The sequence below is a fragment of the Daucus carota genome, chromosome 1 (assembly GCF_001625215.2).
Source record: "Daucus carota subsp. sativus chromosome 1, DH1 v3.0, whole genome shotgun sequence".
Classification (NCBI taxonomy): domain Eukaryota; kingdom Viridiplantae; phylum Streptophyta; class Magnoliopsida; order Apiales; family Apiaceae; genus Daucus; species Daucus carota.
In genome coordinates this window covers 16137823-16209911 of record NC_030381.2, presented here as the reverse complement: position 1 = coordinate 16209911, position 72089 = coordinate 16137823, and the positions used below count along the sequence as shown (strand labels likewise).

General features: G+C 35.9%; 3 protein-coding genes and 1 long non-coding RNA gene across 7 annotated transcripts; 1 reads left to right on the top strand and 3 right to left on the bottom strand.

Moving 5' to 3' along the window:
* Window positions 1-16895: 16895 nt before the first annotated feature.
* Window positions 16896-24860, bottom strand: LOC108208636 (alpha-(1,4)-fucosyltransferase). 2 transcript variants are annotated; one of them, XM_017379175.2, is made up of 4 exons: window positions 24075-24857; window positions 23369-23542; window positions 22463-23071; window positions 16896-17374 (listed from the first exon to the last, which is right to left on the bottom strand). In XM_017379175.2, the coding sequence occupies exons 1-3, from the start codon at window positions 24522-24524 to the stop codon at window positions 22508-22510; spliced, it is 1188 nt and encodes a 395-aa protein (XP_017234664.1). In that variant the 5' UTR covers window positions 24525-24857; the 3' UTR covers window positions 16896-17374; window positions 22463-22507. The 2 variants fall into 2 exon arrangements, with proteins under 2 accessions (XP_017234664.1, XP_017234671.1); XM_017379182.2 differs by lacking the exon at window positions 23369-23542 and having other exon boundaries at window positions 24075-24860.
* A 663-nt stretch (window positions 24861-25523) lies between these two features.
* Window positions 25524-29584, bottom strand: LOC108214760 (alpha-(1,4)-fucosyltransferase). Its single transcript, XM_017386938.2, has 4 exons — window positions 28916-29584; window positions 27111-28776; window positions 26541-26714; window positions 25524-26390 (listed from the first exon to the last, which is right to left on the bottom strand). Exons 2-4 carry the CDS (start codon window positions 27696-27698, stop codon window positions 25851-25853), a joined length of 1302 nt encoding a protein of 433 aa, XP_017242427.1. The 5' UTR covers window positions 27699-28776; window positions 28916-29584; the 3' UTR covers window positions 25524-25850.
* A 2179-nt stretch (window positions 29585-31763) lies between these two features.
* On the bottom strand, window positions 31764-52724 carry LOC108197522 (probable serine/threonine-protein kinase At1g09600). 3 transcript variants are annotated; one of them, XM_064091992.1, is made up of 8 exons: window positions 50887-52724; window positions 49941-50043; window positions 49523-49755; window positions 49086-49274; window positions 47989-48044; window positions 47114-47250; window positions 33779-33904; window positions 31764-32270 (listed from the first exon to the last, which is right to left on the bottom strand). In XM_064091992.1, exons 3-6 carry the CDS (start codon window positions 49580-49582, stop codon window positions 47208-47210), a joined length of 348 nt encoding a protein of 115 aa, XP_063948062.1. In that variant the 5' UTR covers window positions 49583-49755; window positions 49941-50043; window positions 50887-52724; the 3' UTR covers window positions 31764-32270; window positions 33779-33904; window positions 47114-47207. The 3 variants fall into 3 exon arrangements, 2 of the variants coding, with proteins under 2 accessions (XP_063948062.1, XP_063948060.1); XM_064091990.1 differs by lacking the exons at window positions 49941-50043; window positions 50887-52724 and having other exon boundaries at window positions 49523-49849; XR_001802020.2 differs by lacking the exons at window positions 49086-49274; window positions 49523-49755; window positions 49941-50043; window positions 50887-52724 and having other exon boundaries at window positions 47917-48043.
* Window positions 47906-49174, top strand: LOC135152166 (uncharacterized). Its single transcript, XR_010291319.1, has 2 exons — window positions 47906-48044; window positions 49086-49174. It is a non-coding gene; the product is annotated as an uncharacterized LOC135152166 (long non-coding RNA).
* Window positions 52725-72089: the final 19365 nt, after the last annotated feature.

Sequence of the window (72089 nt, the reverse complement as noted above, 5' to 3'; positions counted from 1 at the left end):
AGATATTTACGTTTTCTAATAAAAACACCTGCATTTAAAAATATTTTCTTACATTTTCAAGTGTTTCGGTAACAACAGGCTAAACTGCTACTCTGTGCATGCTTGCAAGGGTCACCATTCACCAACCAACAAAAAAGTCAACGGTCCAACCTCACCATTGACGCAGACCGGTTAACCGGGAGTAACCGGTGAAAGAATAATACAGTAACGTCCAGGTAGTTGCGGACAAGAAGAGGAGATGGCACGAGAAAATCGCGGGGAAGCAAAACGACGTCGTTCTGACGTTGCCTCTCCATCCTATTTAGCTACTTTTGCAGGTGGTGGTTGAAGTAGTTTATGTTTGTGTTCTCTTCGTGGGATGGCAAGCCAAATTATAAACTTAAAATATGTGTATATACTTTTAGCTAAGTATGTGTATATAATTTTAGTTAATTGATATTCAAAATTCTATTTTAGTAAATACCAAAATTAATAAATTTTAATTATTTTAAATATAAATTAGAATTATTTAACATATGTGATCCTTCATAAAAAATTAAAATTAAAATTTCTTTTTCATTTAACCTCTGTTCTAAAAGTCGTTGATTAATCATCGGTTAATTCATGTTCCGTAACTCGCCAAACTGATTAAATATCTGATTATTCAATTAATCAGTCAATTAATCCTCGATCAATTCAAATAATCCACGATTAATCCTTATTCCGTGATTTCACCGATTAAGTCTGATTTCCGATTTTTACAACACTACATTTAGCTCATGCTCCAACTTATTTTTTTATTCTCTCAATAATCATTCTGTTTATGACGGTTGGAATTTTGACAGACACATGTTTTTAAATAAATTAATCGAATAGAAAATTTTGATTAAATATCCGCTAAAAAAATAAAAATAATATTTTTAATTAACTGGTTCGAATACTTAAAATTTAAGTGCATTCCAATAATCAAAATGCAATTTCGAAGATATATTTTTTATGATTGTATCATGATTTATATATTTCCTTGCTTTTCAAAAAAAAAAAAAAGGCATCCAATCCTCATGTAAACGTTATGTTGGATGAAAGAAGTTAAAAATTATGGGGGTGTTTGTTTCCGGCTTAAACCTTCTGGTTTATAAGTTAGAAGCACTTATTTATACTATTTGTGTAAGAAGTCAAGAAGCACTTGTAAAAAGTTAGGAATGCTAGTTTTTGTTTGAGGGCTTCTACTTATTTCTCAAACACTGTAATCACTTATAAGTCTTAATTTTTTTTTTGTCACAAGATACTTTCACGTATGATGAATTGTATTAGAATACAATAGCCGCTCTCAGGAGTTCCTTTCGTTCAACAAAGTTTACCATCTAACCCTCAGACATGCGGAGATGACCGGAGACGCTTTGACAATAAAGCTTTAATGTTCGATAAGAAAACACCCATAAATGGTCCCGTTATCGTTCTTTCTTCCACCTCGAGTACCGTTAAAAATACAATACAAATAAAACCATAATAAGTTCATACAGACAATAGAATAATGAAACTATATAAAACGAAAGACGAAAAGAGTCAACAAACTCATTAAAAGATATGAATATAATATAATTTTTTTAAAAAGAATAAGGAAAATAATATAAAAACTAATATAAAATAAATCATTAAAAAAATTTACACCAAAGAGATAGTGAGATCTCTTTGGTTAGATACATAATAAAATTTTAATTTGAACAAAATAACCGACTATTAATTTAAAATAATTTAAAATATAAATAGGAAAATATAATTGAAAATTGAAGAAAGATCTAAAATATATCTACTCAAAAATAAAACAAAATCTTGACAAGCAAAAATATCACAATTTTAGCTAATTATCATTATTAACACTACAAAAATTTGGTATACACCAATCAACAAATCAACCCTTAATGACGCAATAATACCTCGTTAAGGTACAATAAAGCCATCATATATGGCCCCCATCAATTATGGAATTCGGATACAAGAATCAGTAATTATCAAATTAAAACACAACAATTATCTTATCAAATTATCTTCTAACTGAAAGACAAAAATTCAAATTAAAACATGGAGAGAAAATTCAAATTTCAAAGATAAGAAAATTTAAAGAAAATCAATTTGTCATTCAAAAAATAACTAATATTAAGGTTTACAATTACTACTATTAACAACAAACAATATCCAAAATTACAAAACTAAAACAAAAATCATGCAATAACATTAGTCAATCAGAGTGATCTACACGCACTAATTAATACACCACTATACCACCTCTATCGCCAACATCCAAGAACTGTAAACATTCATCATGGTCCATGGACACTAGCGAAACTAGGTACCGAGGAAGAGGATACAAAACAAATAAAATCTAACCAAACAATATATAAAAATGACGAAATATGATACGAAACAACTCATAACATAATAGATTCAAGCACACGCTTATACCTAATCGTGAGGAAGATGAAATATGAACCACACAACAATGATATATATTGTAGATCAAAAATAATCACATAATCATAATCATGTAATTTTATGTTTTGGAAAGATAACACCTGTTAGTACGTTGCAAGGATATTGTCTTATCAGATAGACCCATGTGAATGATCACCTCGCATCTCCGATCGATTTGATGTAGCGTCAACACGATGATAACCGAGACCTAACTGATTCGATTTTTCACTCACCGGGCGTGAAGTAGGGTTTTGCAGGATTTGTGTTAGAGTGTTTGTGTGTGTGGATAATAGTAGCATATAATACTATCATATTGTTGATATTAGTGACGTGCGAAAGTGGAAGGCTAAAGATTAAGAAGCTAAAATGGTAAAGATTTGAGAAAAACGTGTCACCCAAACAGGGCCCTTCCATGCCTTTTGAGGGCCCAAGGGCGAAACGAAAAAGTGGGCCCTATTCTTCCCCAAAATTAGGAATATACTAAGAATATATATTATATAATAGTGAGTATATATTTAATTAACTTGTGTTTTATGCGTACGCAGTGAGTTAGTATGTATTGGATGTAAAAAACAAAAAAAAATATTGATATTAGTTTAGATAAGGACGTAGTCATGTAGTTTAAGATAGACACAACGCACCATAATCACATAATCATAATCATGTAATTTTATGTTTTGGAAAGATAACACCTGTTAGTACGTTGCAAGGATATTGTCTTATCAGATAGACCCATGTGAATGATCACCTCGCATCTCCGATCGATTTGATGTAGCGTCAACACGATGATAACCGAGACCTAACTGATTCGATTTTTCACTCACCGGGCGTGAAGTAGGGTTTTGCAGGATTTGTGTTAGAGTGTTTGTGTGTGTGGATAATACTAGCATATAATACTATCATATTGTGAAATTAGACACCTAGAGGGGGGGTGAATAGGTGTAATGGCTAATATGACCGATTTTTAATGTTACCGAATAGTTATACTGTCACAGACAGCTTGCTGTTAATTTCAGAGTAAACAGTCAGCTAGCTAACAATGCAGATGCAATGCAAAACAGATATAATCAGTAAGCTAGCAACACAGAGAATTTTAGCCAGGTTCGACCCCTAACCCTAATGGTCTACGTCCTGGTCCCCTACCAACTGGTAAGAGATTATATTATTAATCAATAATGTTAACAATTACAATGATTCAATAATATAACTCCCTTTATCCCTTGTTCCTGTTATCAGCTTGCTGAAACCCCTGAACCACGAACCAAAAGCTCTCCAAGACCTATACTTCCCAAGTATACTCTTCTAGCTAACTAGTCCCCTTGTTCCCTTGTTTCACAAGCTCGATACACAACAACAAACCTTTACACTTTGAACAATACAATGTGTGAGTGTAATACAACCGAAACTATGAACTCAATATAGATATATAATCAAATATAAGCACTAGAGCTCAAGTAAAGATTTTGCAATGTAAGTGTGTTGTATTTCAGAAGCTTGAGGTGTGTTCTTGTTCTCTACCGAAACGGAAACCACACTCAAGTATATATACACAAAAATCCAACGGTCAATTTGCTAACAAATTCAAACGTTCTTGTTCCAACCGAACTCACGCATAATTTGTTCTCAATTTGAACGTTTAAACTTGTGAAGTTTACTGAGTAAAAAGCGTAGAAACGTTGTAAATATCTCAGTAAAACGTTTATGTATAAAACCATAATTTGAAATCAAATAGGAGTTGTTTTAGATAAGATCGAAATAGAGATAAACACTCCTACAAGTTAGGAAATCGTTTTTGTTTGAAATACTGATTTAAAAACTGAGCTCTAATATTTATATAAGTCATATATAAATATTAAAGTCCTTACAAATCGATTCCTAATAAATCTCCTTGCTTTTCGACTTTGATCCTTATCCATTTGTTATTCTGTTCACGCTGTGAGCTTGCTGATAAGCCTGGATTATAACCTGTAAGCTTGCTGACAGTTGAACATAATACTGAAACTTATCAAGCTGTTAGCACATGCATATATTATTGATAGCTCGCTAACAAGCACCAGTTTTATGCTATTAGCTTGCTGGCAGTGTGATCATCAAAACCTTGAGAGTATCATATTGTTGATATTAGTGACGTGCGAAAGTGGAAGGCTAAAGATTAAGAAGTTAAAATGGTAAAGATTTGAGAAAAACGTGTCACCCAAACAGGGCCCTTCCATGCCTTTTGAGGGCCCAAGGGCGAAACGAAAAAGTGGGCCCTATTCTTCCCCAAAATTAGGAATATACTAAGAATATATATTATATAATAGTGAGTATATATTTAATTAACTTGGGTTTTATGCGTACGCAGTGAGTTAGTATGTATTGGATGTAAAAAACAAAAAAAATATTGATATTAGTTTAGATAAGGACGTAGTCATGTAGTTTAAGATAGACACAACGCACCATAATCACATAATCATAATCATGTAATTTTATGTTTTAGAAAGATAACACCTGTTAGTACGTTGCAAGGATATTGTCTTATCAGATAGACCCATGTGAATGATCACCTCGCATCTCCGATCGATTTGATGTAGCGTCAACACGATGATAACCGAGACCTAACTGATTCGATTTTTCACTCACCGGGCGTGAAGTAGGGTTTTGCAGGATTTGTGTTAGAGTGTTTGTGTGTGTGGATAATAGTAGCATATAATACTATCATATTGTTGATATTAGTGACGTGCGAAAGTGGAAGGCTAAAGATTAAGAAGCTAAAATGGTAAAGATTTGAGAAAAACGTGTCACCCAAACAGGGCCCTTCCATGCCTTTTGAGGGCCCAAGGGCGAAACGAAAAAGTGGGCCCTATTCTTCCCCAAAATTAGGAATATACTAAGTATATATATTATATAATAGTGAGTATATATTTAATTAACTTGTGTTTTATGCGTACGCAGTGAGTTAGTATGTATTGGATGTAAAAAACAAAAAAAATATTGATATCAGTTTAGATAAGGACGTAGTCATGTAGTTTAAGATAGACACAACGCACACACGGAAGTTAAAACAACACATAAATTCAATAGAAAGTTTAAGTTATCGATAAATACTAGTAACAAATGGATCAATTATATAATTTTTGGATGCCTAAATTTTTTGGGCCCGGGGCGATCGATCTGGATGTCCTCCGTCAGGCCGGGCCTGCACCCAAACCGCCCCCACGTAGGTATAAAGCTTGATCCACGCATTCAACACCTTGTGAAACACGCCATACATAAAGATTGACAGCTTGTTTATGCAAGTTGAAGTATACGCCATTCAACTGCTCATTTGATTGCTTAACTTAATTAAATTACACATTAATTTGTTGCTTAAGATACTCAAAATGCACTTGTTTAATCACAAGTTTAGGGAATAAGAATGTAATGCGGGTGTTTAATTAATTAGCGAATCCGTGTCATTGCCACGTCAGAAAATATAGTTGTCGAAACTGAGTTGGACAATTCTTTGTGAATATCCTGATTGTAAATGCGACTTACCCCACTAAAAGATTTTGCTCTGATCCTATTCCCACCGTTTTTGGGTTTTTATCCGTTAGTTAATTAATATTATTATTTTTATAAACAAAATTAGATTATTTTTTTGATATTTACAATTTTTTAGCTATAAAAGTAATAATATAGCAATAAATTATCATAAATTATCTTTTAATGATTTTATAATTTGGAAAGTCAAATCTCAAATAAAGATAAAACCTAAAAAATTACTCTAACTTGTACTCCCTTTGATTCTAATTACTTTTCTCGTTTCAAATGTCGGAACTGTTCATAACACGAGACAAATTATTAATTTACGTCTAATCTATATGATAAAATATAATCATGGGTGATCTTGTTGGATTCGTATTTATGGGTACTTTAATACGGTGAAAGTTTTATATCTAATACTAATATAAAATCAAAGATATTAATGATCAAAAATGTGTATTGGCAAACGTAATAAAAGACAAATGACAAAAGTATTTAAGAACGGAAGGAGTAGCTTTTTTATGTAAATCATACGAATAAACTTATGTAATAAATCCAGCTGAACATAGCGCAATATCTCGCCAACATTCAAGTAATATCTAAAATTAATAAAATAATAATATATTTACTTTCACTATAATACACGTTTTTGTTAGTATTATAATATATTGAACGTGCATCTGACATCAATTATTCGTTTCAGCTCTGCCACTACTTTATAAACGTATTAATAATAAAAAAAAAAGCTTACGATTAATTATTTTTGGATTAAAACACGTATATATTTATATTTATGCCTTATCTAGTCTAGAAAAACAATTATGCCCTTCACTGCCGTCTGCCTACCATACCCGATTACAATTTATTCTAAATTATGTTTTCTTAATCCTTTTCAAATTAATGTCCCGTGGCTTTGGCTGGACCAGAAATAGGGTCAACAGTTCATTTAAATATAATTATCCTCCCTGTGAGAATTTATTCGAATTCTAGATTTAAACTGCCCGGCAAAGTTTGAGATTTCATAAAAGATATAATGAAAAAACTTAATTAAACATGTAAATATTGTTTATAAAATAATTGAGCACCGATCATTTTATAAAATTAGATTTACATTTAATTTTTATGCATTTTAGTAATAGAAGTTTTAATTAAATTTATGATACAGTTTACGTACAGAATAATTTAGCAGCAGTCATAATTTATACTTGTTCATTTTAGTAATAGAAGTTTTAATTAATTTTAAATTTTTATACCTCATATAGTGTTTGTTTCGCAGCCATAGAAATCGTTGGAATAAGTTGTCTAGTTTGATTATAAGCTATAAATTGATCAAAATTTGAAGAAAATTCTTTAATGTATATAATTAGAAACTGAAAGTCATAACTACCATTGTAATATCTAATTTTTAATTTTTCAAAATAAATAAATAGATTCAGATATTTTAATAAAAATTTATCAATTTGATGGGAATAATTAATCAGAATTTGTACTGCCTGATGGAACCGAGGCATTGGCACCAGAATATAGGTGTTTGGCTCTGACTCAGGCCAGATGCATTTCTAAGAAACCATGCAAAGATAATACGCAATTTTAGAAACATGATGATTTATAAAAGCACGCTTGCTCTTTTTGTTAAAGCATTGACAAATATATGTCCGTTATATATATAAATAGAATCATACACGTTTATCTTTGCCGCAAAGTCATTTTCATGGCAGATTAAGAATTATATTTGCATTGGTCCGAATGCATTGCACATGTTATTACTGTGTGGCAGTTTTGTTTATGTCCAAAGTAAATTGTAATATACTTTCCTCTTTTATTTCAAGAGAAAATATTAAATATGCAATTTTTGTAACGATTAGAAATTAAAATTATACTTCAGTTGTACATATGTAATATGTTTATGACACAATTTGAGTTCTGGATTTTTTTTATTGGAATCAAGTGTTAGTGCATAGTTCGTGAAAAAGGATTAAATTTAATTTTAAATTGAAGGTTAAAGGTATGTCGGAAATGAGTTTGTTTAGAATAAGGCTTCGTTTGTTAACGGCATCTTCGACGGTGGTTAAAAATGGTTCATTAAATTAGATCCACAAGATATACAATTAAATTAACTCAATATGTAAAAATCTTGCTTTGATGATACTAAAGATATTAATTGATTAGCATGTTGTTATTATTTTAATTTATTATAAATAAAATATATCATTATAATATGATTATAGTGTATGCGTAATTTTGCTACAGTCTCTAGAGATTAATCAAATATAGCGAATATTAGTGGGTTGACTATATATACAGATATGTTATATATTAAGTGTATGACTCTTGGCCTTTTTAGCTTTCACTATTATTATCCATACCTTTTGGCCTTTCACTTGCTTGTAACTCACAAAGTTTCAGCCTATATAAACCTTGTAAACTTGTGCTTAGTGACATGAATAAAAGATGATTTCCCTCTCTGTTATATAGCTCTTCTCAAATTTTATATTATTTATAACACGTTATCAGCACGATAGTATATATATAAAAAAGGGATTGATAAGAGGCATTTTTGGACAGCACTAGTATGCTTCTGTTCAAGCACGAGAAAAGAAAGAGTCGTTAATCAACTCAAAATTTGGAGGGTTTTTTTTGTATTTACGGGCTACGATGCAAGTACATTTTCCACCAGCCTAGATGCCCTTTATTTTGCTCTAGTAGTTGATTTTTGTTTAAACTGATCCATTGCACTACTATGTTTATGCAAATTTGCAACATGGCTGTCTTGGCAAGTTGCTTACTGTGACTATATGTATTATTTTATTACACTACTCAGTAAAAAATAGTCGCAACCTTAAGTCGGAGGAATAGTTCTCTATATAAAATTATCGATGAAATGCCTGCTTGTTTGCCTTTGTCTAGTTATTTAGAATTTTGTAAGTGATTTTTGCAATTCTATGTGTCCATATTAACCCAGGATCATATAAAATATTATTCTTCCTTTCCTAACATCATAAATTCTTGATGATTAATATAGAATTGTTAAAAGTGATGTGTAATTAAATAAATGGAGGCAGTTGAAAAGAGGGGGATAGATGATGTTCATTGCCAAGTTAATTTAATATTCCTTACCCATGTATACTTGCTCATGTACCTGCATATGCATGTGATCTTGTGATTGTTTAATGACATTTACTACATTTTGGGTTAACTTTGTTAGTATAGTTTTTGACTATCAACATGTGGAAGTAGTTCTTTTATCATATATGAGATAGTCATTTAATTGAGTCATGTTCTTGTTATCTCCAATAACAATTGTAGATAAAAAAAATATGATATGTGCAATTTGGTTGTTTGTAAGGTCCTGGATAGTGAAAGCCAATTTCCACATTCATAATTTAGTGAATTAAATTTCATGATAAGAATATATATTAAGAAAAAGGAATTGGTTAGCACCTGTAAATATAGCGTCAATCTTGCATCTCCTGCCTATTTGTTTATTTAACTTATACGTGCATTTAGTTGTCAAACTCTTATTAATATATGAATATATGTTTACTTCACAATAGCGATGGCTCATGATGTGTTTCCTTGATCATACGTGTTTGTGTTCATGAATTATTTATATAAATTATGTTTTTAAAGTAAGAAAAATGGCAAATCTCACGAAACTTGAATTCAACTTACTTTATGTCACCGAAAAAAAATATAGTTGACATGGATTTTGGATGCGGAAATCCATCTAAGTGCTATGAGCCTTGGTGACACAATAAAGGAGGGAAATAAGGCCTCTGAGTAAGATAAAGCAAAGACTACGATTTTTTTACCGCCATCATTTTGATGAAGGCTTGAAAAAAAATATAAAATTGACTATTAAAGATCCACAAACTCTTTGGAAGGATCTAAAAAAACATATGACCATAAAAAAAAAAGAGGAAGTGATATTTCCCGAGGCTCGTCATGATTGGCTTCACTTGCGCTTGCAAAGAATATAAAAATGTGAGCGGGTATAACTTTGCAATGTTTAAAAGTACATCTTAACTGAAGTTATGTGGCGAGAATATCACTGATAAAGATATGTTGGAGAAAACATACTCCACATTCCCCACCAATAATATGCTCTTGCAACAATAATATCGTGAACATGGATTCACAAAATATTCTGAGCTTATTTCAGTGTTGTTCCTTGTTGTACAAAACAATGAACTTCTGATGAAAACTCATCAAGCACGTCCGAGTAGTTCAACACCATTCCCTGAAGTTAATGTTGTGTCTACTCATGATTATGGAAAAAATAATAAGACTTTTGGACGTGGATATGAATGTGGTTTTGGACATGGTCAAGATCATGATCACCACAGATTCTCTAATTTTAAAAGAAATGCTTACCACCAGAAGTGGAGTAAAAATGAGGAGAAACTAAAGAAAAATGTGATGCCTTAAAGGATCACATGAAAATCATTGATTTCTTTGAAGGTGGGAATTTGGAGATAACCAAATTTGGTGGTGGCGATAATTAAGTCACATATTTAAAGCCTTGCGTTGCTTATTGAATATAAAATATTTATGTTTGAACTCTGAAATGATTGCTTGGATATATATTATGAAATCTCCTTCTGTTTAAATTATTTAAAATATTATATTTTCTAAAAATATTTATATTTTTTTTTTTGAAGAAATATGGCCGGTAGCCTCTCATTATGTGACATGAAAGATGAAGAATCATTCTGTTTGGAGGATAGTGCAACAACACATACAATTCTGAAAAATAAAGCATATTTTTCGCATCTAACATTAGCCAAAGCTAATGTCAATACAATATCGGGTGCATCAGATATAATTGAAGGCTCCGGAAGAGCAAATATAATGCTACCGAATGGTACATGTTTATTGATTGAAAATGCAATGTTTTCCACCCGATCAAAAAGAAATCTTTTGAGTTTCAAAGATATACGCCACAATGGCTATCATATTGAGACGACAAATGAACGTGATAATGAATATTTATGTATCACGACTATAGTCTCAGGGAGGAAAAATATGATAGAAAAACTCCCATCATATAATTCTGGATTATATTATACTTTCATAAATCCAGTTGAGTCACATATGACTATTAATAAAAGTTCAGTTGACCCGAGAAATTTTATTACATGGCATGATCGTTTAGGCCATCCAGGTTCAAGAATGAGGCGAAAAATTATTGAAAATTCAAATGGACATCCGCTTAAAAACAAAATTGTTCCATTGTCCAAAGATTTTTCATGTGTTGCTTGTATTCAAGGAAAATTGATAAAAAAAAAAAACCATCTCCCGTGAAAGTTGCCATTGAATGCCCAAAATTTTTGGAGCGAATTCAAGGAGATATATGTGGACCAATTACCCCATCTAGTTGGCCGTTTCAGTACTTCATGGTACTCATTGATGCATCAACAAGATGGTCACACGTTAGTTTATTGTCCACTCGTAATGTTTCTTTTGCACGACTCCTTGCTCAAATAATTCGATTACGAGCACAATTTCCTGATAATAATATAAAGAAAATAAGATTGGACAATGCAGGAGAATTTACATCCCAATCTTTTAAAGATTATTGTATGTCTATTGGGATTGAAGCGGAGCATTTTGTTGCCCACACACACACTCAAAATGGTCTTGCTGAGTTTTTTATTAAAAGGCTACAACTAATTGCGAGACCATTACTTATGAGAACAAATTTACCAACTACTGCCTGGGGACATGCAATATTACATGGGGCTTCTTTAGTTCGGTTAAGACCGACTTCTTATCATAAATATTCCCCAATGCAACTGGTAAATGGTCAAGAACCAAATTTTTCTCACTTGAAAATTTTTGGGTGTGCAGTTTATGTTCCAATATCCCCTCCCCAACGAACAAAAATGGGACCCCAAAAAAGATTAGAGGTATATATTGGATTTGATTCTCCCTCAATTATTAAATATTTGGAGCCCAGGACTGGTGATTTATTCACGGCAATATTTGCCGATTGTCAATTTGATGAGACAGTTTTTCCTACATTAGGGGGAGATAAGACAAAATTTAAAAAGGAAAAGCAAGAAATTTTGTGGAATGCAGTATCTCTGTCTCATTATGATCCTCGTACAAATCAATGTGAACTTGAAGTTTAAAAGATTATCCACCTACAAGAAGTCACAAATAGATTGCCAGATGCATTTACTGATGTCAAAAATGTGACAAAATCGCATATACCAGTTGTTAATGTTCCTTGTAAGATTAAACTTCCTGAATAAGATAATAAAATCATGCTATCAAATGAGTCTAAAGAACGCTAGAAGCGTGGTAGACCTATTGGATCCAAGAATAAAACTCCAAGAAAAACAAGGAGACTTGATAACAAAGTTGGAACATCAAATGACATCATAGAATTGATCACTGAAGAGACGTCTTCCAAAGATGATCAGACACTTGAAATTGTTGACAATGAAGAGATCTCGTTAAATTATGTCATTTCAGGAAAGAGGTGGAATAGAAAAGAAATTGTCATGGATGATATATTTGCATATACAGCTGCACTTGACAATTCTGAGGAAATCGAGGATCATGAACCTAGATCGATCTATGAATGTAGAATATGAAATGATTGGCCAAAATGGAAAGAAGCTATTGAAGCAGAACTGAAATCACTTGAAAAACGCCAAGTTGTTGGACCTATTGTCCAAACACCTGCAGGTATAAAATCCGTCGGATATAGATGGGTATTTGTGCGTAAAAAAAATGAGAAAAATGAAATTGTGAGATACAAGGCACGCTTTGTTGCTCAAGGCTTCTCACAAAGACCGGGAATCGATTATGAAGAAACTTATTCCCCGGTAATGGATGTAACAACATTCAGATTTTTAATAAGTTTATTAATTCTAGAAAGGCTCCGAATGAATTTAATGGATGTTGTAACTGCCTACTTTTATAGATCACTTGATAGTGACATTTACATGAAAATTCCTGATGGATTAAAAATGTCTGAAGCATATAGTTCAAGACCTCAAGAGATTTACTCAATTAAATTACAGAGATCATTATACAGATTGAAACAGTCAGGTCGTATATGGTACAATCGTCTCAGTGAATATCTTTTGAAAGATGGATATATTGATAATGTAATATGTCCATGTGTTTTTATTAAAAGGACAAAATTGGGGTTTACTATCATTGCAGTATATGTTGATGATTTAAACATCATTGGAACCCCAGATGAACTTCACGAGACGATTGGATATTTGAAAAGAGAGTTTGAAATGAAGGACTTGGGTAAAACAAAACTCTGCCTTGGTTTTCAAGTTGAACATTTATCTAAAGGAATCTTTGTCCACCAGTCCTCATATATTGAAAAGATTCTAAAACGATTTATTATGGATAAGGCATATCCTGTGAGTACACCCATGAATAAGGATCCATTCCGTCCAAGAGAAAAGGGAGAAGAATTTCTTGGTCCTAAAGTACCATATCTTAGTGCCATTGGTGCACTAATGTATCTTGCCAATTGTAACAATGGATATCTTCGAGGAACAATGGATATGGGTTTATTTTATTCTAAAAACTCAAAAGTGGAATTAGTTGGTTATGCAGATGCAGGATATCGGTCTGATCCACACAAAGGAAGATCACAAACAGGTTATGTATTCACATATGGTGATACCACAATATCTTGGCGGTCTACAAAGCAGACCCTTGCAGCAACTTCTTCAAATCATGCTGAATTATTGGCACTACATGAAGCTAGTCGGGAATGCGTGTGGCTAAGATCCTTGGTCCATCATATTCGGGAATCATGTGGTCTTTTAGTCAATAAAGAAAGCCCTACTATTTTATTTGAAGATAATGAAGCATGCATCACTCAGACTCGAGAAGGTTACATTAAAGGTGATAGGACAAAGCACATTGATCCAAAGTTCTTCTTTACCCATGAACTTCAACAAATGGGTGAAATTGATGTTTGTGAGATTCGATCATGTGAAAATCCAGCAGACTTGTTCACAAAGGCGCTTCCTACAACTTCTTTCGAGAAATTAATTCACAAGATTGGGATGCGTAAATTTCGAGATTTATGTTAAAATGAGGGGGGAGACATGATATTAAAATATGAACAACACATGTACACTTTTTCCTTCACTAGGGTTTTTCCCATTGGGTTTTTCCTAGTAAGATTTTAACGTGGCATGTTGTTGGTGGGAGTCATCCAAGGGGGAGTGTTATATATTAAGTGTATGACTCTTGGCCTTTTTAGCTTTCACTATTATTATCCATACCTTTTGGCCTTTCACTTGCTTGTAACTCACAAAGTTTCAGCCTATATAAATCTTGTAAACTTGTGCTTAGTGACATGAATGAAAGATGATTTCCCTCTCTGTTATATAGCTTTTCTCAAGTTTTATATTATTTATAACAAGATATAGGTAATTTGTTGCTGGAGTGAATAATTTTACAAATTATCTATAACTTTAATTTATGATATGTTCATTTGAATTTTAGTCAAGGATTTTGTACGGTTGGACATGCTTTGATATTGTTATAGTATCCTCGACGATTTTGTCTAAAAATTGTTGTCTAAATTGGACATATAAGAGCATCTCTAATAGTCTCGGCTAAAAATATCGACAAAATTGGACGTGTAATATATTTTAAGACATTTTGCTTCGATGATAATGGATACAACGATTAGATATATCTTAAAAATGATGATGTGGAATCTTTCTAAATGTGTCTCGAGGTTGCTCAAATATAATCAGCATCAATGGATTTTGCCTATAATATTTTTAGATAAGAATAATGTATGGTTGTAGTGAACAAATTTCTACATATTATATATATTTTTTAATTACAATATAATTTATTAAATTTTAGAGAAAGATTTTGGAAAATTGGAGATACTCTTGAGCAACCGACTCAATATTTTTCTGCCCGAAGATAGTAAAAAGTTTACTTCTTTTTTTCTTTTTTTGGCAAAAGAATTAGATGCTTTACATTACGCATTCAAATCATCGTGTAATACAGTAATGAGATCATTGTGAGCATTGATCATATTCCAACTACTAGGATGAGTTATAGAACTAGTAGAATTTGCAAGCAAATTGGCTACTCGGTTCGCATACCGTCTAACAAAACATAATGAAACACCCTGATCAATGAGGTGTTATTTGCATTCGGAGATGATTCTTCCGAAATAAGAGAACATTTGTGCAGCACTGCGTATTGCCTGAACAGCAATCAGTCTCTAACATCACTTGTGGTTTTTTATCCAGCTTAGAGCTTTCCTGATGCCTATTGCTTCAGCTACATGCGTATTAACAATTAGAGTTGCGTCCATTAGGACCTCACTCTTATTCCATTTCATTAACATTATGGAATGAAGCCATTCTCCAAAGCTTACCAGTAGTATTCCATCATGCCGCCGCTGCAAATGAGCATCCAACCAGACTATGAATTATGGTCTCTGCATCCTCATTACACATCAGACATACTTCATTTACATTAACATGCTTTCTTCTTAACTGCACTTTACAGGGAAGACATACGGTTACTGCTCTCCATAAAAGTTTTTTAACTTTACCTGCTACTTCCGCCAAAATCAGACTTCTCTTTGTTCGTCTGGATCAGTGTGTATGCGCTTTTTACTGATTAGTGCCCCAATTTCTCCCTCCTCCAATACCAAAAGTCTTCTTCGTTGCTTCTAGGAGCTAGAGATTTTCAGTATGAGGTTTATATCTCTTTCTTCCAACATTGCAGAAATCAGCTCCTCATCCCATTGGTTTTCATCAGATATCATCATGCTGTTAACTGTTCTATCCATATTTTTTTATATATTATAACTCAAAATATGCAAATAACAACAAAAATTACCAAACAACTATCTGATTTCTACGATATCTCTTTTTTTAACTTCACTTTTTCTGAAAACATAATAATTTTAACAAATGTGCCATAAATTCAGGCAAGCTATATTTCTAAGAGAGAGTAAAATACAATATGATTCTAATAAACCCACACCCAATACTTAGAGATTTTTGGTCACTTGACAAAATCATAATAATCGAAAAAACTCTAAGATGTCTGTAATTTTTGTGTTTTGAGTTTTACTTCTCTGAGAAGAGGATAAACAGTCTTGCATAGTATATCAGTAACGTTGAGCCTCCCAAGTTTATGAAATTGTTCTTTGTGAGATTTGGTTTTACCTTACAAAAAGGGAGAACGATAACTTGATTGCTTTCCTTATATCTTAATGTGATCGTTAGAAATCAATAAATTGAATAATTGAAGTCTGATGTTCTTCAAAAATAACGACCAAAAATTGTAAAATCAAATTATTAGAAGTACTTTATAGAACAAGTGCCCTGCAGAGTACTGAAAAACGAGCTTCTCCAACAATCTGTCAAATGCCCTTGTGTGTTGCAGTGATGATAGCTAGGCAACATGTAACCTAGTCATGATCTTTAAGAGACACCATTCATTTTATATTTCACGATTTTTTTTTAAATTTCCATCATGGTATGTGGTACTTCTGCTTACGTTTATGTTAGGTTTGTTAGATCAGTGATCGACCATTTTGAAGTTCTGATGTGCTTGCGGCCACAATGATTATAGAAGTTGCAGTGATAATGGTTGCGAGGTTCTGTATTCTGGGAGACTAATAACTGGGATAAGGTTGTGTTAAGACAGAACTAAAAACGAATATAAAAAAATTCAATAGACGCAAACGTTTAACGTGGTTCACTAACAAAGAGAGTTGTCATTTCAAATTCTCAAACTTTATACTATTTGAAATCCAAATCCAACTTTTTTTGTGCATCCAAACATATCACTTGCTCAAATTTTCAAATGAAAATCAAAATTTTCATATGGTTAACATAGGTTTACACGCTACTCTCTGGCCCGATTATTGTCTAATTGTCTAGTTAAGTTGCGGTGGTCAACATGCAATCTATGCTTGTATGCAATCATCTATTCATCTATCCACGCAGCTTTACAGTTTTTCTCTTTGACAATTCCGATTTGCTGATAACAAGAATAGGAACATGCTGTTTCTTTGGTTCAACAATCAATACTACTTACAATATTCGACAGAAAAACTGCTCAACTGCAGCATGCAGATCCTACTTTAGCTCAAATTTACAAAGATAAAGATCACAGGTCACTAGCTTGCTAGCGCTTGGCCAAGGAGGAGACGAGCCCCCGGAAGGAAGATTCATCGCAAGGAAGAACAATAGGAGACTGGTGATCATAGCCATAATCTTCAGCAGCCTTATGCAGAAGCTCTTGGAGTAACGGGTTCTTCAAGTATGATATAGGAACGACAAACCTTGTCATTTCGCTTCCTACATACACCACAAAGTGTCCCTTGGGGGCTCTTTTTCGTCCTTCAGCCTCTACTTTCTTTGGCATTATGTACTATGTAATGTACCTGTATAGATCAATCCCAAGGAGAGTTTTAGCTAGAATGCATGTCTTGCAAGTGAAATAGATTGGCATCTTCTATATATATAGTAAGCCTAATTTTATTTATTTTTCCGATGTGATCGAAGATAAGGTAAGTAGTGGAACGAACTTTAATCTAAGGGTAGCAGAAGTTGACCATAACGTGGATTAATTTAGCCCTCACATGTACATACATATGCATGATAATTCGACAAAGAAGTCTAAGAAGTAGAAAGATGAAGTGATTTGAGTAGTAGCTAGCTACAAGTGTAAGTGGAAGTGTTAAGATTTGTGGTGTTTTGGACTTTCAGGAGCACATGGTGTCAGAAAGTCAGAAACAAAACCTTCCATACTCATGGCTCCACTGTATTAAAATCAGAACAGCACACACATATACAGACCCCTACTGATACACTGATATACTTAAACTGCACTGGAAATTAGTCGTTTTTCTTGTAGTGAGTACGTTGATTAAGAACCAACGGAGTACTAAACTACAAATGTTTAGTGACTGAGGACGTAATGAATGAATGATATAACTGTAGCAGAGCACATAGAGGAAAGGTCAATTTAGTGGAGATATATAAGATCCTTTTCGAGTCCACTGTACGGATACGATAGAATTAAGATCAGTAGGGCGGTGCTAAGGTGCTAAAAGCAAACCCCACAACACTATCGCCAATAATTAGTGAGTTCCACTTCCACTTCATTTGGAGTTGCTTTCTTTAAGTTCTATGGCCATGTTGTTTAAGTTTTAAAAAAAAAAAAGAACTATGGTAATTTCGAACATGACACAATAATGGACAGTGGCTAGCTGGACATGCAGGACACAATAATGAATAATGGAAACTAGCAAATCAAGAAATTTGAGACAATAAGCATCTACATATGTGTGTATGTTATTAATCTGCTCTATCATTTGTTCCTATAGTTCCTGACCACCTCTAAAAAATTTCTTCTGGCAGATTCTGCATTTAGTCTATTCAAGGATCGGACAAGTGTTTGACAGGATTTACCTAATACAGTATCACAGTCACATATCAAGTGAATTTGAGTCGACTCGTCTTACCCCATTGGTGTAATCAACAGTAAAGAAGGTCGTAAGTCTACCATAATTTATAATTTATGTCACGAAATTTTAAGTTGATGATATCACATATTAACCGAGTAAGATCAATAGTCTTCAATATGCTATTTAGAATGGAACCATCGATATATAAACTTTATATTAGTTAGGAGTATTAGTAATATAGAATTCATCGTGTCTACAAGTGCAGTGCAAGAGCAGGACCTTATTATATACGTATACACAGAGAACATAATTCTTCGACATTCTATCCTAGTGGTGTACTTTCAAATGAATATCTCCACATGCACTTCCTAGTGCTCTTCCTAACGATCATCCCCTAGCCAAATATATTGGAATATGGTACAAGTTGTTTTGCCAAAAGTGAAGGTAGATATTGCAGTTTATAGCACAACAATGAAACCAAAGCAAAAAGAAGTTCTTTGATGTTGACCAAAGAAAGAAAGATAAATTGAAAGATTGAAAAACTTTTCCATCACTACCGGATGAAGGGTTACGGATGTTTGTTACTTTCTTGTACTTTGATCAATGGTTCTTCTAGGAAAAAGATGGAATTCAAGATACCCTTTTTGAATTATTGAAATGGGGACCTAGCTACAAATTTAGTGCTCCAATAGTCCAATTGAATGTATGTTATCTTTCAGCTTTAAAGCCGTACATTCTGTTCTTTCTCTTTCTCTTTGTTTCTTTGACGAGATTCGGACCCTTAACCTTACAAGTGAGTATTAACATCTGACCAAGAGGCCATCGGTTATCTTAAACTATCCGTGATATAAACCCTCACTATTCACAAAACACATCCTCCTCTTGACATCTCAAGATTTCAGAAAAACTAGTAATTTAACATCATGGCGGTATTCTCCAGTTGCAACTTAGAGTAGAAAATTTTTGTTCTTAGGTAGGCACTGAGACTTAAGAGCTGCTTATTATAGCTAGCTAGGCCGCAACTTATTTACCAAGCGTTTACTCCTGGAAAAACCCAATCAAAGTAGTGGGGATACATTTATGGGGATCATTATTATCAGCAGCCCTTCTGGTCCTTACAATTCGGAAATAATGACATATATCCTCATTTTTAGAAGCCTTGAATGCATGAAAACAAAACCCAACCAAACTAACTGTAGATTCATCTAGCTCTAGACTGTAGCTTCCATATATTGTCTATCAGCAGTGCATCATGCATGAGTTCAAATACACACTTCGAAAAGTGTGCCCCATTCCATATCAACAAGAGATAATGAAGAGAGATTTGAGCCTATGTCGTATGTATGTAGAATAATGAGAGTTGTTGTAGTTTCTTGATCATCATATATAATGCACATGGAACAAAGCCTGCAACACCATCTCAGGAGTTGTATAGCACTGTAGTTATCACTCTCCATGCAATGATGCAATGCATCACATGACAGATATGCAGATATGTACAAATTGCATAATATATGAAGTAAATCGACGAATCTTCTTCGTTATATGAGTTGTGAGTTGTTCAGAACTAATTAATGTTGTCAGACAGTTTCCTGGAGTTTCAAGTTTATGTTTGGCCTTTGCAGTATGGAGAGTAATAGGATTCTACATAACTGACATAACTGCCACCTAGATTAGTAATTGTATTGTCAATTTTGTGGAAACTAGACTAAGCATTCAGAAATTTCAGATAAATTTACATGGGAAAGTTGAGACAGACTGTTATTGCCATCTCAAGTCTCAAGTTAGCGCAGAGGGAAATCGAAAATCTATTTTTAATATGATCACATATATATTAATACTTCTACTGCAACTTAAATTCTCGCCCTCTTTTTACCAAGAGGACAGAAATATTATTCAGTGCCCAGTACTCACTAGCGTATAGTGCTTCTTAGAGACTGCTACTCAAAAATATTATCCTAATGAAATCAGCATGAAGTCAGTTTAATAAATTTTTTGTTATATACTCCTAAGGAGAAGGAAGGCACCTTTCATTCTTTTTAGTATCTGCTTTTACAGTTTTTGACATAACGTCTTCATCGAGTTAATCTTAAACGTGATTTTTGATTTACAGTTTCTTACATAACGCTCCTTTATGAGGGAATCCCGCGACCAGTAAACTCCTAAATGTGATCTAATGTAGGCATATACTCTTTAGTCTTCAGTATAATCCAAATTATATGCAGCTAGAACACAATTAGCAAACAGATACAGTAACATATTTCCTGTTCTATCCTTAGGATCTTATGAAAAATAGCAGAGCAGCATAATATATTCTGTTACGGTTACATTACATAAAGCCTGACATCCGTTAAAGCTCAGATCGTATCCAGTGAACAAGGGCTTTTTGCTTTTTCTTTCAGTTACGATTTACTTCAAAACCCATATATATATTGGATAGTGCTGGTCAGCATTAGGCTTATTTACAGTTACAGGACGTATAAAATCTATGTATTGAGATATGGGTGGGAAATCAAAAGCTATTCAGAAGGGAAAGGAGAAAAAGTTTGCTCCAACATGGGTAGAAAAGAAAGCAATGGTTGACAGGGAAGAAGATGCTATAGAAGAAGAGATTCAAGAGCAAGAAGATTGGGTATCTTATTTCATATACGAGAATCTTCAAGTGAAATGAATAATTTTGACATGACAGTATGGAATCTAATATAAGACTTGTAAAAAAGGATTGAATTTTATATTAAACGCATGAGAACATGCATCTTAAAATAATCATACACAACATGAAGAGATTTTGATGTATAAATAACATCAAATTATATTTATTTATAGCTAATATTAATGTTAATTTGAATTCGTTTGCAGATTGCTATGGTGAAAGGGATGGACAACTTAGAAATGAAGAACTACTTGAGTAGCAGGCCTGATCATCTAAAGGCTGAAAACTTGGAAAAATGTGAACCAAGCAAAAGAGTAAGGTCTTTTTTTAAAAACAATATGTAAGTTTATACATATAATCAGATTCAGTGAATAAAAATCACACGATCATGGAAATCATGAAATAAATGGTTCGGAACCAGCCAATGTTGTTTTGTAAAGTTATTAGTTCTCGCAGTTTTCAATTTCAATTTGAAGGTAGGTCTATATAGTCATAGTCTTATTATAGTTTAAATTTGTTCTTATGCAGACGAGAAAAAGAGGAGGAAATGGTAAAAGTTCTTCAACTTCCAACAAGATACGGGGCACAGTTTGGATGTTCAATGGAGATGGGAAATAAAATACTTGCAATAATATTATTAAGCATATTAGTGATTGTCCTTATAAAGTATGTAATGCTCAAGTATGTTGCAGAAGAAACTGAACTGTGAATATCTATAGAAATGTATGGTAAATTGGTAATGCGCATGCTGAAAATTTCTTTTGTATCTTGTTATCCTCTAATATAATATGTGAATTTATGTAAGCCCAAAGTTCAATTTATCAAAACTCTCAAACATGCTTAAAATTGGCATATTGATATACTCTTAGCATTAACAATAAACAAGAGCAGAAGCTCCTGTGCTCTGATTATTTGATGAAATGTGTTCATGACTTAAGTCTTTATGTGCTAAGTGAGTTGGTAAACAGTAGCTTAAACGGTTTTGTAGAAGAGAAACTGCTACTGACTCCGAAGGTGTTTGTTTGGACTTGTTCTCTGATAGCCTCCTAATTAACTAATCTTTATATGAGTTAGTTATATCGTTGTGTTTACTAAAAATTAGAGCCAAATATTATGCCCAAGGAGATGCAAAATTCTACATATCAATTATCATGTTAGAAGCAGGTGCTTCATCACATTTAAACATCAAGGACCTGGCATAACTCTGGTATGAAAGTAAAAGACTAGGTATCTAGGGAGCTCGATGAATCAGACTGATTATCCATAAAGTACTGCTAATGTTCAATTCAAATGTAAAAAAGTTCTAGTGTCCTTCTTTCTACCAGTAATGTCTCATATACTCACTATATACAATACCTAATGAAAAGATTACGAGAGGATGAACAGAAAAGAGAGAGAAGAGAGTGTACCAGCAGCTTTAGGATGTAAAATGTCATCCAAGACTGGTGAAGTATTCAAGATGGTTTTGCATTGGTTCCACCCTTTTTACTAACAGCTTCACAAAGCCTACACGGTAACGTGTCTAAGCTAGCAGCACGAGTCTTCTGATAGTTACCCAGAACACCACACCTTCTCCATGCATGATATTCTGCATAGGCGATCGGATCATTAGCTAGATCCTTCACATAAGTAGCTAGATCTTCCACCGACTTAAATTTATTTCCATCTATTATTGAGTGAGGAGGTACAAAGTCCCAAACATTAGGAGCACCAAAATATATTGGAACTGCTCCAGAGTCTAACGCATAAAACAATTTTTCTGTCACATAACTCTCGGTTTCTGTGTTTTCAATTGAAAGAACAAACTTGTAGTGAGACATAGCACAATGTAAATGATCCCACCATTTAGGGGGTTTGAACTTCACACATTCTGGATAGAGTGACAGAGCCTTATTTCTTCCGCCAACATTGTTCAAGCACTTGCCAAATGAGTGATGAGGAAGCAAACTAAGTAAACTTTTCGCAAGCCTGTTTCTTTTAGGGACACAGCGTGATGATGACCAATAGACAAGAATATCCTGAAAATTTTGGGAAATCAATAAACAATCAGTTTACACGGCTTCTTGCTATTGTTTTATTTCCTTTTTAGCTGTTCTAAAAAATTGGAAGCATGTCTGAATTTAACTGTGACCACACTTTGTTAATATCATTATGTGGTATTAATATAATAATAAACCTTTAACTTCATATTCATGTCTAAGTTCATATTCAAAACACTTGGCAGTTTCGGAAAGCTTTATAATGAGCAACATGAAACGAGAGGAAATATGTGTATGGTTGAACAGAGAGATAGAACAGGGTATGTTTGAACGTACATCGTTCTTGGTAGAAGACAATTTATAATTTCTATTGTTATGAAAAAGGCCACCAGCATAAGTTGCCTGGATATCATCGCTGGCATGGTAGCTGATGAAAATATCCTCTACGGCTGATCGTCTTCTGCCAGGTTCAAGATCCAAGTAAACACGAAGTGGATCCCCCTTTTTTCTCTAATGCACGTTAAAGAAACAATAAGTAGTTGTAAGGGAAAGGAGTGAGCAATTCAAGATAAATGATTTCAGAAAGAATGCATTTGCTGCCATTAATATTTTGTTCCAGAAAATTGTAAAAAAGATTTTTTTTTTTAGAACAATACATGACTGGATTAAAAAAAAATCATTGATTTTTTTGGCTTAACCTGGGCAGCATGGGTCACTCTAGGCAACCCTGCTAATTGGCAAAAGAAATGCCTAGATCACCAGCAATTACATCGATTAAAAGTTTTGCAATCTTAACAAAAAAATTCGACTTGATGGCCCTGCATATAGTAACACCTCTAGAATATGAACTAATAACATTTATATAGTACTCAGACCTTGACTAGTATTTTAAGAGGTTGTTTCCGTACAGACCCCAATTTTCACATTGCAACAAATTAAGAACAAAGTATAAACAGCAAGAACTGACTTATCAAGCATACGACTGATCCACATAACACAATTAATAAATTCAAGACAATTAAAATCGCGAGAACCTACATACCAGAAGTGGCGGCAGGGTGGTTTCAAACAACAAGGCATCAGGTTTATCGACAAGAACAGGAGACTTTGTCCACAGACAACTCAACCCGCATCGACAAGAATACAAATTATCCAAATTGTCAGGTAACCAAGTCCTCCCTTTAACCAAAACTGCCACATGATTCATTTTCAAGACACTACATTTCACCTCACCATACGCATCTTGAACAGAAACTGAGTTATTACTTCTAATCAACCCTTTATATTTATGTCTAAACTGTTGACAACCAACTTCAGAATCCCATTTTCTGTATGCACCAAGCAAACTAGACCGAGATTTCGGGACCAATGAAATTGAAGAATATGCAGATGGAAAATCAAGAAAACCCGAAAAATAGTAAATCGTGCATGCAAAAATCACCAGCATCATGATTGCTAAGGAATTGATGGATATGAATCTAAACTGCTGCATTTTTCGAGATATGAAATCGAAAACAAGGTAATTATCTTCTCTATCTCTTCATGCAGAGTGAGAAAACATTACCTTTGTCTCATATCAGGGGAATATCAAGATATCAAGATCATCTATGCAGCATGCATGCAGGTGACAATTGCAAGTACAAATTAATTGTAGTTTCTCCGATAATCTGTCAATTTATCGAAAATTAATATTGAACTATGCAAAGTTGCAGATGAAATTTGATGAATTTTTTTCCGAGGGGGAAGAAAAAAAAGGGAGACACAGAAGTCCACAGAACAGAAGTAAACCAAATCTGTGTATCAGAATGGGTGGACCGTTCTTATTGGGACAAAATGATTTGTGTTTCTTGTATAATTCTAGGTGGTATAATTTTTTGACACCTCAAAACAAGATAAGAGATAGGATGTCTGAATTTGATAGTTTTTTGGTTTTGATAGATAGACTTTTATATTTTTCGAATTAATATTTCTTCTAATTAATTTTGAGATGAGTAAGAATTAATATGGAACGACCTATATGCAGTGTTGTAAAAAACGGGAATCGGACTTAATCGGTGAAGTCATGGAACAAGGATTAATCGGTGATTAATTGAATTGATCGGGGATTAATCGGATTAATCGGAGATTTATCAGTTCGGTAAGCTATGGAACAAGGATTAATCGGTGACTAATTGTGATTAATCACCGACTTTTAGAACAGTGCCTATAAGCAATCATCCTGAGATATAACTAATAAAAATTTCATGATTAGTATCATACATTTATATAATTTATCTCTAAATATCTGGTTATTAATATGCATAAAGAAAGTTAATAGCGAAAAAGGGTGTTGGCCTAATCTATCATTTTTTTCAGGGATAAGGCCAGAGAAGTGACTCCATATATCACTTTGTAATCGAAAACGCTAGATTGTGCGGCGTTCATCCATCTTTCACATTTTAATGCCAGATCGTCTAGCGTTTCGAAACCCTACACACTATTTCATGTAGCATTTCACACTAAAACACCGTTTTTTCTCGCAAAAAAAAACAATGTCAGGCTGTTGTTCATTTTTCATAAAACAGACAATGTCTTCAAAGGCCTTATCTAGTTGTACGATTCAAAAAGACTACACCATACAATCATACAAAAATTGACAGAAAGCCTTATTTAGGTGCTAGTAGACAACATTCAGGCACATTTTAAACAGCCAAATACAATCAAATTTGTCGATGGAAGAGTCTTGTGTTAATCGCTTTTAGCTCTGCAATGCCTATTGTCTGATTCCTTGAAGCGAAAAAACAACTGAGAGGCCTCTGCATTTCTCCCACCCTTTTTACTAACAGCCAGCCTCACACAACCTACATGGTAACGTATCTAAGCTAGCTGCGCGAGTCCTCTGATAATTACCCAGAACGCCACACCTTCTCCAAGCGTGGTATTCTGCATAGGCTACTGGATCATTTGCCAGAGCCTTGACGTAATAAGCCAATTCTTCCATGGATCCAAACTTAGTCCCGTCTATTATTGAATGTGGAGGGACAAAGTCCCAGACATTCGGAGCTCCAAAATATATTGGAACTGCGCCAGAGTCTAATGCATAAAACAGTTTTTCTGTGACATAACTCTCGGTGTTGGTGTTTTCAATTGAAAGAACAAACTTGTAGTGAGACATTGCACAATGCAGGTGATCGTACCACTTAGGGGGTTGTTTGGGATTCATTACACATTTCGGATACAAAGAGAGTGCCATGTTTTCTCCACCAACGTTGTTCAAACACTTGCCAAATGAGTGATGAGGCAGCAACTTTAGTAGACTATGTGCAAGCTGGTTTCTTTTAAGACGACAGCGCGTTGAAGACCAATAGACCAGAACATCCTGAATTTTTTTGACATCAATGAATGAAAATTATTGCATTAGTTCATTTTCAAAGACCTGGCAGTTTATAAAGAGATGTAATGAGCAACACGAGAGAAAGGGAATGAGTGTTAGTGAGACAGAGATGGAATTCGGTCTGATTAGACTTACATTTCGCTTGGAAGAAGACACCCGGTAATTTCTGTCATTATGAAAAGAAGCCCCGGCATAAGTTGCCTGAACATCATCTTTGGCATGATAGCTGATGAAGATATCCTCTTCACCTGATCGCACTCTTCCAGCTTCAAGATCCATGTACACCTGAAGTGGATCCCCGTTTTTTCTCTGCACATTAGTGAAATGAACAATTACTAATTGTTCGCGACAGAACTGAGCAAGTTCAAGATTCAAGATGCATATATTCTGAAACTAATAAATTACTTCAGCAGATAATTTACTTTAAAAGGCGCAATTCAGACATGAAAGGCAATCCACAAAACCGCGATAATAGAGGCTTGATAGGTATATATGAAAGAAATCAAAGAAACAAGTAATAATAGCAACCTCAGGGACGAGTTGGAATTGGAAGCCAATAGTAAATACTGAGCGACATATAATTTACACGTCTGGTATATTTGTAGCACCAGAAGGCTACAATTATCGAAAATCTACCGTTTAAAGTACATAAATTAGACACAACCGACAAGTTCAAGGCAAGTGAATTGTAGAGAACGTACATACCAGAAACTTAGACGTGGTGGTTTCGAACAGCAATGCATCAGGCTTATCAGCAAGAACAGGATACTTAGTCCACAAACAACTCAATCCGCATCGACAAGAATACAAATTATCCAAATAATCAGGCAACCAAGTCCACCCTTTAAGCAAAACACCCACATGATTCATCTTCAGTTCACCACACTTCATGGCCCCATCAACATCTTGCACAGAAGCTGATCCATTGTTTATCATTAAACCGCGATGTTTATGCTTAAACTGTGAACAGCCCACTTGAGAATCCCACTTAGTGAATGCACCAAACAAGTCTGTAAAGGGCTCAGATTTTGCAGAAGCTAAGTTTGCACCAGGTGGATTCGAAGCCAATGCAGAAGGAAAATCAAGAAAACCAGAAAAGAACATGATGAAACATGCAAATCTCAACATCATTGTTAAGGAATTGATGAACTTGAATTCAGTCTGCATTATTATTAAATTATTGAAAACTGAAAAATGGGAATCAAGTTTTTTCCCCCTAAGAAAGCATATGGACTTGTTGGTCATGTTTTGCCATTTTAAGGAACTTTGAACCCCACATTGTGCAAGCCACATGCTCACTTGTAAGTACCGATTGATATTTTGAGTTGGCTGGACAAGATTGAAGAAAATGCATGGTAATATCAATCCAACTTATTAACCATAACAAATGTGTTAACTGTTAAGACTGGCCACACAAATCCTAATTGAGTAATTAGTTATTAACCATAACTAATGTATTACACATGTAATGTCAAAGGCGGTTAGGAACCCATCATATGCTTTTATACAAGTAAATGAATGTACATTTCTTCTCTTACATTTTTATTACAATCAAATCGTACAAATTAACAATCAATCCATCTTGATCATTGGTTGGTCATCCTTAACTAAATATGAACAAAAATTGAAATTGCTGAAAAATCATTCGGAGAATGTACTAAACCGTGCCGCACAAAGAGCATTGGAATATAGATCGCAATTAGCAGCTATGACAACCCAGATGAGGTTTAATGTGAATATGCTGGCGGAGAAATTGAAGAGTGACATGCAAGATCTCACTTCTCAGAGCAGGGAAGTTGAGGTGATAAAACTTCAAAAACAAGCTACTCAACCCACTACACTACTGGATCTAGTACTGGAACCACTATCTCATCCACTAATCTGTATACCACCACTCAGGCTAAAATCACACGGCAATGTTCCTCATAAACTGCTCACTACCATGACTCCACCAGTATTTATGCAATCACGGCCTGTGTTCATTAGTTCTCCGCCGGTCACATGCCCCACCGTTCTCCACATCATTGCTCTAGTTAAAACTAAAAACCACACCTCCAGTTTTCCAACCAAACCTTAACTATCCTCATCGATCGGACAAATCTAATTCCCATTCACCCAACCAAATTACTATTATTCAACCTACCCAACTTACTCATACTCGATTTCTACTTACTCCCAGTCTTCAACGTATTTTCAACCACACCCCAGCCATTCCCAGTCTTCCGAGGCCCACAAATTCTCTTTTGTCTTAATCCAGTTATGGACTCCCAAACCCAACTGACTTTTGCCTTTATGTACCTGGAAGGTGAGCAGCAGGAGCACCCAGGCCTCACTTGGGACTAATTTCTCGCCCTCCTACTACAACCATTCTCTATAGGAAATCATAAGTGAATATTCTAGGTAAATTTAACAAGCTTACTTAACATACACAGTAAAAAATTACATAGCAGAATTCGAAGAATTAAAAGGAGGCATTCCTTAATCCTTAATTATAAACATTTAAGTTTTACCTGTCCAGCTTTATGGCTGGGTTGCGAGCTGAGTTGCAACGAGCTCTATATGTTCACAAACCTCCTCGAATTCTGCAGTCTGAAGCAATGGAAAAAGCTCGAGAACAAGAAAGGTATATTCAACTAATGAAGAAACAACTTAAGGGGTAGCCAAATCCACCTTCACTCCATCAACTTCTCACCTGCCAAAAGAAACGACCAAGCCAATAACAGCAAACAACACAATCAAAGTTGTTATTTAACCATACAAACACTACAGCGCTTTTACCAATGAAAATTGCGGAGGGAAAATAATCCGTTGGTTGTTCCCAACGAACTTGTAACGATTTTGACTAGTCAATGTTGTGCCAACCAATTCGCAACGAAATACCACGCTTATTTACCAACGAGACGTTCCATGTTAGGAAATATAACCACGCAATGGAATAGTAACAAAAGGCCAAGGAATGAGCATCAACGAAAGCATCTGTTGTTATGTTCGTTGATATTCCGTTAATAAATACTAACAGTTCCGTTAGTAATTGGTTACTAGTACATCGCACATACAGAGATATTATGCTATTCTCTTTAGTTGACATGTGTGTAGTGCTAAGGTCCAATGTATTTTAGTTGATTAAATTGATTTGGGTTGTAGAGAAAAGCCAATAATATAATGAACTTAGATATGTATTAATATTAATATTAAGGGCTCGTTTGGAAAGCGGAAGCAGCTTCTGCTTCTGGCTTCTCCTTTTCTTGACCAGTTTGTGTAAAGAAGCATAAGCACTTTTAAGAAGCTGAGAATGCTAGCTTCTCTCTCACAGCTTCTGCTTCTTTTCCAAACACTTTATTAACTTATTTACTTCTCACTTCTACTCCACTTCTTTATTTTAAGTAAAAAATCACTTTTTTTAAGCTTGGCCAAACGACCCCTAAGTAATTCTCTTTGATTTATATATGTAACATAATTGTTAATTGGCTCATTCTTAACTAGAAATTTTATATTATATTCTTAAGTAGGAATTTTATATTGAATCGTTTTCAAAAAAATTAGCTTTTTATTTGGTATGTGAATTTGTAGTCAAATGCAATTTCACTTAGTCTTTGATCTAATACCTACCCGAAAAATAAAACTATTTTTTTAAACATTTATTTTGGACGATCCAACTGTACGAATATTATTGTAACTAGCGTACAAGATTTTTATGATATCAAAAACTTTACAAGTCTGTTATGAAAATGTGGTTGGAAGATTGGTGAAATGTATATAGTCAATCTAATTTTTTTTAGTGAGAATAGATCAACATTGAGTTTTTATACTATAAGTAATTTTTGTCCGCTACGCATGGGCATAAAAATGATATTTTTGCAACCAATGAGTTCATAAATTTTAAAAAAAAATATTATGAACATAATAAAGTAATAATGATTATATTAATTTGAAAAAATCAATGTATTTATTTAATTTTTGAAAAAATTAATGAATAAATTTTATTATAGAGAGGTTATTAATAACTTTTGATATGTTATCCGCAACTTTTGATATTAATACTGACTATTATATATTTTAATTAAAATGTGCGAAATATTAGGCGTGTCGTTCTTGGAGTATTGACCGCATTTTGTATCAACAAATTTCTTGTAATATTATAATGACAAATAAAATCTAAGATTAATGCGTTATATAATATTGTTAACTGCATTTGGTATCAACAAATTTTCTTGTTATCTGCCTATTCGAAAACAAATTCTGGTTTGTAAAGCTGTTAATAATTACTTTTAATGGGTTTGAGTGTGTATTCTTGATTCCCTATGCGCCACAATTCAACATATAAGTGTTTTTACAAATTCATATAGATCATACCTCGTATATAAGAGAACCAGCCCCATTTAACATGTATGTGAAGTACAAATGCTACGATGGTAGATATTTAAACAGATAAAGTTTTAAGGAGTAATTATTGAATCCGCAACAAAGAAGAGAAATTTGTGTCAGGAATTTTATCAAACACTTAGAAAGCATGCTACAAAATATACTCCATAACCAAAAATTTAACCAAGAACAATATCCATAACAAATGTATATCTGAAGGTGACATCTTCACCTTAAAATCATACCAATATACACCTGAAATAATGGACAACAAATCATTAATCAGCAAATTTCAATCAAATTCATACGAACAGAGAGAAGAGAGAGGGAGAGGGGGGGAGAGAGATGGATTTAACCAGAGAATTGATTTCCCAGCGGTGATGCGCTTGAAACCCTAAGAAAGGGGCATAAAGCAGAGAGAGAATTCGTTACGGGAAGAGAGTATATGCTATGGTTTGAAGCTGGATTTTGAAATTAGAAGAAGATAACAATGATTTGAGGTGGAGTGTAATACACCTGAGCGAGGCAACAGGCTTTATGTTTGAATGGAAAGGAAATTGAAAGGAAATGAGAGGGAAGGAACAGATTTGAATTTAAATTTTGAAATCAGAAGATGTTCTGATGTCAAGATCATAGTCAAACTGCGAGCCAAGGAGAAGCACGGCAGAGGAAAGCTTCAGCACTATGCGGTGAGTGTTTTTTTGTTGTATTGCCAAATGAGTACATAACATAAGAGACTGATAAGTTTGATTATTGGAAATGGGTTTGACAGTGTCACGTGCTGTAGAATTCAACAGAAAGGGAAAGTGAGCATGCGCCCCAATAGTGTGAGTTGGAAAGTTTGTACAAATGGAGAAATTTAGATGGCATTTTTTGTAAATAAGTATGAACTCTTGGGGTAGGGGGTGTAAAAAGGCATTGAATTTGAATTCAAGATTTATGATCTAAGGGATGAGATTTAATGAAAGTGAACCAATGTAAAATAACTTGCGACTCTATAAAGACATGCTATTGTTACAAGTTTTTTGTCAAAAACATTTCAAACTTAGATATACAATATTCATATCGAGAATTTACATCAACTCTTATGAGATTTTCGTGGTCTAGACATAGTATGAGTAAACTACTGATACAAAAATGTTTAAACTAATCTTTCTCTATACTAAAACATCATCAGGTGCGTTGTTCCAAGGCTCCAACTTTTCGGCATGTGCCAATTAACTTTGTAAACCTAAGTGATTATAGAGATCAAGCGTATTGGCCAGAATAAAACCTCTGTCAAAACATCGGGAATATTAAATAAACGACATATCTCTGTCAAAACATCGGGAATATTTAATAAACGGCATATCTCCTCGGGAGATTCATCATCAATCTTTCGCGCAATAGCAGAACATGATTTTTTATACAATAGTCTCAATTGCAAGTAGTGCGTGGCATTATCAACTTGTAGAGACTTGATGTGTCCTTTCTCAGAAAGTTCTCGTCAAAAGTCTTGCACTTCTATCAAAAGAACAAAAAGATGTTAATTATAAAATACGTTGTATTACGCTAAGATTAATTTTAGGATAATGCAACTGAATAATAAAATACAATATAATGCAAATACGATTTAGATGGAAGAGAAAAACATAACAAGTGCAAGTAAAAAGTTTAGAAGAGATTAGCATTAAAAAGAAAAAACTGTGTGGCTAACTTCTTTCCACGATGAGATTTGAGCATGTTAGAACGATGAGATTGAAATCTAGTTCATATATGTAAAGTAGAAATGAGAAAGGAATCAGTATCATGCATAAATCTCCACATTGGTACTAATATTTATATTTATTCTACACCCCTTTCCTCCCAATTGAATTCCTTGCAACAGAATACAAGATAAAATACTAGGTTCATTATTTCTCAGACAATGGTTTTCAATCAGCCTGTAATTTATATGAAGCCTTTTATTCATCTTTAAGCAATTTGTAGATTAAATAAATTACACTCTAATATTTAATTAATGTCTCTCTCCAAGTGGCAATATTTATAAACATACAACATAGGGCTTAACATAAGACTTAAAAGCAGGGAAATGACATAGATACTGACAACAAGCAAAACTCAAGATATGTCTAACATTGTTAGAGCACCTGGGTAGTCCATGAAAGCGGAAGTAATCAAAAATTAAACTCAAAGAGTTATGTTTCACTGTGGAAGGCAGAGAAATGAGGCTGGTCTTTAATGATCCACCCCCCTTCATTTCATGAGCTATGTACGGGCATAACATCGCAATTCCTTGTTCTATGTCTTGTACAGTACCATTCAAAGTTTGAATCCATATGTAAGACTTCATAGTCTAAATAGTTAGAACAAAATAAAAAAACACGTAAAATAAAAAAAACCATAAACTTAAACAACAAAATAAATCATAAATAAGACAAGCAGACCTGTAAAACCGAAACCCAAACAAAGCTCAAACCAAGTACAATTTACCAAACTCGAAAACACAAGAGGTAATTACAATAACTTGCCAATTTAACAAATGCATTGAAATGATAACACAGACCACACAAGAACTCTATCAGATTAGAACTCTAACACTGCAACCAATTGCAGAAGTGATGTCAACTTGTGTCCCATCCAGTGGCGGAACCAGGAATAAGAGTTAGGGGGGCTGAATTATTTCGTCATCCATACTTGCATAAATAGCCTTCTCAATATATATCATCATACTATCATTCAGTCGTGCATCTCCCATCCTATTTGTTTTCATAGTAGAAAATTGATTTCCTATACTTTGAAGGTCTAGTAAAGAGAAATCCTTCGGATAAAATTGTGCAAGGAAGACCAGTTTTGAGTTATTGAAACTTGAAAATTAATTCCTAGGATCCAAAGATCCAATACAAAGTAGTAGCTCTATATTTCCTTCTGTAAAACGGGTATCCATCTCTTGGGAAATAAGATCAATAACATGTTAAATAAAAAGGTTCCACTAACATGTAGGCAACAAATTATGATATGAGAAACCATACCTGGGTCCCGACAAGCAGCATTCCCAGTCACTTCAACATCCTGCGCTCCTACGCAACCTCTTTAGTCAGGCACAGCACCGGTTGCCACGCCTTTTCTGGGAACCGTCCATTGGGAAGAAGGCTGAGCTGCATATACACACAAAGATTGAACAACGTTAAACCCCTTTTCACTAAAACCTGATCTAGGAGAGGCAACACAATATAAAACACAACTCACATGTAATGAGAGAACATTTAAGCTAAACCAAACATCACACGGACGATATGTATACAGAGTAACTGTCAGAGAGCACGAAGAAAACGAATATTATTGAAATTATGTGTAAACTAAGGGCATATATATAATTTCACAAGTATTTTTCTGGCTCTTTTTGCCCCTAGTCCCCTTTTAATATATAGAAGTAGATTCTATGTAATAAAAACTCTCCTGGAAGGAATTGAATGATAAAAATTTCACTCATATTCATGCATCTTCCCAAATCTCCACAGTATACATGATCAAAAGAACGAGATACAAATGCTAAGACTATTTGTCACCAAATCTTGACATGTATAATATAGAGAGATTCGACTATTAACCTATCACCTGAGCTTGTATTTGTCTTCCCTGATTATGCACCCGATGAATTTACGCATCATACAAAACTGATGCAAATTTTTAAGTAGAAATTTTGGCATTGCTAATGGTCACTGAAATTAGGATTGACCATAGTTTTTTGGTAGTTAACTTAAATCACACACGAGAAAAAATGTAAACAATCAATGTTACTATATGTTAGGTCCTATAAACTCACTATATAAACAGATATAGTGAACACAATCAATAACACAATTGGACAATATAAGAGATTGAAAGCAGTAAACTCTTATTCACAAAGCTTAGTAGGTTACAAAAACTCTCTCAGTGATTTATATATTATCACTAAGAGCTGCTAGGGTTCTTAACAATGTACTCGATAACTCAACTCATATAGAGTAACCCTAATCTGTGTTTATATAGACACAGTTACAAAATCAATCTCTGATTTGATATCCTATAAATCTGCTATGAATTCTATCAATCAAAGATTGCTCCAGTTTTCTGTTTAGTTTCCATAGTCAGCAAATCACTCCTCAGCTTCTATCCTTCCTTGAAGTATATCCGCTTCTGAGCTCTTTCCACGTGTAAACTCTGTCGAGTCTTGACTATGTAAACTCTGATCAGACTTTATTAAACTCTGTCAGACTTTGCTAAACTCTGATCAGCTTCCAGTTTAAACTCTGATGATTCCTGTTCTAAAACAGACTTTAAGAATATTAGTAATCATCAATTATATCTAACAATCTCCCCCAACTTGTGCATAAATAAGTTATGTGCAAGTTAACAGATAATTGATGATGTCAAAACATTTAAGTCAAATGCAACAGAGTTTAACCATATAACAGAAAACTTTCAAGACTTACAGATACTTTACTCCTTAGCTGCATAGACACCATTTGCTGTCTTTAGATACCCTCTGAGGAGTTCTTTTTCAGCTTCTTCAAGCACTGTAATCATTTGTCTCTTGATCTCTCTCAGCTCTGGATCTGAAACTCCAGTTTGATAAATTGCAGCTCTGAGATCATAAATCTTGTTCTTCTTCAAGTCCCTATCCAGCCTGATATTGTAAGCTTTATCAGACTCTTCATTAAATGCAAGAGTTCTGATTCCACCTATTGTTTCAATCTTTGCTGAATTTTTCTTCATCTCCACCAGCTGTCCTTTATGATTGAGGTATTTAGGAATGAAAGGTCCAGCATTTTTGTTTCCTGTAATCCCCATCTTTCTTCTGATTTGATCCTTTAGCAGGTTAGAGATGTGTTGTCCTGACTTGTTTTTCACTTGAAATATGTGTGATACATATCTCAATTCCTCCCAGTGTTTAGCATAGAGATCTGCTTCAAGTACTCTAAACACTGTTCCATCGGACATGAAGTAGATAAGAATACTATCTCCTCTGTCATTCTTTGCCAACTGAACTGAATCAAGTTTTTCCATTTTGTCTTGCAATACTCCAGTCTTGGGAGCACAGAGAGATGAGGGATCATCTGGTCTTGATCCTATACTCTGATCAAATTTTTCATACTTGGATCCCAGCCCTCCTTTATCTCTTCCAGCCTTTTGATGAGAAAATGGTTTAATTGAGCCTTTTTCAAAACTTATTTCAGTCATCAGAGTAGGCTTTGCAAATCCAGCCAGTGGAGTAGTTGTTGGTTTGAACACAGCTTGAGCTTTGTCAGAGACTGTGTCTTTCTTTGCTTCCTTATTGACTTGAGCTGTGTCAGAGGTCAATCTTTCTTCTTGAGATTCTGCAACATGAGCTTTGTCAGAGATTGCAGCTTCTGTTTTCCTTTCCCTCACAACTTGATCCTTGTCAGAGGTTGTAGGCTTCTTCTTTTCCCATCCTTTTTCCAGATGTTCATCTACTTTGTTTTTACCCTTGGAGGTGTATTCATCTTCAGAGTATACCTTCTTGATTGGTAAACTCTGATCAGCAACAGTAGCTTCTTTGATCAGTATTCCTTTTTCTTTTGGCTTGGTAGTTGACTTTGCAGGCTTTTGGATTTTTCCTGACTTTATTGCTTCAGCATGTTCTTTCTTTAGTTCTTCTTCTTCTGCAGCAATCAACTCCAAATCCAAATTTGCTTCTGGATTTTCTTGTTCAAAAATCAATCTAGCAAGCTCTTCATCAGTCATGGGTTTGTCTGATCCAGTCACTGGTCTTTGCTTAGATCCAGATGTGATGTTGTGAGTTGGACCAGACTTTGTGCTTTGCTTAGATTGTTTCTGACTGTCAGAGTTTGAAACTCTTCCACCAGTCCCTGCTTGAAATCTTTTGTGCTTTGTAAAATCATCAGCATCATCATCATCATCCTTTTTCTTCCTTTTCAGAGGTTGAGTAGTAGACTTGCATTTGACTTGAGCTACTCTCTCCCCCTTTTTGACATCATCCTCATCAGGAATCAGAATGGATGTGATCAGAGAAAGTGAAGTTTGGATAGCTTCAAGCTGTTTGGACATCTTTTCTTGATTTGATTCAATCAAGGTCATCCTTTGGTTAAGAGATTCATTTGTAGTGACCAGCTTCTGTACACTTTCTTTCATAGGATTGATGGTCCTTTTCTTTTCCAGGTCATTTGTCTCCTTGACCTTTGCCACCTCTGTTCTTAGACTATCAATGGATTTAGATGTCTGGGCATGAGCAGGATGAAATGTCTTCAGATATAGAATTGTGCCCTTGAGGCTTGACATAACATCAGAGTTTGTAATTCTCTTCTCTGCCATAGCTAAGAACTCTTCAGCTTTAGGTGTTTCCAAGGAGTGCTGGTGACTCAACCAGAGTTTATCCCAGACTTCATTTGGTGGATCAACCTGAAGATCCCTTGGGAGTGGCTCAGAGGCTGTATTCAGAGTTTGTAGCCTTGCATTGAACTGGCTAGTAGACTCCCATTTCTGTTGTGTCAAAGGGATTTCAGCATTGTCATCCTTGTCAGTATCTGAACTGGTATCATCCTCAGGATCAGAGTTTGCTTTTTCATCTGCAGGAACAGGATCTGCAACTTTCTCCACATTATCCTGAGCAGATTTTCCTTTATCTTCAGACTGTGACTTGATGGGCTCTTCACCAGTCTGAGCAAGAGTTTGTAACGCTTCCACAGCTACTTTGTCAGTTTCATCAACTACATCAGACCTGTAGTTCTCTGGAGCTGTATCATGAACAATGGCATCCTCTGGAATTTTCATTGGAGATTGAGGAATTTGACCATGATCAGATAGTGGAGTTTGACAATCAGACTGAGTTGCTCCAGCTTCAGCAGTAACTGGTTCATCACACCTGATCTCTTCATCTACTACAGATGCTGTAGGAGATGCTTTAGGAGATGTTGTAGGAGATAATGGTGTGGCATCAGTGATAGGAACAGCTTGAAGAGGTTCCACCATCAGAGCTTGAGAAGGATCAACAGGAATTGGTCTTGATGGTGTTTGCTCTTCTTGGATAGTGAAATCAGTAATTTCAGATTCTGGAATCTTGGCTCTCTTTGGCTTGTGTGCCCTTCTTTTGAATCTAGCTGGTTTTTGTTGAGGACTAGACTGAGCAGGTTCATTGGTTGTTGTAGGTGTAGGTTCAGAGTTTACATCTTGTGCAGGTTCAAGATCATCAAAGTCATATGCTGCAACAAGCCTTCTTCTTTTCTTCTGCTTTGGAGGAGAAGCAGCTTCAGAGTTTACTGGGACATCAGAGTTTGGAGAATCAGAGTTTACTGGTATATCAGACTTTGTCTGTAGAACTTGTGTATCGACAGAGGTTCTGGTTTTTGTTGTAGAGGGTTGGTCATCAGACTTTATTGATTTGGATGGTTTTGTAGTTGATGATCTGGGTTTTCTGGTGACTGTGGGAGAGGTAGGATGTTGTGGTTGAGATTGTTGAGGCTGTGGTTGTGGTTCCTGAGGAAGATTCAGCCTTGCCCTGAATGGAGCTGGGATTTGCAGAGGCCTGAGAACTGGTCTCTTCTCATCTTTAGATATGAGATCCTTAAAAGCCCTTTTATGAAGTTTAAAAGGTTTGATCTCATCTGCAGCATCAAAATCTACTTCTCCAACAGTGGCATTAAACAACAATTGACAAAATCTTGAGAAATAAATGACTTTTCTGTTCTCAAGCATTCTTTCACCAATATTTCTAAGAACTAATCTACCAAAATCAAAAGCAGTAGAATAGATCAGAGAATACCCGATTTGGAGCATGTCCATTGGAATAGCATCCCAGTTGGTAGATTTCTTCTGGAAAGCTCTAGTAATGCAATCAAAGAAAAAGCTCCACTCCTTATTGAGCCATGGACGCTTCAGCTGACCCAGTTTATCCAGAGATTCGTAGTACCCCAAATCAAGCATCATTGTTCTGAGATTTGCATCTCCATTTGTAATGTATGCAGGATGTTCTGGCAAGTTGAGTGCCTGACGGACTGTTGCTGGAGTAACTGCATACTCCTCCCCATCATAGGAAAACACAATTGATGGTGATCCATCTGCACCACCATTGTCATATGTACCCGTCCTCCAAAAGCTGATGATTTGGCTTCCTGAAAGTCTTGCAGGAGCGGTGAGAGCTGTACCGATGACACTTTGTGCCAAGAATCGCTGAAAGGGATGATAATCCCTTGGGGCTTCAGCAGTATCAAGGATGGCTGCATAGTTATTAGGAACGAATTCAACACCTGCCAAGATAAAAGCTGTAGTGGCCATTAGAACAGAGATTATGAGAAGAAGATGTTTGAGGAAGTGTGTAGACGAAGGTTTGAATTTGCAGAGAACAGAGTGTAAGAGTGTTGGTTAGAAAGTGAAAGTAGAGAGTAAGTGTAAAATTGAATAATAAGCAATAAAATCTGATCTGAAAAACTCTTCAGATTTTGTTGAACTGAGTACGCATGGGCTTTTTGTTCAATTTGACACCTGTCAAAATGTAACTGGTAGATGAATGTTAGTGGGATAGAGAAACGAGAGTAATCATCATGAGTGCAGTAAAACATGCGCAGTAATAAATGCTGATTACACGTTCTCCTATTAAAATGTTGTGCATGTAAACCCACTAATAATACATCCGTTTGAAACATATTCTCTTCACATTCTCTGAATATTTGAAATAAAAATCAAGATCAAATCTCTCGAATTTTAAACTCTGAGATTTAAGTCAAAGAAAATAAATTTCTGCAAACCTCAGAATAAAGACATAATTTTCAGAATATTCATCAATAAATCAGAGTTTGTTCTAAAATCCATAGCTCAATAATGTGCCTGTGAAATGTGTGTGTGGTCATGTTAAATCAGAGAATATAAAATTTCACAATTTCGTAATTATAAGGTAGACAAAAATAATTTATGCAAACTCTCAAAATTTAGACTGAGACATACTCTGATGATTCAGATAAAATAATATAACCCCCTTTTTTTTTTTTTTTTTTTTTTTTTTTTTTTTTTTCAAGGACGCTTCTCAGTGTAAGTGAGGCACGACCTTTAAATATACTATTGCATTAGTATTTCTCCAGTAATCAGAGATTGTGACTGGTCACCATAGATTATAAAATCTTAGCAATTACTTAATACCAGCAAATGTTTGGTTCTTCCCAGTCACTGTCATATTAACATCTAAGATCTCAAAGGAGTACCATGCTTATTTTTCAGGGGGGGTTTTGTCTCAGGTAACAAAAACATCAGAGTTTATAATCACTGTCTAGTATATGAGAGAAAATTTAAATTAATCAGTCTCACTTATAATTAAGATATGTGAAGTAGTAGAGTCTCAATGATATCAACATGCATAGAAGCACAAAATTGAGATCAGGATTGAGGAACTTAGCTGAGATTCATGATTACTCATTCAGAACATGCTTCATGGTATCTTCATAGGTGTTTTGTCTCAGAGAAGATAAAAATGAGATCATTTATCAAGATTCAGAGTTTTATAAGCATCAGAGAATATTATCAGAGAATGTTATCAGAGTAAAGCAAACAGAGTATATCATTAGAGAATGTCATCAGATTTTATCAATCAGAGTATATCATGGCAGATGTGTGAGTAATACATATGGTAAATTTGACAAGTTAAATTTTAAAGATCTAACCAATATGTTTACTCAGTTCCTGATATCATTCCTAGCTCATTCACCAGCCTAGTAAAAGTTGCTTCACTTAATGGCTTGGTGAAAATGTCTGCTAGCTGCTGTTCAGTAGGAACAAAGTGAAGTTCAATGGTTCCTTCTTCCACATGCTCCCTTATAAAATGATATCTTATACTGATGTGCTTTGTCAGAGAATGTTGAACTGGATTTCCTGTCATAGCAATAGCACTTTGGTTATCACAATAAATAGGAATTTTAGAGAAGGATAACCCATAGTCCAACAGTTGATTCTTCATCCAAAGAATTTGAGCACAACAGCTGCCTGCAGCAATATACTCTGATTCTGCTGTTGATGTTGAGATGGACTTCTGTTTCTTACTGTACCAAGAAACCAGTCTTCCACCCAGAAATTGACAACTCCCACTTGTGCTTTTTCTGTCAATTTTGCAACCTGCAAAATCTGCATCAGAGTATCCAATTAGACTAAAATCTGATTCTCTAGGATACCATAATCCCAATGATGTTGTTCCCTTGAGATATCTGAATATCCTTTTTACTGCAGTCAGATGAGGCTCCCTTGGATCTGCCTGAAATCTTGCACATAGACATGTGGCATACATAATGTCTGGTCTACTTGCAGTTAAATAAAGCAATGATCCAATCATTCCTCTATAGTTTGTGATATTCACTGATGCACCAGTATCTTTGTCTAGTTTGGTTGCTGTTGCCATAGGAGTAGTTGCAGCAGAACTGTCTTGCATACCAAATTTCTTTAAAAGATTTCTGGTATACTTGGCTTGATTTATAAAAATTCCATCTTCAGTCTGTTCAACTTGTAAGCCCAGAAAATAACTGAGTTCCCCCATCATGCTCATTTGGTACCTAGACTGCATGAGCTTGGCAAATCTTTGACAGAGTTTAGCATTAGTGGAGCCAAAAATAATGTCATCAACATAGATTTGAACTAATAGCAGATCATTACCATGATTCAAATAAAACAGAGTTTTATCTATGGTACCTCTAGTAAATCCACTTTCAAGAAGAAATTGAGCTAGAGTTTCATACCATGCCCTTGGAGCCTGCTTTAGTCCATAAAGTGCTTTGTCCAACCTGTAGACATAGTCTGGATGTTTTGGATCCACAAAGCCTGGAGGTTGTTCAACATATACCTCTTCATCCAGTTTCCCATTTAGAAAAGCACTTTTGACATCCATCTGAAATACTTTGAATTTCTTGTGTGCAGCATAGGCCAGAAAGATTCTAATTGCCTCCAATCTTGCAACTGGAGCAAATGTCTCATCATAATCAATACCTTCCTGTTGTGAATACCCTTTTGCCACAAGCCTTGCTTTATTCCTTGTAATGACACCCTCACTGTCAGTTTTGTTTCTGAACACCCATTTTGCACCAACTATTGATCTGTCTTTAGGTCTTGGTACTAGGGTCCAGACTTTATTTCTCTCAAATTCATTTAACTCTTCTTGCATTGCTTGAATCCAATCAGGATCTTGAAGAGCTTCCTCCACCTTTTTGGGTTCTGTTTGTGACAGAAAGCAATGATGTAAACACTCATTGGCTGTAGCTGTCCTTGTTTGTACACCTGCTTCTGGATTTCCAATAATCAAATCAGGTGTATGAGATTTTGTCCACTTCCTTGCATGTGGAAGTTGACCATTTTCATCATTGGATCCTCCCCCTTGATCCATGCTCTCCTGATTCTGCTGATTATTCTCTGTAGCTCCCCCTGCAATTGTTTCATCATCATGAACTTGTGAATTTTCACCAGAGTTTGCTGTGTTTTGTTCACAGTCAGAGTTTGACTGTTCATCAGAGTTTGTTGAATCAGAGAATATTTCTTCATTTTCAAAATGCAGTTCTTCATGATCATCCATATCTGTTAGACCCATTATTCTTTTGTCATCAAATGACACATGTATGGATTCCATGATCACCTTGGTTCTCAGATTATAGACTCTGAAGGCCTTTGTTATGATAGGATATCCTACAAAAATGCCTTCATCAGCTTTTAAATCAAACTTGGTAAGCTGTTCTGGATTAGTCTTCAATACAAAGCATTTGCACCCAAATATGTGAAAGTACTTCAGATTTGGCTTCTTTTTCTTCACCATCTCATATGGGGTTTTGCCAAGCTTATTAATCAAGGTTGCATTTTGAGTGAAACAAGCTGTTTGAACAGCTTCTGCCCAGAAATAAGTGGGCAATTTAGCCTCATCAAGCATAGTTCTGGCAGCTTCTATAAGAGTTCTATTTTTCCTTTCAACTACACCATTTTGCTGTGGTGTACCAGGTGCAGAGAACTGTTGCACTACACCTCTTTCTTTGCAGAACTCTTCCATTGTTGAATTTCTAAACTCAGTTCCATTATCACTTCTAATGATTTTCACTTTGTCTTCAGATTCATGATCCAGTTGTGTCACATGATCCATCAGATGCAAGGCTGTTTCATCTTTAGAGTGAAGAAAATATACCCAAGTGTATCTAGTATACTCATCAACAATGACAAGAGCATATTTCTTCCTTGCAATGGATGGTACATTGACTGGTCCAAATAGATCAACATGTAGAAGATGATATGGTTTGTTTATTGAGAATTCAGTCTTACTCTTGAAAGATGTCTTTCTCTGCTTGGCTTTTTGACATGAATCACACAATCCATCAGATGTCAGTAGTGATTCAGGGAGTCCTCTCACAAGCTTTTTCTTTATAAGCTCATTTATGGAATTGAAATTTAGATGTGAAAGCTTCTTGTGCCATTTCCAGCTTTCTTCTGCAGAGATCCTTGTAGACAAGCAAATTGCTTTTTCTTCAGAGTTTGTAGGCAAGTGGATTTCATAAATATTCCCATGTCTGTGAGCAGTTACTGCCACTTTGCCTGTTGACTTGCTTACTATCTCACTGTGTTCTTCATAGAAATCAACATGATATCCTCTGTCACAGATCTGACTGACAGAGAGTAAATTGTGTTTCAGCCCTTGAACAAGAGCTACATTTGATATGATGACATTTCCAAGATTGATGTTGCCATATCCCAGAGTCCTTCCTATGTTGCCATCTCCATAAGAAACACTTGGGCCAGCCTTCTCCACAAACTCTGATAGCAGGGTCTTATTTCCAGTCATGTGTCCTGAACATCCACTGTCCAAGACTAGGATATTCTTCCTGTTGCCCTGCAATCATAAAGACCACTAGTTGTTAGTTTTAAGGACCCAGACTTGCTTGGATCCCTTGGCCTTATTAAGTTTGTTAGCTTTTGCAGCGGTATTATTATCAGAGTTTGAGCTAACAGACTTTGCAACAGAGTTTGTACTGGAAACAGAGTTTGTACTTGCAGAGTTTTTATTAACCTTTAAAGAAGGTTTCAATTGATAATAATCATAATACAAACTATGATATTCTTTGCAAGTATAAATAGAATGCCATAAACTACCACAATGAAAACAAGGATCTTGTGGTTTATATCTAATACTACTTTTTCTAACTCCAGACTTTGTAGGTAAAGAGTTAATGTCCTTGTTCTTCCTGCAAAAATTAGCAAGATGATTAGTATTACCACAGTTATGGCATGTCTTCCTAGGTGCATTTGGAACAGGCATGTAGTTATTACTCTTGTCTATGCCAATTTTGCCATTTCTATTTTTCCTAGGCTCCTTGTTTCTGTCATCAGACTTTACCTCTTTAAGCTTATGTTTAAGCTGTTTCTGAGTCATCAGTCCTATGTTAACCTGTTTGGGCTTTTCAGATTTTAAATTGTTGTTAATCTCTGATTTTGGTCTACATTGTTTAGGCTTAGAGGATTCAACAACAAATTTAACAGGTTTAACCTTAGGTTTTTGAGTTTTAACAAACTCTGTTTTTGATGACTCAGCTTCTGAGTTATCAGTGTAACCTAGTCCCTTCTTCCAGTTTCCACTACCTAAGATATCCTGAGTAGTTTTGCCTGAATTAGTCCATGTTTTAATGATCTCTCTTTCCTTGGCAAGTTCTGATTGAAGAGATGCATACCTCTTTGATAATTCATCTTTGACAATGACAGCATCATCTCTTTCTTTTTGAACTTCCAACATTTGAACTAATTCTTTTTCTAGAAAATCATTTCTTTTCTTTACACTCAGAGTTTCAGATTTTAATCTTTCATTCTCTAAAGTCTGATCTCTAAAACTGATATGTAAAGTTTTAAGAAACAGTCTTAACTCAGTTATATCTTCAGTATCAAAGGCAAGAGTAGAGTGAGGTACCTTAGCAGGAGATTCAGTGTTTGCCATTAGAGCATAATTGACTTCTTCTTCTGAATCAGATGTATCTGTCCAGTTTCCTTTCTTGGTGATAAAGGCTTTTTCTTTTTCCTTCTTGGCTTTCTTGCATTCAGATGCAAAGTGTCCCTTTTCACCACAGTTGAAACAGGTATACTTGTCAGCTTTTCCAGCTTTTCCTTCTTTGCCCTCATTCTTCTTAAAGTTTTTCTTGTCATAAACTCTGTCAGAGTTTCTGTCTTTCTTTGAAAAACTTTTGCCTTTGTTGAACTTTTTGTAGGCCAACTTCTTGAAGCTCTTCACCATCAGTGCTGCTAACTGCATCATCTCATCATCACTTTCTTCAGAGTCTGAGGGAACATCAGAGTTTGAGTCATCAGAGTTTGATGTCTCAATGTCAGACTTTGTGACATGAGCTTTTCCCTTGCTCTTAGCAGCTTCCTCTTGAACTTTCAGAGCAACAGACTTTGATTTTCCTCCATGTCGTTTGCTCCTCTGTTCCATCTCAAGTTCATGAGTCTTCAGTCTTCCATAAACATCATCAAGAGACATTTCTCCAAGATCAAGATTGTCTCTTATTGTAGTGACTTTCAAATCCCATTTTTCAGGAAGAGCTAGAAGGAATTTGAGGTTTGAGTCTTCAAGATCATATTCCTTGTCCACCAGAGATAAGTCATTCAGCAGTTTGACAAATCTGTCATACAGATCTGTCAGGGACTCACCAGATTTTGAGTCAAAGTGTTCATACTCCTGTGTAAGGATTGTTTTTCTGTTTTTCTTAATGGCCTGAGTTCCTTGACATCTGGTTTCCAGAGCATCCCAGATTTGTTTAGCAGTTTTGCACCCAATCACCCTATTAGACATTGCATTATCAAGGGCACTATGCAACAGATGCTTCACCTTTGCATCTTTGCTGATTGATGAGATGTCCTCTGGAGTATAGTCTTTCTTTTCTTTTGGAACCATCTTTTGAGGTTCATCTGCAATCCCAACAGAGAGCTTGGTGGGCATATGTGGTCCATCATAAATCCGGTCAAGGTATTCTGGATCAACAGAGTCTAAGAATATGATCATTCTTTCTTTCCAGACTGGATATTCAGATGCCTTAAGGGTTGGGACTCTAAAGGATGAAGCTTGTGATTTTTCAGACATGATTGTGTTTAAGATCTCACTGTAGTAATCTTAACAGAGCTGGCTCTGATACCACTTGTTAGGTCCTATAAACTCACTATATAAACAGATATAGTGAACACAATCAATAACACAATTGGACAATATAAGAGATTGAAAGCAGTAAACTCTTATTCACAAAGCTTAGTAGGTTACAAAAACTCTCTCAGTGATTTATATATTATCACTAAGAGCTGCTAGGGTTCTTAACAATGTACTCGATAACTCAACTCATATAGAGTAACCCTAATCTGTGTTTATATAGACACAATTACAAAATCAATCTCTGATTTGATATCCTATAAATCTGCTATGAATTCTATCAATCAAAGATTGCTCCAGTTTTCTGTTTAGTTTCCATAGTCAGCAAATCACTCCTCAGCTTCTATCCTTCCTTGAAGTATATCCGCTTCTGAGCTCTTTCCACGTGTAAACTCTGTCGAGTCTTGACTATGTAAACTCTGATCAGACTTTATTAAACTCTGTCAGACTTTGCTAAACTCTGATCAGCTTCCAGTTTAAACTCTGATGATTCCTGTTCTAAAACAGACTTTAAGAATATTAGTAATCATCAATTATATCTAACACTATATATTTCATCAACCTTGAAATTGGAAAGCTCGTGCCATCTTTAGTGATGTGGTGTACATTACATATATGTTTAAGTTCATATTTAGTTGATATTTTTCCTAATACACGCTTATTTGCTACATTCATGAATGAAACCAAACTTAAGATAAGTTTATAAATACTAACACGCGTACTAAATACATACAATATTATATAAAGATGAGTTGATAAAAGTTTGATTAGTTTGTAGATCCGACAAATGAAAGTAGTACTACCATATTGTTTGAATAAACGTGAATGGTGTCAAGTTTCTTCAATAGTATAGACATCTAGAAGAAAATTTCTCTGACTAATGAATTATGTCATGTAGCATGTACGCACAATTTAGTAATAGTTAACTGAGAATAGGATTGGTCTAGAAAGAGAGGCTCCTGCTCAATTATCTCTTTATATACTCAAAAGTTGGGTGATAATCACAGATCCCGTACGAAGGAATCCATTTGAATAAAATAGCGAGCTGCTTGGCTTTTAAATTAAGTTGCAGTACATGTGTAGTGAACACAAAGAATGTAAAGCAAGCTGATGCGGAAGATGTTTTTCTAGCACTCACAAAGCAAGAAATAATCAGTAAATGTACTCGTGTTGTTTATATTAAATAACCTATCTTGTCAAGGTTCATAGGTCTTACCTGGGGTTTCTGAAGTGGTTGCCATGTCAGATGGATGAGTCAATGACAATATTACTTCAGTGAGAATTTTGTGTTTACCCCAGTTCAGAGAGCTTCATGTGAGACACTGCGTAGTCGGCAAAGAATGCATCCTCATCCTGAAAAATAAGCACAAGCGATTAAAGGTGGATTTCAGTTTATAATGCAGTGAAAAACAGATTTAATGACAGTTAACGGACAGCAGTATATTTCTCGACAAGGGGACGGAAGACAGGGTCTTTGAGAACTCCCTATCAGGAAATCAACAATTTAGGATTTACAACAACCTCATCCGAGTTGATTGATCATTTTATTAAACTAACTTTGTTTAAGTTGGAAAAAATATTGGATACCTACACATGTATATAATTTTCACTAAAATGAGATTCACGAGATCATAATCCAGGGATTCTGATTGCAAAGTTTAACTGAGATCTTAATAAGAGGTTTCAAATCCAATTAAATATGTGTGTGTGGGCGCGCGCGTGTACGCGTGCGTGTGTGTTAATTAATTGATTAATTAATATTATCAAATAATTGTATCTATGTAAAATAATTAATGAAAGAACTTTATAAATGAGGGGTCATAAGAAAGTGATAAGCGTGATTAACTTTAATAATTACTGGATAGACATTTAAATTAATGATATTTAACACTTAAACATAAAAGATGAAATAAAATAATCATTTTTTGTAACTACATATTAAATAGGGGCATAATCGAAAGTAATCAGCAATAGCGAGTAAATGTATGTTTGTCGGTAACACATGTACAAACCATGTACCTCCGTTTCTCCAGGAAAAAATAGGTTGTCCTGTATATAACTCAGCAAGAATACAACCAGCACCCCACATACCTAGCAGTGCCATAAGAATTGGCACCAAGCAAGAGCTCAGGTGGGCGATACCAAATGTTGGAATAATCTTAAATTTATTTATTATTATTATTTGTTTAGTTATTTATTTTGAGGATTAATTTTAGATTGTAGTAGTTGGATGATTGTTGGAGTTATAGAGAGTTTGTAGAAGGTATTGAGTCTATCTTATTTTAGGAGATTTATTAGAAGTAGCACAGTATTGTTAGGAGTCAAGTACGTTTGTTATAAATATGGATGTAATCTCTTTTTTAGAGGAACAAGAATTAATAATAATCAGTTTTATATTCTACACTTGGTATCAGAGCGAGGTTTTGTTGTTCCGCCACCAGGCGGTGGTGAAGCCGCAGCTAGTGGTGGAGGCACATAGTGAGGGTTTGACGAGATAGTTTCATGTAGGCGTTGCAGAAGGATGGTGGTAAAGCTGCATGTGTAGTGTGGGATGCATGTGTAGTATGGGGCTGCCGAGAAATACGAGGAGATGCCGGAGAAGCCTACTGAAGGCGGAAAATGAGATATAGTGGCCAAAGGCCATGTAGAACGAGATGGATCTTGTGTTTTTTATGACGGAATAGAGGGAGAATTTTTTTTTTGAATTATGGGTGATTATGGGTACCTGGAGAGAAGTGCTCTAGTGAATTTGGTGTTGATGAGAAGTGCATCAACAATGAATTTGGCGTTAATGAGAAGTGCATCAACAAAATGATGTTGATGAGAAGTGCATCAACAAAATTGATGGTGGTGAGAAGTGCATCACAAGATGAAGAGAAGTGCTTCATAAATTCTCTTAAGTAAATTTAAGATTATGGGGGTGATTGTTGGAATAATCTTAAATTTATTTATTATTATTATTTGTTTAGTTATTTATTTTGAGGATTAATTTTAGATTGTAGTAGTTGGATGATTGTTGGAGTTATAGAGAGTTTGTAGGAGGTATTGAGTCTATCTTATTTTAGGAGATTTATTAGAAGTAGCAGAGTATTGTTAGGAGTCAAGTACGTTTGTTATAAATATGGATGTAATCTCTTTTTTAGAGGAACAAGAATTAATAATAATCAGTTTTATATTCTACACCAAAGGGTAACTACACGATTTGTAAGTGGGCGAAATTGCTCTGGATCGTAATAGTTTGCTAAACCAAAGTCTGCTATCTTTAATTGTCCATTGTGGTCTAGCAAAAGGTTGGAACCTTTAATATCCCCATGCAATATGCCCTGACTATGACAATAGTGAAGGCCGCATAACAGTTGCTTTATGTAACATTTGATCTGCAAAAACTTTAATTTTGTTATACATATAAAGCTGATCTTACACTCACATCTGAATGATACACAATCTAAAGTACACCTATAATAAGGCACAACCCTGTGCTATATTTGTACAATATAGGAAATGAAAATTGAGGTATGTCTATATAGTATTACTGAACACACTGCGACAGACACACAAGTATAATGCATGTATAGTTATTCACAAAAACTCTGGCATAACCTATGCACAAACTTTGAAACAGTACCTGAGGCTCTGTCAACTTTAGACCAGGCCAGGAAGCAAGTCCTGCAAGATCGTGTTCCATATACTTAAGAACAAGGAAGAAATTGCTGACCTCTCTGACGCAACTAAACCTTCCAATTTAATTATGTTCAGATGGTTTAGCCTACGTAAGATGTTGATCTCCCTTGCCATGAAGCGGATATTTCCAGCCTCTAGATTGTTACTCCCTCCGTCCCATCAGGATGTTTACGTTCACTGTTTGCACGCATTTTGAGGCTCTTATAAAGTATAATTCAATAAAGTTTTTTAAAATTATTTTTTTTTTGAATAAAAGTTTAAACGTCAAACTTTTTTTCAGGATTTTTTTAGAAAAAAAAACATTATGGGACTATATTTTTATAGGAGTCTTAAAATGCGTGCCAAAAAGTAACGTAAAGAACCTGATGGGACGGAGGGAGTAAATTTTATTTTCTTCAAGGCGACAATCTTCCTTTGCTCTATACCAAGAGCCCGGTAGACTGTGCTGTATGCCCCTTCACCAATCTGCGAAGGAAAATAAAGTTGGTCAGACAAGATGTTTAGTCAGTTACTCAAAAGAATCAAAACCTATCATCTGAATACAAATTTGTGCACAACATAATCATGCATAAAGACAGCAAAGCATCACTAATCGTAAGGAGACCAGTAGATGTTGTACCAGCAGAGCTGGCTATTAACATGTGCAAGTGGAGCATTTGCACAGGGCCTCAAGATTTTAAGGGACCCATATTTGATTAAACCTATTATATATAGTATTTAATTTGATTAAATAATTTATTTATTTATCTTCAAATCTTTAATTTTGGTATAAAAAATTATGTAAATATTTAATAAGAATTTACTGTTCATAGCCATTAAAATTTAACTTTTTCTAGTTTTCTTTTACAATTTATAATTTAATATTTGTTTGTAAATTAATGTTATATTAAATAACGTAAACAATCACATATACAATATAGTATTACTTATTTGTAAAAATAGATTATTCAATATAACATTGTTTTTAATAATTTTTATATTAATATAAATAACGTTACTTTTATATAATTTATTATTTATGATTTTTAACAAAATAAATTCATATGAAAATACAATTTTACATTTTCTGGGGCCTCACTTTTATCTTTAAAAAGAGCATCCCATGATGATTATCCGGCCCCCTGTACCAGAGTTTTTTTATCTAATTTATCTTGGATAGCTCTCACAAATTCATCTCATGCACACATGCCTCGACTAAGATTATAACCCGACACATACATTAGGCTTCAATGCTTAGAATTACGTAATAATAAACTTGTCATTACTCTAAAATGCAATAATCAAAAACAGGCAAGGAAAGGAGTATACTTTCTCTATAATGTGAAAAGAATGCTCTTTTCTAGGCACCCATCCCCTGAAAGCTCCACCAACATCTCAAACCATCCATGAAGGCCACCCTGCCGCAACCAGCTCGGCTTCACCGCCTGTTAGAACTCCTCCAGAGCCCGGATGGAGCTCGCGGAAAGCGCACTGAGCCTCTCCCCTTTCATCATTCCTGGCATGCATATAAACAGACGTGCTTGCTTGCCTCTCACTGTCCACCTCTCTAGCACAAGATTTGCAGCAGTTACCCATAATAGCTCTGCACAAATCAAGAAAAGTATCTTAAATCACAGTTAATTAAATGCCATCTTATATAAAACACTAAAAGAACCACACACACACACACTAACACAAAAACACAGTGCACCTGGAAAAGAGTGTTTACTTGATGACTTTGGAAAATAATTTGTGAGTTATAAAGCAAGAACTCAGAGTCCTTCAACTTGGGTCTCAAGAGAAAGCAAGGATAGAGAAGAAGTGATAAAAATGGTATCATGGATGAGTAGTTTATTCATGCGAATTTACCTAATTGGGTTCGGAATGGGATATTCTGAATCCGCTCTTGAATTATTTAAATATATATTCGATTTTTTTTATAATTTATTTTCATTATCTTCTTTTTCATCGATAATATGAATCCATATTTAACCACAAAACAAATACCCTGGTATAAAAAAAGGAGTCTCTGTAATTAGTTGGTTTATTTAGGTGTTTATGATTCTTAGAGTGATGGAAACATGAATATAAGGAAAAAGATATGCCTGCCAATCTTGAAGCATTTCAGCATTCTTATAGCTAGCCATGTTATGAACCTATAGAAAAGAAATATATAATTTACTCCAAAAACATAAGAGGATTTCAGGCCTCTTATGATAGGCTGCCTTTTAACTCAAACTCTCCGCCTCCTGTCGAGTCCAATCCATATCCACCACCATACAGCTACTCCCCGCCGCCTTTAGAGTCCATTCCTCCACCGACATATAGCAACTCCCTACCACCTCTAGAGTCTAATCCATCACCTCCAACAACAGGTGAACAGAATCCTGATACACCTTCAGATACAAATCCACCTTGTCCATATAAAAATGGTGCTGCAGCTTTACCATCCATCATCAGTTTTCTATGCTCTATTGCGGTTCAACATATCATTTCGAAGTTACACTGAAAAACAGGACAAGTTAAAAAGTTTTGTTGCAGAACAAACCGAATTAGACATCTTCTAAAGATTATTTTGTCTGTGCAACTAAATTTAAAAAACATATGGGTATAGACTATAGAATAGACTCTAGTAGGAAACTACAATGCAAATCCTTCAGTTACGTTCCCACTCAGTAGTCATCTGAAGACATAAGTTCTGTGTCCACTATTCCTGTTCAAACAGGCCTGTTGGATTCTACCCTACTCCAATTGCAGGATATACACTTTTGTGATCAGCAAAAATCACAATTACAGAGAACTTTTCTAGGTTTTTTTAAGGAGGCAGCCAATCTGGAACCAACTCGATCCAATTAACGCAGGCAAGAAATGAAGACCTGAGAAACCATACCAGGGTGGGTCCCGACGAGATGCATTCCCAGCCGCTTCAGCCCCCTGCGCTCCTCCAAAACCTCTTTCGGCTGCCATGCTTTTTCGGGGAACCAACCATTGGAAAGAAGTTTGTGCCGCAAAAACCCAATTGAAACACACAAAGATCCAAGCAGCGCGAAATCACTTCCCCTTAAACACGATTTAGGAGAGGAAACCAATACTAAATGCAGATTTTGTGGGAGCGCTTTTCCGACCGGTTGGTAACGCCTGGTGTGACTGTATGTACTAGTATTATGCCCGCGTTGCGGGCTTTGAATCTTAAAAAAAATTAGGCGACAAAAGCACCATATAGCAATGTAATATGATACATGGATTACAGAAAATGGAATATTAATTCATAAATATAATTTCTAAGATATTCTCAGGTGAGTCAGGGTCGAATTCAGGATCGGGGACGATTGACGATAAACTCTTGACTATCTAACTGCGCTCAACTGTTTACTGTTGGAAATATTAAACTATTAGCGCAACAATGAGGCAGTTATATATCAGGAATTAACAATAACAGGCAAGGCACCAAATAGCGAAACAATACACGAAGGCAAAACAGAAATATAATCAGTACCTTAAATCGACAAGAAAAGACAGAAATCACTTAGCTTGCGAAACTTTGTCAAATACTGATCAAAATCAGAATAACAGCTGAGTCGCCTAGGCCTTGAAAAGCCTAGACTGTTCTTGAAATGATAATTGCCCCACTTACGCTGTGTTGGGTTGCTGCAATATCGCCTCCAGGATAAAACAGCTCAGATCAACTCGTTCACAGACACGCAATTGATCAACAGCGACCTGACCTCAGTTCGCCCAGAAAACCTATGCAATCTGTTCTGTATGTATTTTTGCAGAAAGAAAATAGAGAAGAGTAGCAGCTAGGGTTTTTATCTTTTTGTTATCAGTATATCTCACAAAACGTTTTGATTTTGTATATAATACAAAATAAAATGTAACTGAAGATATGGCATTAATTACAATAAATATTCTGACTTAAATCGTTTTATTTTAATTGAATATATATCAGTACATTCACCACTCAGGGGCACGTACATTCACCACTCAGGGGCACGTACATTCACCACTCAGGGGCACGTACATTCATATTAAAATAATATTATAAGTCAGGATTTATTTAATTAAAACAGCGGTAAAATCCCTCGCCCAGGTCGCCTCGCGTACGCGAGACGCCGAGACATTCGCCCAAATCGCCCTTCGACCCGACCCGAGTCGAGGCGTGGCGGGGCGGCGGCGGCGGCGCGCGTGTGTGTGCGCGCGAGGCGCTCACTACAACCTTGCACACCCACATGCCTTAGTAGTTGAACACTACACTTGCACATGTACTATATAAAGCCACCAACCTCACTTTCCAATATCAATGTGGGACTAACCCACATAACATATTTTACCACTTTCAAGCTACTAACTTCAACTCAATTTATTTATGCATTACACTAAGAAAATGTCTTAGATCCAAATATGAAAGTTTAAGTCCTCATTACAAGAACAACCTCCAACAATTAGATTAAGGTAATTCCATGAAGAACCCATATAAAATGAGTCTTAAACTTACCATTTTCTAACAATCCCCCACTAATCCATACAGAAATGCATATCAGATTTTATCATGACTTGTTTTTCAGAGTAGGTACCCTTCCAGGTTTGAACCCTCCTAAGTCCTCTACTTCGATGGCTACCGGATATAGATGGAATATTTCACCTTGAATCTTTATCCGTTTGGTGTAACCACACTCCATAGACGACGACAAGTCAAAGGCTATGGTACAGATCTACGGCTTTGAGACGTTAATGGTCGTGTCTCGATCCTGTTCGACGAATGTTTCAAGGAATAACCCATTCCTCTAATTGCGACCACACAATTATATTCGCTTAGCTGGGCATCTCCAAAGATGTACTGCTAACATCTCGTCAAATGACTTGACCCCATTCAGAGTTTTAAAAACTCTTGCTATACATGCAGTAACAGTACCTTTTAAGGTTTCCAGGGGATAAGACTCAGATACATAAGTATCTAGCTATATGTAGTAAAGGTACTACCGATCCATCCTTACAACTTGTTATTACCACATTGAATACACTTCGAGGGATCTCCTCTCAGGTGTATTGGGTTCCCGCTGTAGATGAACCATGATGGGTTACCAGTCCCATCCCCAACCTCGACTTAAGGACTACAGCATGCTCAAGCCCCTTAGTCAACGGGTCAGCTATATTATCCTGAGTTCCAATGAACTCTATAGCTATAACCCTATCAGAAACAAGACCCCTTATAGACTTAAGTCTAACTTGAATGTGTCTCTTTGTCTTAGTGTTATACTTTACACTTCTGATCTTGTCAATAGTTGTACGGCTATCACAATGAACAGAAATGGCAGGAAGCGGTTTGCTTACTACAGGTAACATTGACATCAGTCCATGTAACCATTCAGCCTCCGTCCCCGTGGCATCCAATGCACACAACTCAGCCTCAAAAGTAGACCGAGTAATCAAAGTCTGTCTAGAAGACTTCCAGGACACAGCTCCACCCGCTAGGGTAAACACATATCCAGTCACTCCATTTGAACCGGATTTCTTAGCTATCCAACTTGCATCACTGTACCCCTCGAGTATCCCCGGAAATCTCCGGTAATGCAAGCCAAGAGAAATAGTTCCCTTGAGATATCTAAGAACTCTATCCAGACCCTCCCAATGAGTCTTGTTCGGACAGCTTGTATATCTAGCTAACTTAGACACAAAATAAGAAATATCTGGTCTAGTCACGTTAGCAAGATATTGCAAACTACCAATAATCTGAGAATACCTTAACTGAGACACAGGTACACCTGAACTATTCTTGACAAGGGCCACTTTAGGATCATAGGGTGTACTTGCGATTCTACAATTTGAATAACCATACTTCTCAAGTATAGATTTCTCTATATAATGAGACTGTGACAAGGTTATTCCATCAGTTGACCGTGTTAACTTGATCCCAAGAATCATACTAGCCTCACCCATATCCTTCATCTCAAAGTGCCTTTTCAAGAAACTCTTTGTCTCGTTAATAATCGCAATATTGGTTCCAAACAACAAAATATCATCAACATATAGGCATACAATCACATATTCATTTCCTCTAACCTTATAGTAGACGCACTTATCACTTTCATTAACTAAAAACTCGAATGCTAAAACAGTTTCATCAAACTTTTTATGCCAGTCGATAGGTGCTTGTTTAAGGCCATAGATGGACTTGACTAGTTTACATACTTTCCTCTCGTTACCAGAAGCAATAAATCCTTCAGGCTGATCCATGTAAATCTCTTCTTCAAGGTCACCATGAAGAAAAGCTGTCTTTACATCCATTTGATGGATGATAAGACCATGCACAGAAGCCAATGCTATAAGCATTCGGATTGTTGTCATTCTAGCAACAGGAGAGTATGTATCAAAATAATCTATACCTTCTCTTTGCCTAAAACCCTTAGCAACTAGCCTCGCCTTGTACTTATCTATTGAGCCATCCGGGTTCAACTTCCGCTTGAAGATCCACTTACATCCTATAGTAGAACATCCAGGAGGGAGATCGACTAACTCCCATGTTCCATTAGAAACAATAGAGTCCATCTCACTCTTTACAGCGCCTTTCCAATGCCTTGACTCCGAAGAGTCCATGGCTTGACGGAAAGTTAAAGGTTCATCCTCGACATTGTAAGTGAGAAAGTCACTTCCAAAGTCCTCGACTACCTTTGCACGCTTACTCCTTCTAGGTTCCTCTACTTCGTTAGGAGTAGAGCTACTACTAGGATTCTCCCCCACATTTGTCATCTTTTCCACATGATCGGGAATAGAACTCGATGTGAGAGTCGGATCATCCTCAGAATTACCCTGAGGTATACCAGTCTTCATAGGGAACACGTCCTCAAAGAACGTTGCATCACGAAACTCAACTATCGTATTAGCCACAATGCCGTCTATGTCAGATTTTAAAACTAAAAATCTCATAGCGGTTGTGGTCTCTAGATAGCCCAAAAAGATACAATCAACAGTCTTAGGCCCTAGTTTCTTTCTCTTGTGTTCAGGTACAAGTACCTTTGCAAGGCACCCCCACACACGAAGATAATTCAAACTAGTTTTACGTTTTCTCCATAATTCATATGGTGTCTTATCCATGTGTTTCAAAGGGACCCTATTCAGAATATGGCAAGCCATATTCAGAGCCTCTCCCCACATGTATTTAGGCAACCCCGAATTAATCAACATGCTGTTAATCATATCTTTAAAAGTTCTGTTCTTTCACTCTGCCACCCCATTAGACTCAGGTGTGTATGGTGGAGTAACCTCATGAACTATACCATTGCTTGCGCAAAATTCATTAAACAAGTTACTTGTATACTCACCACCTCTATCAGATCTCAAACATTTAAGTACTTTGCTCGTTTGTGTTTCAGCTTCATTTTTAAACATAATGAATTTTTCTAGTGCTTCATCCTTATGTTTAAGCAAATAAACATAACAATATCTACTATAATCATCTATAAAGGTAATGAAATATCTATAATGATCCTTAGTCAAAACACCACCGAATTCACATATGTCTGTGTGCACTAAATCTAACAATTCAGAATCCCTAACAACATTATGAAAAGGTTTCTTTGTTTGTTTAGCAGTCACACATACTTGACAGTTAGATTTCTTATCAATGGAATGCTTTGGAATCAACTCTAAATTCATCATATTCATTAGAGCACCAAAATTTAAATGACCAAGTCGTGAGTGCCATAAATCAGATGATTCAACACAATTAACAGAAGGAACATTAATAAAACCACCCAAAACGGGTTCCAAATTTATCAAAAATAAACCATCCGACAAGTAACCCTTGCCAACAAATGTACCAGTCTGAGTAATCACAACTTTATTACATTTAAAAGAAAGTTCAAAGCCATTTTTAACTAAATAGCTTCCACTTATAATATTTCTATGAATAGAAGGAACATGATGCACTCTAGTGAGGGTCAGAACACGCCCAGAAGCAAACTTCAGGTCCACGTTTCCAATTCCTAGCACTTGAGCAGCACTTGCATTCCCCATCCTCACTGTCACTCCATGATACTGTTGATAAGATACAAAGAGAGTAATATCAGCACAAATATAAACATTAGCTCCTGTATCAATCAACCATTCATGAGACAGATAAGCGGAAAACAGTTCAGGGTTGTAGGCAACATACCCGTCATTGGTTTCAGAGGCAACAACCTCACCAACAACCATGTTAGCCACAGGCCCACTCGTGGTTCCAAGCACAGTATTAGCCTGAGCTACCACACCAGCTTTCTTAGCTTTCTTCATGGGACAGTCCTTGCTCCAATGACCAACCTGTCCACAAGACCAACATGGCTTGTTTGCCTTTGGTTTCTTAGCCTTGTTCTTGTCATTCTTAGGTTTATCCTTCTTAGTGACAGATTTCCTTTTCTGTCCTACTGTTACTACGTTCACCTTCGAACTACTCCCATGCTCAGCAGGCATCACATGTCCTTGTTTGGACTTGTGCTGCTCCTGCACAGAGATGTCCAACATCAGATTAGTCCAAGTGATCTCTCCTTTCTGTCTTTTCAGGGAGAGAGCAAACTCTTCCCAAGACTTTGGGAGTTTTTCAATCACAGGCATAACCTGAAACTTTTCAGGCAGGTCCATTCCGGACTCCTTCAAAGCATGCACCAACATCTCAAATTCATGCACCTGTTCCGTCATGGATTTTCCATCCACCAGCTTGAAATCAAGAAACCTCGCCACACTATACTTCTCAAGACCTTGAGAATCAGTATTGTGGGTTTGGTCCAGCTTCTCCTACAAAAGCTTAGCAGTATAGGCATCTGATGAATATACATCGAATAGAGTGTTCGCTAACGCTGCCAAAATAGCAGCCCTAGCCACCCCATCCTTTTCAGCCCACAAAGCATAAACCTTTGCAGAATCAGCCTTCTCTTGATCCACAACAGGAGGATCATACTGCACCACTGGCCATAAGCCCTTAACCGTTAACCAGAGCTTCATCTTTTTCTGCCAACGAGAAAAGGAAGCCCCCCCACTGAATTTATCAGGCATGCCCGATAAATCAATAAGCTGAGGGAAACGGTACGTAGCCCAATCAATGGCAGCAGTACCACCAGAACCAGAACTAGAAGCACCAACAACAGTCACAGGAGTTCCAGTTTCGTTAACCATCTTGCTAATAACTATATAACACAAATTATCGTTTCAAGATTGTTGGAAATATTAAACTATTAGCGCAACAATGAGGCAGTTATATATCAGGAATTAACAAGAATAGGCAAGGCACCAAATAGCGAAACAATACACGAAGGCAAAACAGAAATATAATCAGTACCTTAAATCGACAAGAAAAGACAGAAATCACTTAGCTTGCGAAGCTTTGTCAAATACTGATCAAAATCAGAATAACAGCTGAGTCGCCTAGCCCTTGAAAAGCCTAGACTGTTCTTGAAACGATAATTGCCCCACTTACGCTGTGTTGGGTTGCTGCAATATCGCCTCCAGGATAAAACAGCTCAGATCAACTCGTTCACAGACACGCAATTGATCAACAGCGACCTGACCTCAGTTCGCCCAGAAAACCTATGCAATCTGTTCTGTATGTATTTTTGCAGAGAGAAAATAGAGAAGAGTAGCAGCTAGGGTTTTTATCTTTTTGTTATCAGTATATCTCACAAAACGTTTTGATTCTATATATAATACAAAATAAAACGTAACTGAAGATATGGCATTAATTACAATAAATATTCTGACTTAAATCGTTTTATTTTAATTGAATATATATCAGTACATTCACCACTCAGGGGCACGTACATACACCACTCAGGGGCACGTACATTCACCACTCAGGGGCACGTACATTCATATTAAAATAATATTATAAGTCAGGATTTATTTAATTAAAACAGCGGTAAAATGCCTCGCCCAGGTCGCCTCGCGTACGCGAGACGCCGAGACATTCGCCCAAATCGCCCTTCGACCCAACCCGAGTCGAGGCGTGGCGGGGCGGCGGCGGCGGCGCGCGTGTGTGTGCGCGCGAGGCGCTCACTACAACCTTGCACACCCACATGCCTTAGTAGTTGAACACTACACTTGCACATGTACTATATAAAGCCACCAACCTCACTTTTCAATATCAATGTGGGACTAACCCACATAACATATTTTACCACTTTCAAGCTACTAACTTCAACTCAATTTATTTATGGATTGCACTAAGAAAATGTCTTAGATCCAAACATGAAAGTTTAAGTCCTCATTACAAGAACAACCTCCAACAATTAGATTAAGGTAATTCCATCAAGAACCCATATAAAATGAGTCTTAAACTTACCATTTTCTAACATTTACAAACTTAGTTATGAGGCAAAAAGATTCTAAAAACCAAAGAACCTTATCATAAATGCATTTCATCAAACACCTCATTAATAATTCATTTCATAAATTATATATCGTTATAAGTATGAGTTATGACACTTACGATAAATATTGATAACAAAAAAAATATCATATGATATATATAATTTTATTATAACCAAAATATATTAGTTTCAACAATTTTTCGGCATCGCCTTCGGCGATACCTCGACTTCTATCGATTAACACCTATAACGTCATATTTAAATAAATTCATAAAAATACATTAATTATATATGTTAGGTCCTATAAACTCACTATATATATTAATATAGTGAACACAATCAATTAACACAGCACGACAATATAAGAGATTAATCGCAATAAACTCTTATTCACAATGCTCAGTAGGTTACAAAAACTCTCTTAGTGATTTATATGTTATCACTAAGAGCTGCTAGGGTTCTATGAACAATATACTCGATTAACTCAACTCCTATAGAGTAACCCCAATCTGTGTTTATATATACACAATTACAAAATCAATCTCTGATTTGATATCCTATAAATCAGCTATGTATTCTATCAATCAAAGATTGCTACTGTTTTCTGTTTTGGTTTCCATAGTCAGCAAATCACTCCTCTGCTTCTATCCTTCCTTGAAGTATATCCGCTTCTGAGTTCTTTCCACGTGTAAACTCTGACGAGCCTTGACTATGTTAACTCTGATCAGACTTTAGCAAACCCTGATCAGTTCCCAGCTTAAACTCTGATCACTCCTGTTCTTAAACAAACTTTCAGAACATTAGTAATCATCAATTATATCTAACAATCTCCCCCAACTTGTGCATAAACATGTTATGTGCAAGTTAATGGATAATTGATGATGTCAAAACAAATAAGTCAAATGCAACAGAGTTTAGCTATATAAACATAACAGAAAACTTTTAAAACTTACAGATACTTTTACTCCTTAACTGCATAGACACCATTGGCTGTCTTTAAGTATTCTCTGAGGAGTTCTTTTTCAGCTTCTGCAAGTGCTGCAATCATCTGTCTTTTGATTTCTCTTAATTCTGGATCTGAAACTCGAGTTTGATAGATGGCAGCTCTAAGATCATAAATCTTATTTCTTTTCATGTCCTTTTCCAACCTAATGTAGTAAGCTTTGTCAGACTCTTCATTAAACATAAGAGCCCTGATTCCAGCTACTGTCTCCAATTGTGCTGAATTTTTCTTCATCTCAACTAACTGTCCTTTGTCATTGAAGTATTTTGGAACAAAAGGTCCAGCATTCTTGTTTCCAGTTATACTCATCTTTCTCCTGATTTGATCCTTGATCAGATTTGAGATGTGTTGACATGACTTGTTCTTCACTTGAAATATGTACAGAACATATCTCAATTCCTCCCAGTGTTTAGCATAAATATCAGCTTCAATAACCCTAAACACTGTTCCATCAGACATGAAGTAGATAAGAATATTATCACCTCTGTCATTCTTTACCAGTTGGACTGAATCAAGTTTGTCCATCCTTTCTTGCAATGCTCCAGTCTTGGGTGCACAGAGAGATGAGGGGTCATTTGACATTGATCCTATACTCTGATCAAATTTTTCATATTTAGATCCCAACCCTCCTTTATCTCTTCCTGCTTTTCGATGAGAGATTGGTTGAATTGAACCCTTGTCGAATTTCATCTCAGTCATCAGACTTGGCTTTACAAATCCTGACAATGGGATTGTTGTTGGTTTAAACACAACTTGAGCCTTGTCAGAGGTTGTATCTTTCTTAGCTTCTTTATTAACTTGAGCTATGTCAGAGGCTAATATTCCTTCTTGTAATTCTGCAATGTGAGCTCTGTCAGAGATTGCAGCTTCTGTATGTTTTTCTTCTACAACTTGATCTCTGTCAGAGGTTGTATACTTCTTTTGAACCCAACCTTTTTCTAGGCTTTCATCCACTATGCTTTTTCCTTTACTTGTATATTCATCTTCAGAGTATACCTTCTTGATTGGTAAGCTCTGATTGGCAATAGGAGTTTCCTTGATCATTATCCCCTTTTCTTTTGGTCTGGCAGTTGATTTTGCAGGTTTCTGAATTTGACCTGAGGTTATAGCTTGATCATAGGGGCCGTTTGGGCAAGCTTAAAAGAAGTGACTTCTTGCTTAAACTAGAGAAGTGGAGCAGAAGTGAGAAGTAAATAAGTGAATAAAGTGTTTGGAAAATAAGCAGAAGCTGTGAGAGAGAAGTTAGGATTCTCAGCTTCTTTAAAGTGCTTCTGCTTCTTTACACAAACGGGTCAAGAAAAGCAGAAGCCAGAAGCATCTTCTGCTTCTGGTAAACAAACAGGGCCATATTCTTTCTTTAGCTCTGCTTCCTCTGCAGCAATCAATTCCAAATCCAATTTAGCCTTGGGATTTTCTTTTTCAAAGACCAGTCTAGCATACTCTTCATCTGTCATAGGTTTATCTGTTCCAGCAACTTGTCTTCCCTTGGATCCAGATGTAACATTGTGTGTTGGAGCAGATTTTGAGCTTTGCTTTGACTGTGACTGCTTTGCACTGTCAGAGTTTGAAACTCTTCCACCAGTTGCAGCTTGAAATCTCTTGTGTTTAGTGAAATCATGAAATCATCCACATCATCATCATCATCCTCCTTGTTCTTTCTTTTCAGAGTTTGAGACTTGCATTTGACTACTCTCTCCCCCTTTTTGACATCATCCTCTTCAGGAATCAGTACAGATGTGATTAAAGAAAGAGATGATTGGATGGCTTCCAGCTGTTTGGTCATTGTGGATTGGGTGGCCTCAATTGAAGTCATCCTTTGATCCAGAGTTTGTTGAGCAGACACCAGCTTTGTCATATTTTCCTTCAAAGGTAGTAAGTTTCTTTTCTTGTCAATGTTTTGAGTTTCAGCCAAGTTTGCTACCTCAGTTCTAAGACTATCTACAGACTTAGATGTTTGAGCATGAGCTGTATGGAATGTCTTCAGATACAGGACTGTGGCTTTGAGACTAGACATTACATCAGAGTTTGTAATCTTGGCCTCTGCTAGAGATAGAAATTCTTCAGCTTTTAGAGGCTCTAGAGAATGTTGATGACTGAGCCAGAGTTTGTCCCATACTTCATTTGGAGGATCAACTTGAAGATCCCTGGGAAGAGAATCTGTTCTCAGAGGTTGCAGTCTTGCATTATATTGAGTTGTAGTCTCCCATTTTTGTTGTTGAAGAGAAGTAGGAACTGCATTTTCATCTTCATCATCATCTTCATCCTCAGAAATAAGAGGAGAATCATTATTTGCAGACTTGGATTGGTTGACCTCTTCACCCTGTTCATCATCAGAGAGAATTGCTGTATGAGAGGCAAGAGGCAAAGGGTCTTCTGTCAAAATTGCCTATCAGAGTCTGCAATTACATCATCAGTACGATAATTTTCTGGAGCTGTATCATGGATTATGGCACCCTCAGGGATTTTAAGTGGAGATATGTGAATTGTAGTGGAGGGTCCATGGCCAGAGTTTGGTGTGTGAGGATCAGAGAATAGTGTTTCAGCTTGAGGAGTAGCAGGTTTCTCACACATTATTTCTTCATCTACTTCAGATGAAGTAGTAGATGGAGCTGCAGCAGTGGTAAAGAGTGGAAATGATTGATGCACTATCAGAGCTTGACAAGTGTTAGGAAGACTAGACACTTGAGCTAAGATAGGCTCTTCCTCCACTGTTAGATCAAGAATAGGTCTTTTGGCTTTGACCTTCCTTCTCTTAGGCTTTTCAACAACCTTAGGAGCTTCAGAGTTTGTTGCAACAAGAGGTTCCAAATCATCATAGTTGTAGGCTGCAACAAGTCTTCTCCTTTTGTGCCTTATCTGTACAGCAGCTTCAGAGTTTGCTGTTTGAGTAGAAGGAGCATCAGAGTTTGGCTTCAGAACTTGTTTGACAACAGAGGTTCTAGATCGTTTCACAGTAGAAGGGGTTGCATCAGACTTTGCAGCCCTTAATGGTTTTGGTGTAGATGATCTGGTGGATGTGGGTTGTCTGGAGGCTGTAGGAGAGACTGGAGGTTGTGGTTGTGGTTGGTTTTGGGGCTGTTGTTGTGGTGATGGAGGCATATTCAGTCTAGCTCTTAATGGAGCTGGAATTCGTAATGGCCTTAGAATGGGCCTCTTCTCATCTTTGGATATGAGATCTTTGAAAACCCTTTTATGAAGCTTAAAAGGTCTGATTTCATCCGCAGCATCAAAAGCCACTTCTCCAACAGTGGCATTAAACAACAATTGGCAAAATCGTGAAAAATATATGATTTGACTATTTTCATGCATTCTTTCACCAATATTTCTAATAACTAATCTACCAAAATTGAAATTAGTAGAATAGATCAGAGAATACCCAATTTGCAGCATATCCATAGGTATGGCATCCCAGTTAGTGCATTTCTTCTGGAAGGCCCTGGTGATGCAGTCGAAGAAAAAGCTCCATTCCTTCCTGAGTCCTGGACGCTTTAATTGACCCAACTTATCAAGAGATTCACTGTAGCCCAAATCAGTCATCATTGTCCTGAGATTGGCATCTCCATTTGTAATGTAAGCAGCATTCTCTGGCAGGTTGAATGCTGCTCGAACGGTGGCTGGAGTGACAGCATACTCCGCCCCTTCATATTCAAACACAATGGATGGTGAACCAGTTGCACCACCATTGTCATACTGCCCTGTCTGCCAAAATATTATTATCTGACTCCCAGATAATCTAGCAGGAGCAGTAAGAGCACGAGCCAAGACACTTTGTGCTAGAAACTGCTGGATTACATGGTAATCCCTTGGGACATCCGTGGTGTCGAGAATGGCTGCGTGGTTGTTTGGAACGAACTCCACACCTGCATAGGTAAACGCTGAAGTGGCCATTAGAGCAGAGTTTAGAAGGTGAGTAGGGTGTTTGACAAAATGTGTAAGCGAAAATGCAAGTAGCAGAGAGAAGAGTTTGAGAGAGAAGAGTTTGTGTGTATAGAGAAAGTGTATCAGTGAATAATAATCAGTAAAACATTTGAAATGTAAAACCCTTCAGATTTTATTCCGCTGCATACGCTTGGTCTTTGGCACACTAAGCGAGTGAGTGGGACACCTGTCAGATTTTAACTGGAATAGGCGTGTTAGTGGCATGTAGAAAGAGAAAAAGCAGTAATCATTAGTGCTGTAAAACTTGTGCAGTAGTAAATGCTGATTACACGTTTTCCCATTAAAATGTTTTGCATGCCTCCCACTAAAAATACAACCATTTGAAACACTCTCTTCATATTCTCTGAACAGCTGACCGACTTAGATGTACAAGATTAAAATAAATTAATATCAAATTCCTCGAATTTTAAACTCTGAGACGGCGAACAGAGAAAATAAATTTCTAAGTACCTCAGAATAAAGACATAATAGTCAAAATATTCATCAAAAAATCAGATTTTGTCATAAAATCCATAGCTCAATAATGTGCTTGTGAAATATGTGTGTGCGGACATATTAAATCAGAGACTATAGAATTTCACAATTTCGTAATTATAAGGAAGACAGAAATAATTTATTCAAACTCTCAAGACATAGACAGGGGACATACTCTGATGAAGAAATATATAAAGTAAACTACCCCCCTTTTTTTTATTATATATATCACAGGACGCTTTTCAGTGTAAGTGAAGCACGACCTTTAAATATAATATTGCAACAGTATTTCTCCAGTAATCAGAGATTGTGACTGGTCACCATAGATCATGACATCTAAACACTTGCTTAATACCAGCAAATGTTTGGGTCTTTCCAGTCACTGTCACACAGACATCTAAGATCTCAAAGGAGTACCATGCTTATTTTCAGGGGTGTGTATAGCATCAGAGTTTATAATCACTGTCTAATTTAATGAGAGAAAATGCAAATTAATCAGTCTCACTTATAATCAGGATATGTGAAGTAAAAGAGTCTCAATGATATCAACATGCATTTAGTGTAAAACAGTGGCACAAAATTGAGATCAAGATTAAAGAGCTCAATGAGATTTTATGATTACTAATTTTAAGTCATGCTTCATAGTATCTTCACAGGTGATATGTCTCAAAGAAATAAAAACAAGGTCATTTATGAAGATTCAGATTTTACAGACATCAGAAAATATCGTCAGAGAATGTCATCAGAGAATGTAACAAACAGAGTATGTTATCAGAGAATGTCATCAGAGAATATTAGCAGAGAATATCAATATCAGCAGAGAATATCATGGCATGCAAGGTAATTTAACAATGTTTAATCAGAACCTGATATCATGCCTAGTTCATTTACCAGCCGAGTAAAAGTTGCTTCACTAAGTGGTTTGGTGAATATATCTGCTAGCTGCTGATCAGTAGGAACAAAGTGAAGTTCAATGGTTCCTTCCAGCACATGCTCCCTTATAAAATGATATCTTATGCTAATGTGCTTGGTCAGGGAATGTTGAACTGGATTTCCTGTCATAGCAATAGCACTTTGGTTATCACAATAAATAGGAATTTTAGAAAAGGATAAACCATAGTCCAACAATTGATTCTTCATCCAAAGAATTTGAGCACAACAGCTGCCTGCAGCTATATACTCTGCCTCTGCTGTGGATGTTGATATTGACTTTTGCTTCTTACTGTACCAAGAAACAATTCTTCCACCCAGAAATTGACAGCTCCCACTAGTGCTTTTCCTGTCAATTTTGCAACCTGCAAAATCTGCATCAGAGTATCCAATTAGACTAAAATCTGATTCTCTAGGATACCATAATCCCAATGATGTGGTTCCCTTGAGATATCTGAAAATTCTCTTTACTGCAATCATATGAGGTTCTCTTGGATCTGCCTGAAATCTTGCACATAGACATGTAGCATACATTATGTCTGGTCTACTTGCAGTTAAATAAAGCAAAGATCCAATCATTCCTCTATAGTTTGTGATATCTACAGATGCACCAGTGTCTTTGTCTAGTTTGGTTGCTGTTGCCATAGGAGTTGTTGCAGCTGAACTGTCTTGCATACCAAATTTCTTCAAGAGATTTCTGGTATATTTGGCTTGATTTATAAAAATCCCATCTTCAGTCTGTTTAACTTGTAAACCCAGAAAATAAATGAGTTCCCCCATCATGCTCATTTGGTATCTAGACTGCATGAGCTTGGCAAATCTTTGACAGAGTTTAGCATTAGTGGAACCAAAGATGATATCATCAACATAGATTTGAACTAAAAGCAGATCATTGCCATGATTTAAATAAAACAAGGTTTTGTCTATGGTACCTCTAGTAAATCCACTTTCAAGAAGAAATTGAGCTAGAGTTTCATACCATGCCCTTGGAGCCTGCTTTAGTTCATAAAGTCCTTTGTCCAATCTATAAACATAGTCTGGATGCTTTGGATCCACAAAGCCTGGAGGTTGTTCAACATATACCTCCTCATCCAGTTTCCCATTTAGAAAAGCACTTTTGACATCCATCTGAAATACCTTGAATTTCTTGTGTGCAGCATAGGCCAGAAAGATCCTAATTGCCTCCAATCTTGCAACTGGAGCAAATGTCTCATCATAATCAATACCTTCCTGTTGTGAATACCCTTTTGCCACAAGTCTTGCTTTATTCCTTGTAATGACACCTTCACTATCAGATTTGTTTCTGAAAACCCATTTTGTACCAACTATAGATCTATTTTTGGGTCTTGGTACTAGGGTCCAGACTTTATTTCTTTCAAATTCATTTAGCTCTTCTTGTATTGCTTGAACCCAGTCAGCATCTTGAAGAGCTTCCTCCACCTTTTTAGGTTCTGTTTGTGACAGAAAGCAATGATATAAACACTCATTTGCTGTAGCTGCCCTTGTTTGCACACCTGCTTCTAGATTCCCAATTATCAAATCAGGTGTATGAGTTTTTGTCCACTTCCTAGCATGTGGAAGTTGACTTCCTTCATCATTGGATCCTCCCCCTTGATCCATGCTTTCTTGATTCTGTTGAGCTGCTTCTGTATGAATTGTAGCTCCCCCTGAATCTGTGCTATCAGTGTTTGAGTCAGCATTCTCTGATGAGTTTGGATCTTGGGTAGCGTCTGAAGAATCTTGATGCTCCCCCTCGACATATGCTTCATCATTATGAACTTGTGGTCTTTCACCAGAGTTTGCTGCATTTTGCTCAAAGTTAGAGTTTGACTGTTCATCAGAGTTTGTTGGATCAGAGAATATTTCTTCATTTTCAAAATGCAATTCTTCATGATCATCCATATCTGCTAAACCCATAATTCTCTTGTCATCAAATGACACATGTATGGATTCCATGATCACCTTGGTTCTTAGATTGTAGACTCTGAAGGCCTTTGTTGACAGAGGATACCCTACAAAAATGCCTTCATCAGCTTTTAAATCAAACTTGGTAAGCTGCTCTGGATGAGTCTTCAATACAAAGCATTTGCACCCAAATACATGAAAGTACTTCAGGTTTGGCCTCTTTTTCTTCACCATCTCATATGGAGTCTTGCCATGCTTGGTGATTAGTGTTGCATTTTGAGTGAAGCAAGCTGTTTGAACAGCTTCTGCCCAGAAATAAGTAGGTAACTTTGCTTCATCAAGCATAGTTCTGGCAGCTTCTATTAGAGTCCTGTTCTTCCTTTCAACTACACCATTTTGCTGTGGTGTACCAGGTGCAGAAAATTGTTGCACTACACCTCTTTCTTTGCAGAATTCTTCCATTGTTGAGTTTCTGAACTCAGTCCCATTATCACTTCTAATGATCTTCACTTTGTCTTCAGATCCATTATCCAGTTGCTTCACATGATCCATCAAATGCAAAGCTGTTTCATCTTTAGAGTGAAGAAAATACACCCAAGTATATCTAGTATACTCATCAACAATAACAAGAGCATATTTCTTCCTTGCAATGGTGGTACATTAACTGGACCAAATAGATCAACATGTAGAAGATGATATGGTTTCTTAATTGAGAATTCAGTCTTACTCTTGAAGGATGTCTTTCTCTGCTTAGCCTTTTGACATGAGTCACATAGACCATCTGAAGTGAGTAGTGATTCAGGAAGTCCTCTCACAAGCTTTTTCTTTATAAGCTGAATTATGTTGTTGAAATTGAGATGTGAGAGCTTCTTATGCCACTTCCAACTTTCTTCTGCAGAGATTCTTGTAGATAGACAAATTGCTTTTCCTTCAGATTTTGTAGACAAGTTTATTTCATAAATGTTTCCATGTCTGTGAGCAATCACTGCCACCTTGCCTGTTGACTTGCTTACTATCTCACTGTGTTCATCATAGAAATCAACATGATATCCTCTGTCACAGATCTGGCTGACAGAGAGTAAATTGTGTTTTAGCCCTTGAACTAGAGCTACATTTGAGATGATGACATTTCCTAGATTGATGTTGCCATATCCCAGAGTCCTTCCTATGTTGCCATCTCCATAAGAAACACTTGGGCCAGCTTTCTCCACAAACTCTGACAGCAGGGCCTTATTTCCTGTCATGTGTCCTGAACATCCACTGTCCAGAACTAGGATGTTTTTCCTGTTGCCCTGCAATCAAATACACAACTAATGATTAGTTTTAAGGACCCAGACTTGCTTGGATCCTTTGGTCTTATTAAGTTTGTTAACACTGGCAGCGGAAGATTTATCAGAGTTTAAATCAGAGTTTGTGTTAACAGACTTTTTCACAAATTTTAAACCAGGAGAATCAATCTTTTTCTTCAAAGAAGGTTTCAATTCATAATAATCATAGTATATACTATGGTATTCCTTACAAGTGTAGATGGAATGCCATAAACTACCACAATGAAAACAAGGATTTTCTGGTCTAAATCTAGTATTCCTATTCTTAACTTCTGATTTGGGAGACATAGTGTTTATGTCCTTATTTTTCCTGCAAAAAGAAGCAAGATGATTAGGATTACCACAGTTATGACAAGTTTTCCTAGGAGCATTTGGGATAGGCATATAATTATTGCTTTTGTTGATGCCTACCTTTCCATTCCTATTTTTCTTGGGTTCCTTGACCTTGTTTTCTTGCTTAACCTTCTTGAGCTTATGCTTAAGCTGTTTCTGAGTCATCAATCCTATGTTAACCTGTTTGGGCTTATCAGATTTTAATTTGTTGTTAATCTCTGATTCTGGTTTACTCTGTTTTGACTTAGAAGATTCTGCAACAAATTTAACAGGTTTGGCCTTAGGTTTTTCAGCTTTAATAAACTCTGTTTTTGATGACTCAGCTTCTGTGTTTTCAGTATAACCTAGTCCTTTCTTCCAGTTTCCACTACCTAAGATATCCTGAGTAGTTTTGCCTGAATTTGTCCATGTCTTAATTATGTCCTTTTCCTTAGCAAGTTCTGATTGAAGAGATGCATACCTCTTTAATAATTCATCTTTGACAATGACAGCATCATCTCTTTCTTTCTGAACTTCTAACATCTGAACTAATTCTTTTTCAAGATAATCATTCCTTTTCTTTACATTTAGAGTTTCAGATTTTAATCTTTCATTCTCTAAAGTCTGATCTCTAAAGCTGATATGCAAAGTTTTGAGGAACAATCTTAACTCAGTTATATCCTCAGTATCAAAGGCAAGAGTAGAATGAGGTACCTTAGCAGTTTCAGAGTTGTTGTCAGTGTTTGCCATCAAAACATAGTTGACTTCTTCCTCTGAGTCTGATGTATCTGCCCAGTTTCCTTTCTTGGTGATAAAGGCTTGTTCCTTTTCTTTCTTGGCTTTCTTGCATTCATTTGCAAAATGACCCTTTTCACCACAGTTGAAGCAGGTATATTTGTCAGCTTTTCCAGCTTTTCCTTCCTTGCCCTCATTCTTCCTGAAGTTTCTCTTATCAGAAACTCTGTCAGAGTTTCTGTCTTTCCTTGAGAAGCTTTTCCCTTTGTTGAACTTTTTGTAAGCCATCTTTTTGAAGCTTTTAACCATCAATGCTGCTAACTGCATCATTTCATCATCACTGTCCTCAGAGTCTGAGGGAACATTAGAGTTTGAGTCATCATCAGAGTTTGATGACTCAGTATCAGACTTTGTGACATGAGCTTTCCCTTTGTTCTTAGCAGCTTCCTCTTGAACTTTTAGAGCAACAGACTTTGATTTGCCTCCATGACGTTTGCTCCTCTGCTCCATCTCAAGTTCATAAGTCTTCAGTCTTCCAAAAACATCATCAACAGACATTTCTCCAAGATCAAGATTGTCTCTTATGGTAGTGACTTTCAAATCCCATTTTTCAGGAAGTGCTAGAAGGAATTTAAGATTTGAATCTTCAAGATCATACTCCTTGTCTACCAGAGATAAGTCATTCAGCAGTTTGACAAACCTGTCATACAGATCTGTCAAAGACTCACCATATTTTGAGTCAAAGTGCTCATATTCCTGTGTAAGAATGGTTTTTCTGTTTTTCTTGATGGCTTGAGTTCCCTGACATCTGGTTTCCAAAGCATCCCAGATTTGTTTTGCAGTTTTGCACCCAATCACCCTATTAGACATAGCATTATCAAGGGCACTGTGCAGAAGGTGTTTTACTTTTGAGTCTTTACTTATTGACAAGATGTCCTCAGGGGTATAATCTTTCTTGTCTTTTGGAATCATCTTCTGAGGCTCATCTGCAATCCCAACAGAGAGCTTGGTGGGCATATGTGGTCCATCATAGATTCTGTCTAAGTATTCTGGATCTACAGAGTCCAGAAATATAATCATTCTCTCTTTCCAGACTGGGTATTCAGATGCCCTAATGACTGGAACCCTAAGTGACTCATATCTACTGGTTTGTGATTTCTCAGACATGATTGTGCGATTTAGATCTCACTGTAGGTATATCAATAGAGCTGGCTCTGATACCACTTGTTAGGTCCTATAAACTCACTATATATATTAATATAGTGAACACAATCAATTAACACAGCACGACAATATAAGAGATTAATCGCAATAAACTCTTATTCACAATGCTCAGTAGGTTACAAAAACTCTCTTAGTGATTTATATGTTATCACTAAGAGCTGCTAGGGTTCTATGAACAATATACTCGATTAACTCAACTACTATAGAGTAACCCCAATCTGTGTTTATATATACACAGTTACAAAATCAATCTCTGATTTGATATCCTATAAATCAGCTATGTATTCTATCAATCAAAGATTGCTACTGTTTTCTGTTTTGGTTTCCATAGTCAGCAAATCACTC

Bases quoted from the DNA above. Each gene is read 5' to 3' on its own strand.
- LOC108208636 (XM_017379175.2), bottom strand. From the start codon at position 24,524: ATGCAGCAGTTTAGATTCATATCCATCAATTCCTTAGCAATCATGATG. The intron at 23,543-24,074 runs GTATGTAGGTTC...AACGTGCATTAG, and splicing joins CCACCCTGCCGCCACTTCTG to AGAAAAAAGGGGGATCCACT. The intron at 23,072-23,368 runs GTACGTTCAAAC...CAAAATTTTCAG, and splicing joins TGTCTTCTACCAAGAACGAT to GATATTCTTGTCTATTGGTC.
- LOC108214760 (XM_017386938.2), bottom strand. From the start codon at position 27,698: ATGTGGCTTGCACAATGTGGGGTTCAAAGTTCCTTAAAATGGCAAAAC. The intron at 26,715-27,110 runs GTATGTACGTTC...ACTAATGTGCAG, and splicing joins CCACCACGTCTAAGTTTCTG to AGAAAAAACGGGGATCCACT. The intron at 26,391-26,540 runs GTAAGTCTAATC...AAAAAAATTCAG, and splicing joins TGTCTTCTTCCAAGCGAAAT to GATGTTCTGGTCTATTGGTC.
- LOC108197522 (XM_064091992.1), bottom strand. From the start codon at position 49,582: ATGGAACACGATCTTGCAGGACTTGCTTCCTGGCCTGGTCTAAAGTTG. The intron at 49,275-49,522 runs GTACTGTTTCAA...AAGTTTTTGCAG, and splicing joins TAAAGTTGACAGAGCCTCAG to ATCAAATGTTACATAAAGCA. The intron at 48,045-49,085 runs CTTTGGTGTAGA...GATTATTCCAAC, and splicing joins TTACAAATCGTGTAGTTACC to ATTTGGTATCGCCCACCTGA.